Source organism: Epinephelus lanceolatus, chromosome 20, assembly GCF_041903045.1.
Source record: "Epinephelus lanceolatus isolate andai-2023 chromosome 20, ASM4190304v1, whole genome shotgun sequence".
Taxonomy (NCBI): Eukaryota; Metazoa; Chordata; class Actinopteri; order Perciformes; family Serranidae; genus Epinephelus; species Epinephelus lanceolatus.
Genome location: NC_135753.1, coordinates 32,478,760 through 32,539,707, shown reverse-complemented (window position 1 = coordinate 32,539,707; position 60,948 = coordinate 32,478,760). Strand labels below are relative to the sequence as shown.

The window sequence follows — 60,948 nt, the reverse complement described above, 5'->3', positions numbered from 1 at the left end:
GTTGTTATTATATTTACTTGTATATTAGTTCAGGGAAAAAAATTACAGCTCCTTCCTGGCTCCATCATCCACAATTATCTGCCTCTGCTACCATTTTGTCATCTCCTGAAAATTCACTCGCCAGGACCATGAAATAACTTTATAATAACTGCGAGGAAACCAAATTGGAAATTTCAGCTTTGCCCACGTCTCCTCTGGCCGCCTGCAGAAAACTTGTCAAGAACGAAGAACATTTACCTTCACAGTTTAGAATAAGTCAGAGACAGTACATGAAGACGTTATACTACATGGCAAAAAAGGAGGTCTGCATACGTTCGTTTACTTTTGGTCTAGGTGGGTGATATGGCCCTAAAATAATATCACAATATTTAGGGGTATTTTTGTGCCAACAGTATTCTTGACGATATGAAAAATTAGTAAAATAATAATAATAATAATAATTTAAGAACACAGAATTGCAACAAAATAAGTGATATAGTTTTACAGTTTGCTTCAAATATTCAGTAAAAACTAAACAAAAATTATCTCATTTCTTCAGTTTGTGAACAACAACAGTAACTCTGAGTGAGATTCAGATCCTGTTACAATATTAATAGTTCAACAAAATAAAATCTACCACAAATTACACATTTAAACAGCTCCCAAATACAAAAAATGTCCCCTGGGATCTATATATATAAATCAACAGGTGATTTCCTTCTTTTAGTAAAATCCCTCATGATTGTTTTTTTTCCACCTGGACCTTTATGCTCTGCCATTTCTCCTCTAATCATCACGCTGTAACCTGTGACAGGCTGTTATGATACCACAACTATCACACACTCACATATATGGAGTTTATTGTTGAGCTGCGAGCGTCACGTAGTTTACGTTACCAAAGGTTTGTGTGCACATGGCGAGAGAGGAGAGGGCGAGACGCTGTGCTGCTGCCAGAGGAGCCGCTGAATGAGTTCCCTCTGAGTGCTAAGTCACTAAAAGAGTCTGAGAAGTCCGGGGCTGTTCATAAAACATTCAGGACGCCACAGTTTATTCCACACTACTGAAGCTGCTCCTGTTTTTGGAACCACCACGGAATCAATGACAATTTCGCTTTCCGCCATGCCTGTTGTTGCCATGGGTAACAGTATGACGTCAAAAGTCAACAAGTCAAAATATCGCGAGTATCACAATATGAATTTTTCATATGATAACAAAAACTATCCCGGTATTATCATGAACGATATGATATGGCACACCCCTGTGCTACAGTATCCAATTACGTCCTTGAGCATTCGTTGTTCTGACCACAAACATTACAGAATTTGATTGCGAGTGGACAAAGACCACTTCCTCTAAAGCTGTGTTCACATCGTAGAAAAAGTGGAAAGCAAACCAAAGTCCGATTCAACGACACTATACTAAGCAGGTTTACATTGTTTTGTCATTTTGCTATTTGCTTTTATAAGTTATTGATCTCTTTCTCTTTCTCTTTCTCTTTGAGTTACCTGAAGTCACTTCCTGGTTGGAGTTGGCCAAAAGATGGGACTGTGGGCGGAGCCTGGTTTTATGCAGAAGGCCATCCCATGGAACAAACCAAGAGCTGTGACATCATGGGGGAATTAGGGGTTTCTCTGTGTTAGGGTGCCTTCTGAATCACACACTTTGTCTTTTTACTTTTAGTAGGTACTGCAGCTGTGCTTAAAAGGTACGTACTGTTGCACAATCAGGATATACTACTTTTTAATACCATTACGCAATGAACTTTGACCCTCTTGCTTTTATATCCGTTGCCTTGGAGATAAAACAAAAGCCAGAGTTCGCCAGAGATGAAAATCAACCCAGAGAGCTCTGCTGTTACTTTGCAATGTATGTAGTTTAATTTTGAAGTTGTTATTATTATATTTGCAACAGTATAATCACATCTGTAGTTCTCTGTCATTGTTATTCTTATAGTTATGTCCTTTTGTCCAATCGTTCCCTCGCCTTAAATTCAGTTATTACTGAAACCATGACAACAGAGGTAACCTTAAACCCTAAACTTAACTAGGCAATTACCTTAACTCAAACAATGATCTTTCCTTTAACCTTACCAAGTTGTTTTTGTGCCTAAATCTAAAAAAAAAAATCTTAACTACAGCACTGTCACATCAGACAACAGACTTGTTACTTTGGTAATGTGGTGCGGCTTATTGTTTAAAGTGCTGTTATGATGGGATGTGTGTTGGGCCTCCTCATTTTCATTGAAAAAAGTCACAATTTAAGTGTCCTTGGTTGCCTCAGACATCAAGGATATTAACTGTCCAACATTTTATGGTCTGGAATCATATATCAGCGGCAGACCTAACTGCAGAGGACACAGGAAAACCAATGCTGCATACTGAGAAGGAAATGTTGATCTACCCCACAGCTCACCCTAATTGCACCTCACTTTCATTCAAAAACTTTCCATATACTTTATATAACAAGGTTCGATGTTTACTTTGTGTCAGAAGGTGTTCTCTGCCTCTTCACATGTCTTCGTCATTCTCAGTTTCCAGGCAACTGAAGGGCACGGTGATGAGAACAGCGGAGCACAATACAGTGCTGGCATAGCTGCAGCAGGAACTTGACAAGTTTAATGAAGACAGGCAGGGAAACAAAGAGGGGAGAAAAAAGGAAGCAGAAGTCGGCAATGACTGTAGGTCAGACGAATGAGGAGAGAGCAGAAGAGCAGCACAGCAGTCACAGATGGCTTCCAAGTCTCCCACAAATTTGAGCAAGACCAAAGCCTGGCCTTGATATATATGGTAATAAAGTTATTAGGGGCCTTTTAGGAAATTCGCTTCAGGGGCGATTCAACAAAATGACCTCACTTAGATATGATGCTGCTTTGAAAATGGCTTTGACAGTCTGTCATGCTGAACCCACAACTCTCCTCTGATACCAATACATGTGGAATGTTTTACTTGGCGCGGCTACACAATGCAATGCTTGGAATCTATTTGGGTTTTCAATGTGGGTGAAGGTTTTTCTTTGGAGAGGGCAATTTGAAGCTCGGCTGAAAGCGCCAGGTGGGTTTTGGGGGTTTAGCTCGGATATTGGATGATTCAATAAGACTTTTGTGGAAACTTGCAAACGACTTGGATCCTTTATTGCTTGTTTAATCCAGGATTTAAAAGGCTTCATTCCTGCTACCCACATTCAGGCTGGTTACAAGATTTCACGGTTGATGTACCCACAAAAGGTAATGTTTATTGTGAGGATGACATTGCTAATTTTTCTTTTGACCTTTTGAATATAAACATTCAAATCCCCCGATAGCTACAGAGGGCAAGATGTCAAACCAAAGGAGGACAATAAATGCTGTAAAAGCTAAACCAAACAGCACGGATCGAGGTTCACCTTCCTCAAATGTATTATCACCACATGAGAGGCGTAGTTAGTTATTTGCCAAGGAAACCCTCTCTCCAAACATGAAAACACGGCTCTCCTGTTTCACCAAAGACCCGAGACGAGAAACAGGCTTAAATAAATACACTGCAGTGCTCTGGCTTGATGTTTGAAAAGTACAAGTTTGTGTGTCGCTGCTGAGCTCCATGGTGACAACTGTAAATACTGTTAAGATCCATTACAATTAACTTTGTCAGTGATTGGTGTTGTTTGTCTGCAGAAAGGAGACACCAATAACTATCTGTATTTAGTGTGCGTGTATTGTTGTTGCAACTTCAAAGAAGAACATCTAATTGACAACACAACATCACCACAATTTCCATTTTGTAGCTTTTCATCAGTCGATCATGATCTTAATCAACAGATAGAGTTTGCTCAGTCTGCTGGTTCTCAGCCATGTTGACTTACAGTTACAGTGCTTGAGCTTTTTTTTTAAAATCAGACCCTGTTTATGATTCAATTCATGGTCAGCATTTTCTTTGCAATAGCCATTCAGTGTATTTACATTCTGTTTTTTCCTCTCTATTTTGTAGTTTTTATTAGTGACGAAATCCGCCTGTACCACACTGGATCACATTCTCACGCACAAAGATGCCTGCATGTGATCAAGGGTTACTGTTTTGTGTTTTTATAATTTTGTCTTATTGATATCAGCCTCTCTTTCAGCTGTATTACGTTACTGCTAATGCAATTTCCTGCCGCTTCTGCCCAGAATTCTGAGACTTTTAGCATTAAAACACCCTTACAAACAGCTGAGGTGAGAAGTTCTTAAAGTACTCAGGGAAGAAAGGAAATTTGAACATCTACATATTGTCAACTGGCTGAAGTATCTGCTGATGGAGATCATTTGATGACATTGAAAGCCTTGGCAGGCTACTAAATCGACCTTGTGGTTTGCTTTTCTCAACTTCCAAGATCAGACGTGAACTTTGAACCGCAAGAACCATCTTCATTTCAATTAAACACCACCCGTCCATATTTAGTCAATATTTTCCATGAATGCATTTTTTCAAAGGGGCGCTCAGTTTTATATGAGGGTCAGTTGAAAAATATTTCTGTAGGCAGTGGCTGATTTCATATAGGCAAGACAGGTGGCCACCTAGGGCGCCATCCAGAGGGGTGGCACCAAAATCCTCACCCATCTTTTTTTAAAATTCACAAAAAATCAAAGAGAAAGGAAAAGTCCTCCAGTCCTGATGATGCAGTTCACCTTAATGTCTTCATTAGTGAGTGATCATTACGGTCAAAACATGCTCCAGCACTGATGGGTATGGTGGAGTGGAGTTTATGTTATCAGAGTAAGAGCATATCAAAAGCAAAAGCCATCTGGGGCGCTGAATGTGCTAGAACTTGGCCCAAACTCAACAACAGCCTCTGTTGTTTCAATATTGATCATTCTTTCTAAAGACTGGCCCGTATTAAATGATCTTTCAAATCTTAACAGATGTTAAGACCTCACACATGACAACATGGAATGAAACACTGAACAGTTTTGTCCTATAGTATGTGGAGGGCAATGATTTGACCAAAACAGCGCACCACACACTAACAGATTCTATTCATGAACAGCCACAGTCCTCAACTCTCAAACCCGGAAATCTCGCAAATCCGTCACGATCAAACATGACTTTAGAATAAACAAAAAGGAGCTCAAGTACTTTGCCTGGTACAGGGAAACCAGGGTCCCCTTCTGGAGCCAGACATGGGAGGGGAGCTGGCCAGCGGTCCACCCTCTGAGGGGATAGGTATCAGGGCTGGGTGTATTGTGTGCCAGGTGGCAGGCAGGGGCAGGGACCCAGGAGTGCTGACCCCGCGTAGACTGGCTCTATAGGGACGTGGAACGACACCTATATGACAGGGAACAAACTGGAGCTGGTGTTGGAGGGGAAGCGGTACCAACTAGATAGCTGGGCTTACCTCTGGTTCTGGAACCAAACTCCTGAAGAGGGGAAGATCTCTTGCCTTTTCCCGGACAGCCATGGTGAGAGGCAATGGTGTGGCGATTCTCACAAGCCTTCAACTGGAGCTGCTGTGCTGGAGTTCTCACCTGGAAACAAGATGGTCCCGTCAGTGTCTGCAGTGAAAAAGCTCCAACAACAGTTCCAGAGATTTTCTCCCTCACAGCAGCTTTTATCATGTGGTGACATATTTACATTGCACGAAACTCCACTTATTGCCGTGCGAGTCTTACATTTCAGGATCAGTAAGAGGATGTGAAGCAAATGTTGCGTGTTTGATACCATCAGCATGATCAAAACCTCACATTCTTCAACACATCCACAATCAGACATTCCCACAGACTCCCACACGCTCACTTCAAAACTATTTCTGAATGAAGTCGTTCATGCCGTCGACACATTCTGCACGTCCCCAGACTCCCTGTTTATCAGTGAGGATAGATGTGGAACATGTGTCTATGTGTTTCTGTGTGTGTTGAGTGCACATCAGACGGGAGCTGCTGGAGCTTTTGTCTGAGTTAATTACTAAAACAGCATCAAACAACAGAACAGAGAAGCTCTCCATGGATAGCGTCAGCTGGCTGGACAGTTTGTCACAGCTTCAAAACCACCACCCACTGCTGTGATAAGGTGTGCGCATTTGTGTGTGTGTGTATGCGCAGGTGTGTGCATGTTTGTCAGTTGGATGGAAAAGGAGTCTGTCCGTTTGTCTGCCTGATGTGAGGCTGTGTGTGTTGTCGTGCTGGGTGTCCCACAACAATTTTGACAGGAGGCAGATAAGGAAAAGTGTCTGTGTGTGTCCAGACATTTAAGCAGCAAACACACCAGTTTGGACACATTTTTGTTAAAAAACAAAAAAAAAACAAAAAAAAAAAAAACGTCCACAGCAGCAGTGGAGGCAGGCGTGCAAAGATAAGCTCTGAGGCCTTCAGGCTTTGTACAGTGTGATTTTACTTTGCCGAGTTTCAGTCACAAACCGTCCAACTTCCAAATCATGTCAACGAGTCGGATTAACCAAACACTCTTAGACGGGTTCTAAATTGCTCTGCTCAGTATGGGCGCACATTTCATTCACATTATGACACCCAAGAGTAAAAGGAAGAACTACAACCTGCAGAGCTTTAAGGTCTGCTGTCAGAATTAGCAGATTTACACATATTTAGCAGTGTCAGTAGTGGTGTAGGGGGAATAATAAAACTGAAAAAATATTGTATTTGTTATCCACATCTTGTATTGTACCAGAAGTCCAGAAGAAATGTTTGACATAAGGTTAGACGGCAAAAATCATCATACCGTGACTTTTTTCCATCTTCAGATTTTAGCTTAGTATCTCACTTAATGTCCTTGAGGCAAGTCTGTTCAGTTTTGTGGAGGGAACATTAGTCTATTGTTAAACACTGACAGGACTGAGAGACAAAGGAGTCAAACTGTTGACAGTAAAAACTGTTATTCAGACTGATACACGAACACATCTTTGACGTCTAATCCAAAAGCAGGACAGACAAAACACAACTGTGACAGCTGAGAATGAATCACTGGTCAACTGCGTGTCACTCTACCACTAAAGAGTGTGGAAAATGGCTGTGATAACATTTTCAGACTGAAACCATGTCACATTGCTGGCAACAAGACCAAGGTTTCTGTTATAAATTACTGTTTTTTGACTGGGAAAATCTGTCACGGTCTGAAATTGAGCATAGCGTTGTTAGTTCAGGCAGGACAACACTTTCCAGCTCCTCCTGGAGGACCCCAAGGCGTTCCCAGACCAGACAAGATATATAATCCCTCCAGTGTGTTCTGGGTCTGCCCCAGGGCCTCCTACCAGTGGGACGTGCCCAGAACACCTCTAGTGGGAGGCGCCCAGGAGGCATCCTGATCAGATGCCCGAACTACCTCAACTGACCCCTTTCGACGCAAACGAGCAGCGGCTCAACTCCGAACTCCCTCCAGATATCCAAGCTCCTCACCCTATCTCTAAGGCTGAGCCCAGCCACCCTTCGGAAGAAATTAATTTCGGCCGCTTGTATCCACGACCTCATTCTTTTGGTCACTACCCAGGGCTCATGACCATAGGTGAGGGTTGGGACATAGCCTTTAGGCTCAGCTCTTTCCTCATAACAACGGTCCGGCTGCGCCAAACCACCTCACGCTCCATTCTACCCTCTCTGTATAGCCTGCCTATCAACTGTTTTTAAGACCAATAAACACATATTAGAATCTTCCAGAAGGCACGATACGACACACCAACAGAAACCCTGAACAAGACAAAGCAATCATATTCACCCACAGAAGGAAAGCATTTGCGATGGCTGGGAATCGAACCCAGGTCAACTGCTTGGAAGGCAGCTATGCTCACCACTATACCACCATCGCTACTGAATGCAGAAACATTTGCTCACATCAAGATGAACATTTTGAATTGAAAGGGTGCAGGAGAGATGAGTGTAGTTTGATCAACAGGTGTAACAATCTCATACAATAGGTACAGGTAGAGCATACAGGTAGACCCCATTTTTCTTAAAGAGATTCTAACCTACACAAGTAAAAACCTGTACTCGTACTCGTACTCATCATCCTCCGCTTATCCAGGTCTGGGTCGCGGGGGCAGCAGCCTCAGCAAAGAAGCCCAGACAGTCCTCTCCCCAGCCACTTCCGTCAGCTCTTCCGCGGGAACCCCGAGGCATTCCCAGGCCAGCTGGGTGATGTAGTCCCTCCAGCGTGTTCTGGGGCGGCCCCGAGGTCTCCTGCAAAACCTGCATTAATTACAATAATAATAATAATAGGCCTTTTTCATAATGCCATAATGCTGCCCCCCAAACATCAAGGCACAGTTTAAGGAGATGGTCACCTTATTGAGGAGCTGGAGCTGTTAATCCTGGCTTGTGAAACTAAGCCTAACTTAGTGCCTCTCCAAGGTGTTGCATTAGACGTGAGAAATGTACCTGGACTTCCCTGGTTGGATGTGCGTGGTTGACTCACCGCCAGGCCACCGCTCCTCACGACCAGCGTGCTCGGACCGGGTGACTCCGCTGGATACCCTAGGGTGCCGTTCATCATGGCTGTTCAGAGTAAATGTGTATTTACATGGATCATTCATAGTGGCATGTCAAACTCTTTCTCAGTCTCTTTTTGTCCTCAGAATGTCTTGCCTCCAGCATCCTCCTTTTGGCATGCCCGTTAAGCTAAAAGGTGTCTCCAGGTCTCTCCCCAGGTGTGACCAATGGAGGCTAATGAGTCAATGTCACCAACCCCTAAGTGTGATGTCAGTGCTGACCCTGCCTCCTACCACCTGCCTAAACCACACCCACACCTACAAAACATTCATTAAATTACCAATATAACTATTATAACATGCAACGTGTCACCTGCACTTCTTCATGAGAGGCAATTCTGGCGGAACAATGAAAACTACTATGTAGACAGTTAAAGTAAGGACAGAATGTAAAAACATTTAATGGCACTTGTTGACAAAATGCTGACCAAACATAGTTTCAAACATTGGGTTCAACTAAAACATTGAAGAAGAGTACACTTGCAAGATAAATGTGACACTTTCTAATGTCACAATGGAGGGACAACTACGCAGGTTGATTTTAGCGCTGCTCATCGTGGACTATATTGCTGTCATTGTTCATTTTAGTCAAACCATACAGTTTGAAAACGAGGCGCGGCTCCAACTAGAAAACAATGTTTTGATGCATTGGATGTGCTGAATGTGCATATTAAGGCAGTACAGGAGGAGGTGCACATTAATAATCCTCCAGGACTGTAACATGCTCATGTTTAACCCAAACAATGTGTCATGTGACTGCAGTTAGTTCACATCCAGGTCGGAACATGTTTTCACCACAAACCAACCGCACCAGAGTTTGTTTGTAGCGGGACCGTGACCACCTCTTCAAGAAGGTCTCGGTCCGGTTGTTTTGGTGCACACCTGAGTGTGATCCTGCCCGAACAAACCGCACTGAGGGGGCAAATGAAGTTGAGTTTGACTGAACCAAACCAAACGGGGCAGGTATGAAAGCCCCCTAAGAGTCATCTTAAATGTCTTCTTCAGGGTAGTTGTCTACAATTGGATCAGTTCCGAGCGCCTACTGTTCAAAAGCATCTCTCGTTGTCGGCAGGATTCGAACCTGCGCGGGGAGACCCCAATGGATTTCTAGTCCATCGCCTTAACCACTCGGCCACGACAACCCATGACATGATGGTTGACCCACTTCAGCATATTCTCACAACGTCAACAGCTGATGAAAACAAAGCTGTGACTGAGTGCACGTCAAAGCTTTCCAACGGCTGACGAGAGCAAGTGATCCTAACAGGTGTTTTTACAGACACCTTGCCCTGGGGGATTATCTATTTACAGGATTGATAACTTTCCTGGAAAGCCATAAAACATATTGGAGATGCCGGGGATTGAACCCGGGGCCTCATACATGCAAAGCATGCGCTCTACCACTGAGCTACATCCCCTGTGTACATAACAAACAACCAATATGTTTACTTTTCTACGTATTTCCAAGGTGCCTGAATGACATAGCTAACCTGACTAAAATTCTCTCTGCACATTATCCATGTAGCATACATTTTCTATTCTTACATATACAAAATGCTCTAAAAACATTTCGTAAATACCAACTTATCGCTCAGTTGTATCACCTCGTTTCTGTCACCTCAATCAAACCTGTAAGAAGACTTGCAACAAGTTTTCTGTCTTTCTAAGGAACAAATGTGTGGTGATGCAAGAGACACAGGATACCTGCTGTCGTTTTCTATCTCAATATGTATGAGAGAAAAGCTTTTTCTGTGTGTGAACTGTGTGTGCTGAAACTTTATACAATGCACAAATACCTTAAATTTGAACTGCAGTACATGGAAGTAATCACAGATCACAGCATGATGCAAATATCTCCCTGCACTGTGAAACTAGAGTTGTGAACGTGCTTGTGTGTGAGCTCTCAGCAAAATCTCTATCGCTGCATGTGGGTGTTTGGAGTGCTTAAGATTAACAGCTATCAGTTTGGGAATACTATTCTTCTCACACTATTGTTGTATATTTCCTACCCTCTTCAGGTAGAATCATATCTTCACCTCCCTTTATTAAAATCCCTATTTCAATATCTTATTTTCCTATTGGAGTCACGTCTGGGGCCCAGTGAATGACACAATAACTTGATATCTTATTCAATTGAAATGCCATGGAGCAATAACGATTTGCTACAGCAAACAGCTTGCAAATAAAGCTTGTCTCCCTGAGCGGTAATAAAAAGCCTCATGTGGAAGAGGTTATATTAGGACTGTGAGAAATCAAATAGATAGGATCTGGAGTGCTCGATTTCACTCACAGCTCCGAAACCAGAGTTATAGGCTGCCTTGTGGGGCAGGCAAATATTGAAACATTGCACTCAAACTAAGTCAGGGGAGTTGAGCAACATGCTGAGATGTCAGCAGGTCACAGACACATGTGTGAAAGCTGCTTTCTACCTGTCTGAGGCCACATGTCTGGACTCACTGACGGAGCTTGGTCATTCCTGAGTAACCAGGTTACTGTGGGCTTTCTGCAGAAACCTCATTTCTGTAACATCATTGGTTTCCAGTCTGGTATTCATGTTACCAGGTTTCTGACAAGGTTTTGACAGTGCATGTGTGTGACAAAGACTTCAGATAGGGAACAGCAGCACATGACAGACTGTATGACTCACATCTCAATACATACATTGATCACTGTAACTCCGCTTGACCGCTGTGACTCTTGTGCCTACTCTGTGCAAACTTTCAAGGGCGTGGAGGCAGGTTGCATCTGAGGTTGGTAAGCGACGATAACCAGCATCATATTGTAGCCTACTTACATTAAATCTTAAGTGCAGAGATGATCTTCTTTCGGATGCATTTCGGGGCTAAAACAGATTTAAAGCTCTGGCAGCTCTGCACTAAAATGATCAACTACTTCTTCATATTCAGACTGATATTTACGGAAGAAGGGAAAGATATCTGCCGGATGGGATTGGTTGTTCCTCGTCACGTCATATGATGATAAAAGTTGAACTTGGTTTATCTCAGGGCACAACTATCACACCCTGAAAAATAGGCACTCAGGAATGCATGCATGCTGCAGTGGTGTCTCTCTGGTGTTTGAGTGCACCTGCTGCACATCTACATCGAAAACAATAAATATGAGGGCGCAAAAAACGCGGCATGTGGACAGCCCCTGAGAAACAACGAACAAAATCCTCTGTTCCCCACAGGTCTGAAGCATACTTGTGGTGGCAGGTGAAAAGAGCCACCAATATCTGTCAGCACAAAAATGGTGCTACTGGTGACAAACAAGTAATAAATGTGACCTTTAACACAATATTTAGATTTTCTGTTAATTACATACATTTCATCATTATGGTCTTTTGTAGTCACATGGAGAGCTAATGTTTAACATCTCTGTCTGTCTGCTTGTGTGTGTGGGTGTGTCTGCTCGTCTCTCACACTCTGTGTTTAGACACAACTGACAAAAATGTGGAATACGTAGGCCCACGTAATTTAAAAAAAACAATCATAACAGTAGTGACACTATTTTTGATAAATATAATGGATGGATGTGATTTCATCATGTGGGGGGTAAAAATTGGGGGAATTGAAACACTGAAAATCAAAAGGGTTGGCAAGCACGGGATGCGTACTTTATCATTTATCAGAATCTGATTATTTATATTTTGTGTAACATATCCTGTATTTTATTCATTATAGATTATCAGTGTGATTTCTTCCCAGATTTGCTCGCGGCTCGTGGAGAAAACAGAGCAGACGCTGAAAATATTGCTACAGATTGTGAGACAGTTTTTGTGTCGAGGACTGTTTCCCATAGGCTTCCCTCTACCTAAATCTGAACCAACCACGGAGAGGGTGCTACGGGAAGCATCATTTTAACAGCAGGGAAACTATTCAGGTAGCAAAACGAACAAGTAGAGTGAGGAGAGAATGTCCACTTGTTAATGTTTGATCGTGGATGACGTAGTTCTTGCAGATGGATAAAAAATAAAAATAAAAAATACCACGACAGGTGACCAAATATACTTTGGCGGATGTTAATATGCCTGTGCAGGTCGTCCAAGTCTATGGCCCCTTTCCCACTGCACAAAAATACTACTAATACCCGCAGATATCTGACATCTGTATATAATGGGAGAAGGTACCATCGGCCATACATGGGTCAAATGACTCTGCAGTAGCCACGCGTATTTATCAGCTCCAGCTCAAATCAGTGATGGAAATACAACATCTGGGTGAATGTGCTAATTCCAGCTCCTCTACAACATTGAAAGACAGAGCTCAAATCCATCGAAAGAGAGAAATCTCGAAAGATGATGACGTGACACTGTGTGGCTGAAACGTACAAATCCAGGCTTTGGTTATCCCATGTGACGCAGAGATGCAAGGGGGTAATTTCTAAATTACACGAGGCCCTCTGATGATGCCAGTCCTGTACTTATAGAGCTTTAGTTCGTCAAATCAAGGTGGTATTTCCAAATTTTTACAGCATGTCCTAAACTATACTGATTATACACACTATGCAGTATCAATCAATCAATCCTTTACTAGTCACATGGAATCATACAGCATCTGCGTAATGCATTGTGAGCATACTTGGGGTTCTGGTTTCTTGTTTGCATTTAAATGTGATGAATGCGCTTGGGTACATTTTCAGCTGATTACAATCTGGGCGTTTGTGAAGTGGCACAGGGGTCAAAGACACTAAAAACAGCACAGGACAAGCATTTTGTTTTGCCCCGTGATTACAATGTATGCTTTACATACTTTTACACTGACACAGGTGATGAGATCCATGCTTCTAGAGGTCAGCAACTACAAAAGCAGCTTTATTATGTCGAGTGTTAACCTTTAACCAGGGCCAGCTTTGAGGTTCCTGCATACACAAAGGCTAACAAGGTCACATAAGCTTGCTGTCCTGTCCACATGCCTGCAGGGTCCAGACTCCACTTTTAAATGCAGATAACCTTCCTAAACAACAGAGGTCCTGCGACTCAGGGCCAAATCAGTCACTGATTATCTGTGTTTACAAAGGTCAGCGTTGTTATAGGCCTGGATGTGGAGTGTCCACCAACTTATCTGTCACCTGGCCTCGATGGCCAGACAGGATACTGTGTGAAGAGTGGGGCTGTCAGAGGATCTAGAGACAGTAAACAAGCCGAGGCCAGAGCTCTGCTAACCCGGCATGTGTGTGATGGTTAGAAGAAATGTCTATTTGTGAGGGAGGCAGAGAAAAGTGGGAGAGAGGTAGGGAGGGAAGCCCCTCTCAGCCCTCAGGACATAATTAGACTTCCCCACTCCAGCTAGTGCAACATCGTGGTGAGTCTCCAACTCCAGGGCTCTGCTAAGTCTTTTGATTAGCCAGCCGGGGTTTGTGGTGGAGCACTCCCTTCATCTCTCCCAACCATGTGCCTTGTAGCAGAACATGTACATGAAATGTTATTAGGGAAAAAGGAGATAGAGGGTGCATGGAATTCATATTTCCTTGTAAAATTATAATAACGTTAAGTGAATAAAGGCTGATTTCCAAAACCTCTTGAGAAACATTTTCTTGTCAACACTGGAGCTTTCAACTGGGCCTGCTAACAAATGCTATTATCATGATTAGAGTGTGTGTGTGTGTGTGTGTGTGTGTGTTCCTCTGTGTGCAATAGAAGGGTAAGTGATTGTCTATGATGCCAACTCTTAAGTGCACAAAACACATTTGCAGCATAATTATGCACAACTAGCTGCTAAATAGCTATGTCATTCTGCCCAAGAATTTTATTGTCTTCTTGTCTTGGCTCCCTTTCTCTCACACACACACAACACACACGTACACACACACAGGTGACATCCCTTATCAATCACGTTGGGAGGAATGAAGAGGCATCCACCGGGCGATTGTAATCTTTACTGTGTATCATTATTCGGTACACCTCTTCTATCTTGTGGAGGAGGAAGACAAAACGATCACCTGCCTCTATTAGAAAGACAGACAGCAACGCTTTTAGTCACGTCAAATGTCCTCTCACGTATGCACATGAGCAAAACGGGAATGCACGCAGGCAAACGCACACAGTCACACACAACCCGGGGGCTGCTCAGGGGTGAAATAAACAAAGCGAGCAAATGAGTAAGAGTGCAAACCTACTGTAAATAGAAGGAGGAAGGAAACAGGCAAAATTAAAGGGTGAGATCACTGAGGCACTGATGCCTTTTGTTGTTACTTTTAGCAGTTGGTGAGTTTTAAAGTGACGCTGGTAATCTTTCTTTGCTTAACCTTTATTTCAGCCTGAAAAATGGTCTTCAGCTGTTGGGGGGGAAGTGCAGAAGGTTGGGGATGGTGTTGCAACTGTTTATGATACAGTCACAAAATATACAGATGTGTAAGCTGAGATTAAAATGAAGGCCGAGATCGAAGATGGGAGTGCCCTGAGCAAGGGGAAAGGAAGTAGAGGGTAGGAAATAAGGAAGGGGCCATTGTCCATCCACTTTACACCCCTGGCCCACATTCATTTTAAGGTGCAAATCGCTGTATTGCAGCAGAAGTGATCCCATCACAACATGGTCTCTTGTTTTCTTACTGTCAACGAATCCGACAAAATGACCAATAGATACAATGCTTTATGCCAGAATCAGACGATCATAGAGTCATGAATTCTTTGGCCAAGAGACAATAGAATACTTGTTGGTCCACAACCAGTCATAGCTTGCCATCTTATAGGACTTGCATGATGCACATATGTGATCTGAGGAGTTTCTAGGTACCAGTTTCTCTGTTCCAAATAACTCCAACAAGATTATTCCACTTTTGTTTTACCATGTTTCCAGTTGTGTCCTCCGTGCTCCTCTGGACAAACTTCATGGAGCTTGTCCTTGAGGTTGTCGAACTAGACCACACAAGGTGAAAACATGACATGCTACTCACAATGCTGGGTCATCAGTCTGCTGTGGTTGCTGTTCTTTTATGACATACTACTCATCACTAGAACAAGCAATAATTGCACCCCAAGCTCTTTTGAGTTTCTCATGACCCACATCTGTTGGGTTGGGCCATTATCGTCTGTGTTGTCTGGTCTCTGCATTAGTCATCACTTAATAATTTTTGACTTCCCCACCCTGTCTGTGGCACTCAGCCCAAAACTGAAATTTTCCACTGATTTTCCACTTTAAAGTCTGTTTACAGGTCTTGAGGAGTATGACTGCATATGTGCAAGAAGTTGCTGTGTGTGAAGTTTGGTGATTGCCTTAAGTGATGTCACCTGAGTCAGGTTGGTTGGGCTGAAAAGTACAAGTTTGAAAGTGAAAAGAATCTGGCGGTGTGGAGTCAGAAAGACGTGAGCTGGCCAGACCTCCGTAGCCATCTTCTCCACACTAACTGCTCGAGGCTACATCTGGTTATGCTAGTGTACAGACACACTGGAAACTCCAACTGAATTGCTAGCTGTTGAGGTGCCTTGTGGGTAATGTAGGCGCTAGGTTTTTTGACAAAGAGGAATTATGCGTGTAATAAAAAACTAGAGTTCTGCTGCAATGATTTTTATTTATTCATTATCATTAAATTGTCCAACAGCGTTAGAGGAGTAGTCTTGGGTATCGAAACCTAGTTTCAATGGGGCACCAGTTCCTATATGACCAGTACCTATAGGACTGAATAAAAACGCAGATTTTGGTGCATCATTTCGGTGCCAAATTGTGTGCATAACAAGTGCGTATGTGTGATCGCGATGCATGACAGTGAGACTACGTCGACACGAAGTTGAGTGTGGTCGTATTTTTCAAAAAAAGTATTGGTTCAGGCAGCGTTGAGGCACTGGCGCCATTTTAAAAGTATTGTTTAAGTGCCAGTATCAGAAAAATACCAAACAATACCCAACCCTATGAAGGAATGCAATGTAAACAGATGAAGTACCCTTTTATAAAATAAGGCTCAGTAATTTTCTAAAAAGTCTAATCACTGCAGATTTTAGAAAAAAAGTTACTCACATAGGTATAAATACTGCATTTGTTGGGGACTATTTTAAGCCACACATGAATCCACATTTAGCGCACCAATGAGTATTTGGGGCAGCAGGACAGTGTGTGTGGGACTGAGTCAAATAAATTAGAGTGTGTGTTCATGGTAATGAAGGAACATGTCACTCAGAGCAACAGTGTGGCTAATTGATGTGGTTTTAACAGTGTGTGGACAACGATGGAGCTCTATGACAGACAGGAACTTGTTAGTTGGATTGATTGATTGTTGGTTTGGTCTTTTCATTGGATTTGTTGACAATAAGAAAATGTATAAAATTTCAACAGAATATTTGAAGGGAAATTGTCTCTCGTTCACCCCCCCACTAAAACTGTCTGAATATCTGAACTGACAAACAGCCTGCCACTCAAACCGTTTCTGTTGTGGTGTTTCATTAAAGAACACGGAAGTCAAATTGTCTCTGTCTTTTTTCCCTATCATTCCCTCTCTCCTGATAGCTCCACACAGACCTCCGTTTAATGAGGCTATTTCATTTGCTGGAACCCCCATGCAAAACAAATGTGTCGCTTTAATCAACACTGGCTGCTTGATTGCAATTCCGCCATAAAACTTCGCCTACTCCATTTGCACCACGCTTGGAGCTGTCATCGTGACCTCGCCGTGGCCCGGCTCCGGGATTCACCCTTCAGCGGCCCAATCGGCCCACCCACTTGTGTGATATCATTCCAGTGCAGTGTTTGGGGTGTTGATGTCAGACGCCTGTCACGCCCTCTCACATAGCTCCAGAATCAGTAATGCCTTTGATGGGAAGAGGAGCGAAAATAAAAATATGTTCTTGGTTTGGACCCTTGCAGAGATATGAGGGGAAGAGAGGCGACTATGAATCTTTGAGGTGCCGGCTGATGGGTTTCAAACAGCATAACATTTGTGCGTGTAATGCAGCGCTGAGAGGGATGGGATCTGTCGGCTGGGGTCCCTGAGATGTGTTGATGCGCCACGTTCACACCGACCCCCTGCTGCTCCCCCTAACGTCCTGCATCCCTCTGCCGCTTCATGCCTCACATCCTCTCTCTCCTGCATTCCTCCATTTTTGTTAAACTCTCTCTTGCATCCCCCTTTTTCCCTTTCATGTGCTCTTTATTCTGATATGTCAAGGAAATTATCCTCTCTTTACTGATTCCCTCTCCTCTGGTTGAAGGGATAATGTGCATGGGAGGCAGGGACGTGCAGCCTCTCTCTGTCGTCGGCTTTTTAATGCTGTCTGTCTGCTTGACTCTTCCCTCTCTCTCTCTCAGATGGAAGAGTTGTGGTGATGAAGATGCTCATTTCTCTCTCCCCTGGAGGGCCAGATTGCAGTGTTGTGCCATTAACCAGAAGTTGCGCTCATGCCTTGGCAGCTTATTAACATATTTCATCTGCACGCGCTGCTCCTTCTTCACAATTCAGCTGAGCTTCTTCTTTTTTCTTCTTCTCTCCTCGCTGTTGTGCAAGCTATAAGTTACAATAACTTATTTTGGTAATTTGAGTGAAATAATCAGTTTCAGAGGAAAGCATTTTAGCATGTAATTACACCGTGGGTGGAAAGAAAAAGCCCCCCGCTGAATTATGGAATTATCTGTAATGTTTTGGGTAACAAAGAAGAGACAGAGGTGGCCACACACATACACAGAGGGGAAACAAAAAGCTGGCCACACACTGATATATAACCACACAGCATCTGTCAGAGACGCTGGTGAAAGTTTGACAGAATCCTAGGTTTTTCCTAAGTGGTGGCACATCTCCACCAGAGTTGTTAACAGTGTATTTCAGGGACTGTACATGCATGGGTACACAAAAACACGCACACACACACAGTCATTAAAATGCACCTGCCTCCACTCTGCCCCCTCTCCCTGTCGCACTCTTTTGTCCGCTTCCTTTGTTCAATGCTAATGGTCCGCGGCAATCTTCGGTCATCCCGAGAAGCAGGAATGTCGCAGCGAACAACGGGGAGGGGAGTTAACCCGAGCAGCAGGGAGGTGCCTCGAGGGGCCGAGGAGCTCGCTTTTTACACAGCTCCGCACTGGATTAAACTTTGACCCAGAGTGTGAAGCTCTAAAAGCTCTGAACTCTCAGTTGCAGATTGAGGAGGCGTGCATGGTTGTTTAATGAGTCAGCTTTAAGGCTGTGGGGGGGCAAGTGTCATCTCTCAGCTGGACTCAGTAGTTTACCATGAGGCAGCGAGGATGGCACCTTGTTAAACATGACTCTTAGCCTGGAGCTCTGGCAATTATCTGAAGTGTTTATTTAGCTCTCACATCCTTATTTTTCCATATTTTGGCGTGCTTCATCATAAAACATTTTTCAACACCAATACAGGAAGATGTTTTCCGAGCCATTTGAACAGCTCAACACCTGAGAAACAAACTATACTGATAAGATTTATTTTTATTACAGCCAACTGACTACTCATGTGAAAACATCCCAGATAATACATTTATTTCTCTCCATTAATGGGCCTCAGTGTGCTCCTTGTAAGCTCGTCGTCAGTGGCTCTCCACGATCGAGCTAATTATTCCTCATCATATCCAGCAGGTAGTAATTAGGCCTTTGTTACTCGCTATCATACTGTTGATACAATAGACGGCTCTCAGGCTGCAATTGTTCTGTGCAATTGTGGAGAGGTAAAGGAGATTATGCATTTTAATAGGTGAGAATTAAAATAATACGAGGCAGAACCCAGCGAGAGGAGAGACCACCCTCTTTGTGTTTACTGCTGATGTTTATTCATGGAATCTATGAGTGTAATATCATGATTCAAAGTGACTCATTCACTGCGCTCAATCAATTGTTCTTGACTGCTGCTGATGATCAGAATGGAAAACCAAATTGACTCCTGTCTCAGTTGATATACAGCGGAGGCAAAACAAAGAACTAATTGGCTATTTAAGAGATCGAGCTATAAAAAGCTGATTGCCGAGTGTGTTTTCTGCAGATGTTGTTTGTCGTGTGAAGGGATGAAAAGGATTCTGAGTGATAGGCTAGCTGATTTTGAAGAACACAACACTCAGAAGACTCTTAGCTGATTGCTGTTACACCCACAATCACCCATTGGCAGGGACTGATGCACAAACATAATTCTATTTATGATAACGCTTTGTTTTTTTTAAATGAATATTTCATGCAAAGTATGATTGTGACAGTACAAGAGTGTCTTCATCAGAAAAACAACAGCATTGTCTTAATGTATAACGACCCGAGTTTGTGACATCCAAACAAAGACAGTGAGACTTAAGGGGCGGCAGTTTGAACATTTCTGCATATTTTGCACACTTTTCAGGAGCTCTGCAAACTAAGAGTGTGGACTGTGTGTCCTTTTCCTTTGAATGCTGCCTTATCCCGCACCTGTATTTCGTAGGGTTGGGTGTACACTTAGTCTACATTCTGTGCATGGGGAGACTGTTCTTTCTCAGAGGCAAAGACAGAAGTAGCTGTAGTTCAGGGGTCAGCAACCGTAACAATCAAAAGAGCCATCTTTGGATCAAAAAGCAACAAAAATAATCAGTCTGGGACGGCAAAATATATCTGAGCCTTATAATGATGATAAGCCTATTGCCCTTAATTAACCTATCAACATTATTATGTCTGAATGAGCATTCATTAAAATGTGACTCTGCAGTGGGCTGTTAATGATTACCTGGTACTTTAACTTTGCAGCATTGATGGTGAAAGCAAACAAATCTGGCCACGTACTACAAAATTGTTAATTTCCTCTGAGACGTTTCCTGATTTGGATTTTGAATCCGTAGCTGTAAGAGGAAAATGCCTCAGACCAGTGTACAGTTACACAGCAGTACATTGTTTAACTTCCGTGCTTGTAGATTTGGCTTATCAAAAACAATAACAAAGCAACAAAGCACAAAAAATAAGCAGAAGAGGGACGTCACACTGGTCAGTCCACAGTGTTTAACTCTATGTCTTTAAACGTCACAGTTACGTCTGAAAATGACAACAGGAATCTCCTCAATTGTAATAAATTGCCATTTTTTTACCTGGAAGTGATTGTTGTTGTTAGTGCGACATCACAGTAATTCAGTCATGACATGAAAGTGGGGTTGCCAGGCAACAACCAAGGACTGGAGTTCGAACATGAGAGCGCTATAAATAATTTCATCTAAATATTGCCATGAACACATTTTTCATTGAAGTCAAACTAATCCTTTAAGTCAAGGTCCGCTCATTAGCTTTTTCTGGAACTTGCCATCTGTAAAGGTTAAAATATTCTCAACTTCTTGGTGCAAGGTGCACGTCGCTCGTCAGTGTCACACTTGGCCAAAGCAGCCAATCAAATCAAGCAAGAGGTGGTATTTGCTACTGTTTTGATGCCGGTAGTAGTGACAGGAACAGTGGAACAATAACAAACAGACACAAAGGGTTGATATTAGCAGTATTTATTTTACCTACTGAGAGACAGAAAGACCACATGTAAGGGGGGGCATGGGGGAGATAACAGGAGATTAGGTTGTGTCCATTAATCACATGCGATTGCCAGGTTTTGCCCAACGCCCTTTGCCAATTCATTTTTGAAGCAGCTGCGTCTGTAGCGACACGTCGTGGTGTGATCGGCGCCAAACTCAGTGATTGACTCTCTCCTGGTTAATTCTGTGTTTTGGTCTGGTGTTCTCGGACAGCTGATGTCATCTGTTTCCAATGTATCTGTGAGTAAAAGCTCGCAAATGTGCCATGATTTAAGAACACTTGTTAAACAGGACTTCAAAATGAGACGATTTGCAGAAAAACAAATCACTTCTTGAAAGAAACATGTAAAAGATTTGTATCAAGAATGTTTTTGAACCCTTCCAATCCTTTATTATAGGCTACCTCTTCACATTGTTTGTTCCTTGTTCTTGCACTGCTTCCTTTGGAATTTCCAGCTGTGCACGTGCTGACCTCCCGAAGAATGTAAGATATGTCTGGGTGTACAGGGGAGTGTATCGGGCGAATATGAATGAGTATATGAATGTGTTTATCTGGTCAGCGGTCAGTGTCTCACAGTATTTCACGTATCTGCGGAGAGCGTGTGAAGCCAAACAAAAAGCAGGCCGAGGACATACATTATACACGAGTGTAGAGAGAAGGAATGCATTCACTGTGTCTATTTCTACTGAGCTCTGTATGTCAGGTCACGGCTGTTATAACAGGCATCACATTTTACACGGACACAAATCAGCTTTCAGCTTTCACAATCATTTGTTGTAAATATTTGAAATCCAGCCAACAGCACATTTGTTTTCAGTGACAGCAAGAAAACACTTCTTTCATCCTGTCACACAAGCCAGAGATCTAATTCTGACTTTCTTTATCAAACTCACACTACGAATGATTAGAAGTGTGACGAACACAAACCCAGATACCTGCTTTCAAAACAAGTACAGAACATAGACTGTAATCCTCGCCATCAACTACAGACAGGGATTAAGTAAAGTAAAGTAAAAGTTTTCATTCGTACACAGTCAAGAATCTTGCTACAAAAGTAAGTCTGTATCCACAAAACACAACAACTTTTTGGGACTATGGCATATTCAATTAATCTTTTTGTCTGTGTAATGTCAGAAAATGCTAAAGACTGATCATCACAAGTTCCAGAAGTCAAGGGGCCATTTTCAAATTAGAAATCAAAAGATGTTATATAAAACAAAGTACAGCAGGAAGTTCATTTAAAAGGCGTGAACCAGCAAATATTTGGCCTTACTGTTTTTTAACAAATAAAACATTTTCCGAAATTCACTTTCTTGTTGAGAGCTAGACGAGATGATCGATGCTGTCTTACCTCAACACTGTTAATGTTAAAATATCATCAGCAGTTTACCATGCTTAGCTAACTCACTTCCTTGAGCTTTGTCACGCGGTCTTGTAATAGAGTTTTGTTGTCACTGTGAGGCTGCCAGGAAACTAGGTAAGACCCGAGGAAGTCGCTGTGCCTAGCCAAGAATTAGCGACATGTGACCCTCTGTAAAACTTGTCATTTTTACACCTCGGTTAAATAAATGCGATGTAATCAAGCAGCAATCTTCGGAACCTTTAAAAAAAAAAAAGAAACCAACACAGAGATGCAAACAACCGCAGTTCCTCAAATGGCCACTTGAGGCTGGCTACAAGAGCGACTCAGTACCCATAGACTCCAATGTTAAAATGGCCAACTTTACAGCAGAAATAAATATGTTTTCGGTCTCTATCGCTAACTTTGCTGTTTATAACATGTAATTCACCTGTAAATGTATATAATTTTTTAATTTTGCCTTTATTCAATAGGACAGCTATAGCGTGAAAGGGAGCGAGAGGCGGGGGGGATGACATGCAGCAAAGGGTCATGGGTTGTAAGCACCATAATAATACCTATCACATGTTTTACTTCAACAGGTAAGTTGTCTTTCTTTGAATTATAGTTATGTGTGTCTACATTTTATGAAGTAACTGAAAGAATAAGAGAAACAGTTTAAAAAAAGATCCAATTTCCAAAGATGGAACATTCTTCAGTGTATGAGTCCGTTTTTGTTTGTCACTTTTCATCAAGACTCAACAGCATTTAATAAGTTCCACCAGACACAAGCACACAAATCACATCTGATAATAAGATAACAACTTGGCCGACTTGCAAAAACGTTGCCCTTCATTGTTTCCACAATGTAAGAGCCCAACGCTCAATAAACTACCTGTGTGGGAGGAGGTGGGGGGGTGCTCTGCATCAGTGTGATTCATGGAGTCTTTCGACTGCACAAACCTCTGCTTTTTGTTTGTTCCCTTCAGACTTGTGTTAAGAGGCTTTATTAAGAGAGTAATAAATCACCACTAGAGGAGCGAGCACAGGAAAATTCCTGCAGCCACCTGCATCACACAGTGGCTGCTCAAGTTTCTCCATAAGTTTACTTTTTAGATATATCCAAAAATGAAGAAAAATGTGAAAAATAGTTTTAACCTTGGTGGTTTTGAACTGAAACGGCAAATCAACCATTTTATCACACTCGCACTGCCGATGAATATTTTCCTCAAATGATGGCAAACTGATATCAACTTCTCCAACACCTCCCACTCGGGCGGCTCAACCTGATCTGACTTTGAACCACTCCTTGAGCTGCGAAATCTGCAAATCACCCTGACGGTTCCACATTAGCCAGTTGGTTGAGTGTTTTCTCAACGATGCAAACACCCTCCAAACTGTACCAAGATTACATTTTTCCTCCGATTTGAGAGCTCGGAAGCACGGGGCGCTGCCGGCGTGATGAATCAAGTGGTGTGTTTGTGCTCCTTCTGAAGTAATGCATTTGCCGTGAATGCTCCTCTTGAGCCCTCCTCGTGCATCTCTATTGTCCTCTCCATGCAGATGCTATCAAACACAACAAATGCACTGCCCTGTTATATTTTCTTAGGGGCTTTCATCTGTGCTTGGCTTTATCTAAGAGGGGGAGGACGAGGAGTGCTGTGACATTTATCGCCGTGTTGGTATGTGAGCGAATGTGTGCGTGCATACGGTCCCTTTCTCTTTATCTCTGAAGAGCGGGTTAGATACACGGGGTGTTAGAGCAGCAGAAAGATGAAGATAGTAATGCGCGCTGGAATGCTGGTATCTCACTGGGGTTAGTGCTGAGCGCGGCAGGGGAGGCTTCTGTATGTGTGTGTGGTGGAGCCCCAAAGGCGTCATGATGTTCATCTGGTAAGTCCAGTTTGAGACTGAGAAGCATAACCAGCCGCCACAGCAGCACAAGAGCAAAGTTCCTGATCTGAAAAAACTACAACGGTGACTCATCTGCAGCTTGGATCACTGTCCGCCACAAAGACGTTCACCAGTTAATGATTAAACCCCTGACACCAAAACAGATAGACCCTCTGGAAGTGCTTAGGACTTCCCAGATAAGAACAGCTGCGGTTTGCAAAACGTGCGTTCTGGCACGGCACAGCCCTTTGAAAACGGCACGAGGCGGCGAGGCTCCCGCTCGCCAGGAAAACTTCTGCGTGAGGGATGCCGGGCTTTACTGACACACATTTATCATTTTGTCTTCCTGCTCACCCCTTAAACAACTCCAGCATTTACATAGCCCAAACAACATCTGTCTTCATGTCAACCTCTTTCCCCACAACCCCAAAACACACCGCCGACAGAAACAGACAGACTGGCTTCACAGTCTGGCCTTAAATTAGTTTGTTTAGAGGCTTTGATGTGGCTGCGAGACTTCTTAGCAAACATCTTTTACTGAAGAATGGCAACAGATGATAAAGTGGCACAGCATGTGATCAGTTTTCAAAAGGACCTTCAGAAATTGAAATATGAGCATCTTGTTTAAAGCCTCAAACTGAATTATCTTCCGCGGAGTTTCATATACTTTTTCGACTGTAATCACTGATGCTCAGTGATGGATTTAGTAGTGACTCCTGTCAAATCGAGAGCAGCGCCTCCTTTCATTAAGACGAGCAGAGATCGAGGCCACTCTGATGCATTGTCCATGTCAAAGGAAATGTCAGCGAGGCAAACAAACAAATAACAGCTGCTCATTTCAGCCGACATCTGAGTTAATGAAATGAAAGGCAGAAAAAAAAATTAGGGCCGGAGCAAAGTGCTGCCTGTCTATAAGAAGGAGGCAGTCATATTGATGGGCTTTACTGAAAGGCGGCTAAAGTGCTAATGTCCACTGAAATGTCATCAGTCAAATCAGCACCTTCATCTTCTGCTCCCAGCTGCTTCGACCGGGAGATTTCTTTCAGCCCAGCATTGATTGACAGAGCGAGGATTGATGAGGGTTTCTACATGAGCTTGTCTGCCCTGGCGACACATCTATTGCTCTTCAACAGTTTGCTCTGAACAGACAAGACAAAGTGACTGGTTGCCTGGTTGCGCGCTCCCCCGACATTCCTCTTTGTCTCGAACATGCGAAGTGACAATCTGTCTAAGCGCACATCACTTATTCCAAACATCCTTGTTTTTTCTGCACGAGCCAAGTGACTAGCTCCCCGTCGTGTATGTGAGCAGCTCTCTGATGTCCCATGGGCTCAGTCCTGGGCACCAGATAAGTCACTGTTGGTGAAAGGGAGGTGAGGAGGTGGGAGCGAAGACCTCAGCAGAGGGCTGTGTCTTGCATGCAGGCAGGAGGGCGGGTTGTGATGAGTGACTGGCACCTGCTCTAGAGGCACCAGATGGCCAGGCGGGGGCCCGTGCCAGCAGGGTGAGGGGACCTTGTGTCACTCTGTGCATCTGCAGCCTGTGTCAGGATTCTGGCAGAACCGCGATGTTCGGCCAGCCGTCGCCACTCAGCAGCCTGCAGCCACGAGGATGGAAATTCAAGTTGGGCAAGGGATGAGTCGAAATGCAGCCATGCACCTGATGCTGTGTTGATGTGCGAGGAATCAGTGGCAGTCGTCCAAACAGGATCTGAGAGTATGGATAGGAGTACAAGCGAGATTGGCTTTGGCATCTGGACAGCTTACCTGGGTGAAGTAAAAGTTAGAGCTCATCAAAAAGTTCAGTTTAATTATAGACTCAGCCAGGTGAGCTGCAGTGCCAAAGAAGTTATACTTTTAACATTCAGCAGGAGGGAGCGTGGCTCAACTTCCATCTCTTCATCCCCCATAATCCTACAGAAGTTTTATCTATGGTTTGATCTGCACCTGTAGGTTAATCAAACCGTCTCTCACATTTCACACAGTAAGATTTAAATTGTTGAGGATTGATGAGTATAAAAAAGCTTTGTCTGTGCTGCCTTAAAGGGGCATCACCTGTCGTGTTATTTATCAGTCTAGACTGTTTAGGTGTGTCTGGTGATGTCTGCCTTCTCTCAAATATAATGGAACTAGATGACTCGGCTTGAGGTGCTTAAAGCGGCAAAAAAACATACATTTTAAAAACTCAGCAGCAGTGTCTCTTTACAGAAATCATGACCTGGTTACTTAAGATAATCCACAGACCTTGTTGTGAGCAGTTTCATGCAGGAACTATTTTCTTTCTACTGAACTACACTTGATGGCAGTGTTGGGCTCATTACTCTATAAATATAATATATATTACTCATTACTCTTTTCCAAAGTAACAATGTTACTTATCACTCCCTGCCAACAGTAATTCGTTACACTACTCGTTATATTACTTTTCGATTACACCCCATAAAACTTGTAATTGCTTATCGCCCAAAAATTCGGATGTGTGCCTCTGTGTGAATGTCAGGGTAATCGCTGGTTAGTGTAGCTAAGGCTAGATAGCACTCAAATTATTAGCATTATTACTTTATTTATTTTTGGCCTGGGGTCTTCAGTTGTCTGTGACCAGGTGTACCTCCAGGAGCTTCACGTCCGTCAGTTTTATTATGACTACCTGTAGCAAAAGTGTTCTTGTCATCTTTGCTCCCGACAAAATCAAAGTAATGGGAACATTTCAGTCTTCCAAACTAGCTTGCTGCTTTGTGGCGTGCCTGCACATCGTAACGATTACAAAAAAGCGTCTGCTGATGTGATGTTGTATTTCAGGCCAGCAGTGATTTGATAACGGAAGTAACGATGTAAGGAGATGTTTGGTTTTGAGGTACCTAAAATTCGGTGTATAAGTCGCACTTTTTTTCCCTTTTTTTTCATCTGAAAAGTTGGGTGCGGGTTATAGACCGGTGCGACCTATAGACCAAGGTAAATGCTGACATAGGTAATTTGACCCACAAGATGGCGCTACATAGCTAAAGATTTGTGACGGACATCATAGCCAGCCAGTGAACAAGCCGCCATATTGTTATGTATAGTTACAGCCCACACTGTAAGGGCTCATTTATGCTCAACGTTAAATACGGATCCAGATACGGACGGAGCGTTCTGTCCGTGCTCTGCGTTCATTTCGTCCGTATTTCTGCACGTTTCCATAAAGCTTACGGATACGGTCCAAACGGAGCAGTACCACTGGGAACCGTGGGGGCAGTGTTGCTGTCACTACCCGATACGTAGCTCTAGTGAGACACGAAGAAGAAATAACAATTCAATTTCTCTCATCGGCAGTACTAGAGAAAAGAATTCTCCGTCCTCCAGTCGCGATGTATTTAACGGCCTCACCGACCACCGCCTCCTACAACGCTGCCTCTGTTTTTGTCTTTTATGCAAGAGGTACATTATCAATATCTCCTCCACAGTCGCCATGTTTGTTTTTGTCATAAACTTTTGACGCTGGGCTGCCTCCTGGTGGATATATTGGTTAACATCCATGCCAACGTAAAGGGCGCATGGAAGTATGTGGGCAGTGACGGTAACATCGTTTGAAACTGACGTATACATTTTCGTACGTAAAGGGAGCATAAATGAGCCTTGAGGTAAATGAGGTAAAACTGTCTTCTTTAAAAAGAAAAAAAAAAAAAGAAAAAAGAAGTTTAACGTTAATTAAAACTCATTTTTATGGCTCAGATGTTGTTATAATTTTATTTCCTGAAGAGGTTGTTTGGAAAATTGCAATCTGAAAAGTAACCAAAGCTGCTTAAGAGGTTATTGTTATTGTGTAATGTTTTTATTAACAAATAGTAATATAAAACCTTGATTTCCCTGTTTGAGACCTTAAAAAATAGACTGTGACTTATATGCCAGTGCGACTTACATTCCGAGTTTTACGGTAACTGTGATATAATTAATGAAATGTTATTAGTAATTAGTTACACTACTCATTACTGGATAAAGTAATATTATTACTGTAACACCTTACTGCTCAACACTGCTTGGTGCCTGGCAAAGCAGAATCGAGTTGCACTGACCGTACAGAAGAGCAGGTTATAGACTTGGTGAGGTCACAGATTTGTATGTCATCGACAGAGCTAGTTTATTTCTGTTAGCCTTTATTGCATCTCCTCTTTTCAATATGCCAGCTTTGCTTAGCAAGTGTGATTTTATTTGTAATTTTCCACCTTTTGTTTCAAATTTAACTTATGCATAACGTGGATAGAAACAACCTTGAGGATAACCTACAACTTCCACAGCACAACTTGTTTCAGTTTCAAGTGTCTCTTATCTTTCATTTCTTTTAGTAGAACAATGTCTCTATATATGTGCCATTCTTTATGACTACACTGAAATCAGACACAGTGGTCTTGTATGGCCTTTTGACCCCTACTGATCAGCCGTCCACCCTGGGTCCATCCTCAGGGATGCGTCATCTCACAGAGCTGAGCAGAACGTCAATAGAGAGGTGATGCTCTCTCCGAGGACTTCTGCTGTGATAGAAGCGGCGGCATCTACCAGTGGAATGTGGATCGAGCCAGACAAGCCTGCGAGTTCTTTCTCTCTTTGTTGTGTGGCCTCTTCCACCCACAACGGAGTCCCGTGGGTGACTGGCTGGCTGAGTCTAACCAGCTCAAAGACAGCCCCACTGATCAATATTTGAGCAGCTCAGCGCTGCCTGAGCTCCCCATCCATGTCATCGAGGTCCCCATTCCTCTCGCTGGGACAAGTGCCAGGACATGCCGGGCTGTTTGAGGCCCGCTTACTGAGGTGATCCGGTACAGGCAGCTAGAACATCCCTTGATCCATTATAGATGAACTGGGGAATTTGCTGGCAAGTTGTACGTGTGTAATTGAGGGAAACAAGGCGGCAACACTGGTGCGTAAAGAACAAACACATATACATGCTGAACATGAGCCAAACACACAAACACAAGTCTTATCTTAGTACATCATTACAGAGGTTTGAACAATGTGGTCGGCTACTGTGGACCCACCACATGAAGAGGTGGGCGGATGACAGAAAATGACACTTCTTTTATAATGCACTGTTTAAGGCAAAAAGAAAAAGAAAGTACGGTTGCTGAAGGAGAATCGTGGGCTTTGAGAAGAAGTGTGTGTCTGCGAGCTTGTGTGTCTGAGAGCTCCCCACCTACGCAAACGCTCAAATTACAAATGTGATCCAGCAGAACTATCATTGCCGTGAAGGATGGAAGGAGCTTCTGCCTTTGATCACTGCTGAGCCGGTTGCCACAAATAGCTATTCTTCAAAAACCAAAAGTCCGCCAGTAGAAAAGAGTTTGTGACAAGTTTCCAAATACTTTTGACGCAACACCAGAGGCCACAAAAACACATGAAAAAGAAGTCCTGGAGGGTTCATCCTTCATTTGAAGTCTTTTATAACCTCAATTTAGACTTCGGGATTCTTTTACATTCTTCTTATTGACTAACTATAGCCCAGACTTGCATTTATTTTGCTGGTAATTTATACAGTAAATGTGTTTTCTGCATCCTATCAAATCAAGCAATACTTTGATCAGTGTCTAATTACATGAGAGAGAGAGGAGAATTGTGTTGCCTGATAAGTACTTTGGAATACATTATCAGTTGGATGTATGCAGAGCGCTGATTTATTTTGTTGCTCTCGTAATGCTCTGTTAATTAGAAGAGGGGAGGGATGTTTAATTAATGCTGGTGGGGAGGATTAAGGACAGGGGGGCAACAGCTTTCGACTTGTCAATTAGAAACACGGACGTAAAACAACACGAGCCAGATAACTGACAGATACACCGTCTGAACACAAACAAGATGCTAACAAGGCTCTGCTGTTTGTTATTGTTGCTGCCTGTTCAGTCGGGCTGGAAGTCGTCTTTTTGTTTTTTATGTTTCGCCGTTGTGATTCACATAAAGTTTCTCACACCTGCCATGTTAGTTTGTGTTTACAGGGAGGAAGAAGAAGCACCTTTATTGTAGGCGTCAAGGAATTTATTTCAAAACGTGCCCCAAAAGTGCTTTTCATCAGTTTTGTATTCTGCGTCTCGATGCGATGACGTGGCAGAAAACAAGCTGTACTGCCCATACAGAAAAGGATTCTCTAATTTTGCCTCACAGCTCCTTCTCCATTGATCATTATTCAGCCCAGTCAACAGAGGAGAATGTTGGCCTTGTGGATAACCTGTGAGGGTGTGATGTGTACTTCATTGTGCACATGGAGGGAAGCAGCTCTCTGTCGGGGCAGGCGGCAAAGAGTGATGATAGTCAGCAGAATGAGGTGTGTAGATAAACTCAGGGCTACTCTTAAACCTCATGAGAAGGCCATGTTTATTGTTCTGTGGTGAAGACTGCAAAAGACCCGTTAGCTGAACGGCACCCAAACATCTCACCATCCTTCCCTGTGCAGAGTGGTCTGGACCACTAGAAGCTAGTTACCAGCTGATAACGAGACAAGCTAAAAGTAAAAAGCCAGCATGTTCCTAATTATGGTGTTATGGTATATATGGTATATTTGTACGTTTCATATCCATTATATCAATGAGTCTAAAGTGATGTAGTATTGAACTGACTTTTGTTATTGGGAAGTGGAGGGCATGGTAGATAATGGCGGATGCCTACCAAGCTGCAGACCACTATTCGAAAGAAACAAACAACCATACCAGTTGTTTTTTAGTTGTTGTTTTTTCCACAGAGACATTGCTGCATCTCCTGCTAACATAGTGCTACAAGAAAGCCTTTGGTTTTTACCGAGACATTGCTGCGTTTCCTGCCGGGATAGTACTAGGGAGGTAAATTACCAGTTTCGTCACAATATGATATTATATCGATTCTTTGGAAAACAATATTTGTTGATATTATAAAGTCTATCACGATATGATTTTGATTCGATGTCATTCAGGGGCCTGTGATCAATATGAGACTAAATTATATGCCCATTTAACACAGTCCGTTACAGAAGAACCTACCACCCCTTTATTTTTTGCTTTTGGCCATAAAAGATAAAGACGACACAAATAACTATAACCGCTTAAGTGCAATTAAGTTTACTTTAAATTGGCTCCATTAACACATAAAACAGCACATGAGATAAGTTAACATTCAGGGTTTTCTGCCAAAGAGACCTTTTCTGGAAGAAATCTTTCAATCTGATCCCAGACCATCATGCGTTTCCTAAAACTTCAGGTCTATCTAGCTCAAAGCTTCGAAGGCAAACTTCTCTAAACAGCCACAAAATATGGACTAACAACAAGATCATTTATCAAATTCAGCTCAGTAATAACTGTCAAAGTTCAGAGACGAAGCAATTGTTTTTTGCTAGTCACACATTATTGGCTTTAGCGTGTTTCCATTGCATAAAATAGCCTAGCAGCTAGCAGACATTTTCCTCTACTTATAACAAATTACATGTAACGTCATTTTCTTACTCAACGTTGGTTTAAGTCACTGCATCTCAAGACAGAACAGCACAGTTGAATTTCAGTCTGCATCCAAGTTTTTTCAGTCGAATACTGTTGAAACAGAGTTGCTAATGTTGCCGTCCAGGCAGGTAACACGACAATGTGTTTTATCTCGTAATAACGTTATTTACATACGACATGTGCTCTGTCTGTCGAACCCTTTTTTCCATATTATTTCCATACTGCTGATTTATTCACAAATAAATTATCTTTATCCTCGTCGTCTTTCTCTCGGCTGTTTGCCTTCTGCCTGCCGCTGTTTGATGGTGACACAGACTTTCAAAATAAAAGCATATCCTAAAGATGACAATATGGATCCATGTTTTCACTTTGCATCCATGATATTGAATCACTGATAATTTAATTGATATATCAACCCAGATTGATGGATCGTTACAACCCAAGATAGTACCACGAAAAGGGTTTGTTTTTACTGAGACATTGCTGTGTTTCCTGTAGGGATCGTGTCCCAAAAACTTGGAATTTTAAGCCAAACATGATCTTTACCTAACCATAACCACTTGTGTTATGTGCCTAACCTTAACTATGTGTTACCCACAGTGTTGTTCAAATGCTAACAAACCCAAAGTTTCAACACATCTGCTGCATAGTAACATTTAACTGTAACATACCTGTGGTTTGCAGACACATTATATGATGCCTATATTTATTCTGGCGAGTGGGTTGCACTCGTCTTTACATGCACACATATGCAGGACACAAAACGATTACAGATTTGAATATTTGCTCTGTAAACTCCTGGTTTCCTGTCTTGCTTCTCCTTCAACCTCCTGACATGAAACTGTAGATTTATTTCATTCACCGTTTCCTTGGCAACTCTCTCCGAGAGACCAGCAAGGTTTCAGCAGGAGACAGAGTGCGGCAGCGGAGTCATTATTTACTGCAGGGCTCAAGCTCTGATATTCACTGACATGCTTTACAGCGTCACCCCCTTTCTCCCATGTCTATTTCCACCCCTCATCACGACGTACATAATTACAGTCTCCATGGCGATACTGTTGGTGGGGTTACTGGCTGGACATTCTGAACTACAGCAATTATCTATTATGAGAAAAAAGAGAAACACAATTTCCTTATTGTTTGCAGCAGGTGGAAATGTGTGTTTCTATAAGTTATATGTTAAATGGAGCTTGTTGAGGTTCATTTCCAAATATGTGCTTCAAGGCTAATTAGAAGAGTTATTTTGCGTGCTAATCACTGTTTGTTGGTTCAATGTCCTCACAATGAGGCAAGGCCATCTTTTACTGGGTGATAAATCTAAATTTGAAAAGTGTGAAATTCAATAAGCCGGGGTCTTAATTACAGCCCATGTTCACTTTCTTCATTCATCCATGACCATAAACTGAACAAGAGCGGCTCTGAGTGGCTGCAGCATGCATGGAGAAACAAATGGAGTTCACCTTGTCCCAAACCCATACATCATTAGCTGTCAAGACCGGGCCAATGTTAGCTCACTTTCATTGCGACACATTTTATGAAGTTTGGTAAGCAATCAAGATACTGCAAGACAATTGTACATGCATTAGATTGTGGGTGAATGTTGAGCATTTGACCAAACGCTGCAGGTTCCAAAATACTGTTTTTTTTATAAAGTTTTATTAAAATGTCACACCAATTTTTTACCCATTCATTAAAAAGTTTTCTTTCACTGGTAGGTAATTGTAACAGAAATGCAACATGAAACTTGACAGAATGGCTCTATAGATGGTCAGTGCATCACTTTGGTCCAAGTTAGGCCGGTTTTGGCTGGTTACACATAGCAGTCCATAGGTTAATCTTGTTATTCTTCAGTTTACTGCACTGTGCACCACCTAGATCTGGTGGGAGCTCACGTTAGCTAGTGGCACCGCTCAGTTGAGAATTACAGCTAGAAACATTGTGCCCACCCCATATAGCGCTTTGAATATGGTGCTAAAACTCCCTGAGTCAGTGGAGCTCCAGACTGAAAAAACAACCTCTTCTTTCATGTCATTTCATCTTTTTTCTTCTTAAAAATTAAGCATTTCGGTGCCAGTTAATGGTAGTCCAAACTAAAATATCCCTACAACAATTAGCTGGGTTGCAATGGACATATGTACAGAAATGTATGTGTGTATGCTCTGTGATTAAAGGGGGCGAAAGTCCCGAATGTGATAAACCGTAATTGCCACAGCCTCTAATGCACCCACCTGTTATGATGTATCCTTTCAGACCCCACCCTGTGCCCAGGTGTGCTGCAGGTGCACCAATGGAGCCTGGCCAGGAAATTACAGAAAGTGCGTTCGGCATCCTCCCAACCCTCTTGGCAGGGTACACCTGACTGCGATCTGGCCACGCTGCTGGGTTCACGAGGCTGCGGTGTCCTGTTGTGCACACGGAGCAGCAACTAAACATCGACCTGTGGCGGTTAGGAGATAAGAACGAATGCTCTATGTGAAGAAAGTACTGACAGCTGCTGATTCTGAGGACAGACTGAAACATGATGCATGTTTAATAACATGTTGAATGAGTACTACTTGTTGGATTATTTTTCTTTTCTGTTTGGACCAAATCAGCAGCAGCTAAGCTTGGTGCAGGTTTATGTTATCAGTTAGGGTTAAGGTGTCAGTTGCATGAATCTCACGTTCATTTCATGACAGTTGGTCGCCCTGATGATACTGCCCTGATCAACACAATCACCCATTATGCGTCATCAGGTATATTCAGCATTTGTCTGCACCCACAATGATTTCTTTTGTGCAGACCACACTACAAACAGCTCTGATGCAGTGTTGAGTATACACTTTTCTACTGTCATTTTTAATTAAATTAATTTTCATGAAATAAAAATGTCATAAACAAACTTAATTGAGCTTGAAAATGATCAGTTTTCACAATAAAAGCAATCCTGTCAGACCCCACATCATCCCCGTCTGTTCTCTGTCTTGCTTGCTGTTAATGACCAGCTTTGAGGCATCACTTGTCTCCACAAATGGAACACCTTGAAACAAAGAGTTGTGCCTGTCAAAGCAACGCGATTCCAAACACCCACCAAGCCTCGACAGACACGCAGGTGTTATTGGAGCCCTTCTCCTTGACTGACCTTCCGGATTGCCTCGCACCAAACACCGTCTTTGTCTCTGAAATGGCAGCAATTAGCGGCTGGAGCCAAGCGGAGGGGTTATTTTGAACGTGCGAAGGGGCAAACAGAGCGAGGAGGGAGTGAATGGGAGAGGGAGAGAGGGGACCTGAGCGAGCCACAGGGGCCCGGAGTGGGAGGCAGAGAGAGGGAGAGCCAGAAGGTCAGGGATAATTAGAAGCCTTTGTGGCCCTCTCAAGAGGCTCAGGAGGAAGCCCACAGATGGGCCCTCAGCTCCCAGACACCTTGGAAAGGGTGATGCGCGCACACACACACACACACACACACACACACACACACATACACATATACACCTGAGGGATGCTGTAGTGAAAGCAGACAAACAAGTGACAGTGGACGCAGGTGTATTTGGAAGAAAGAAGGACCAACAGGAGGAATTAAAAAGCTCCAGGCTGACTAGATCTCATATTTTTGCCAAACTGTTACGGTTTCCTGTAATTGATAAATGGATATAATCACAGCCATTGCAGCATTTTTTGGAAAGTATGCCGTTTATGAAACTGCTATCACATTCTGGCAGCCGGTTTTCTCATTCACGACACATGATCCCTATAATGTCACACAGTTGTGCTGGCTGAATTAACTTTTTCGCCGTGGAATGTGCCGCCACCAGTGCTTGACTTTTAACTTCAAATGTCAATTATGTCACCCGGGTCCACATCCGCCCTTAAGCTTTCCTTTCTCGGTGACCCGGTGAAAAATCAATTAAAGCGACCGTGACTTGCAGGGCCTCAGGTATGGAAAATACGAAACAGCCGTGATACTGGCAATTAACGGCCTGACATTTCAATCCAGCCTCCATGCAAATCAACTGCTGGAGTGTTTATCAGCGAGGTGAGGGAGATCATTTCAGAGGGGCTGCCATGTTGTCTCCAGGCGGATCGAGAGCTAGAAGCAGTTTAACGCATACATAGACAGTATTGACTGGAATGACATTCATTCTCCACAAACCAGTAATACCCATCAGTTAAGGCCTTGACAAGCACTCCAGCAGCCCTCACAAGGCTGTCTGGGAGCTAACCTGCTGATATAAGCACTTCTGTCGCCGCTAGTTGTCTATCAGTCAGGTAACATCTCCATTAGAGGTGTTGATGGCACACCTGACCGTCACTGACATCTGATTAATGTAAAAAGCACTCAGTACTGCGTCACATGCCCGCCTGACTTTCAGCTGGCATTTATAATTTACCTTTTCAGTATGCAGCCTTGTTTACTGGGGACGTTTTGCGCCAAGGTGAAATCATTTCTGAAAGAGCGTGACGCGGCGAGGGATCCACCATACAAATGCCCTCACTGCTTTATATTCTCTCGCCGCTGGTGCCATAACATCTTTGACTGTTTTGGAGTCAGCGTAGTGAGCGATGTAAATTGTAAACAAATGTATTATGACAGAGGGTCAACATTCGACTGCGGCGCTGACAGCCGAGGCAGTAGGAAGAAATTACTTCTGATTGATATTTTGCCTCTTGTCAGCAAAGCAATTTCAACCTGAGCAGACGGACAGGATTGAAAGTTCCCCCTGCAGAGACACTGTGTTTTGCTTCACTGCTATGTAAATAACTTGTGTGTGTAACATTTTAATGAAGGTGTGGGGAGGGGGACCAGGACTAAGTGGATGTCTTGGCTAAGCAGGTCACCTGTAGTAAATCTTAGCATGATAGATTGTGTGTAATTACTAAACTTTGTTTAATCTGAAGCTTAGTGCTTGGCATGCTAATTCAGCGTCATGCATGGCATGTAAATATCAGCTAAATGTCACATTCATTAGGGAATGTGGAGCCGTCTGGATGTGGGACAGCCCTTCTTTCTGTCTTTTGCAGTGGATGGAGATGAGTGAGCTGCCTGGAGGCCAGGGGGTGGAAGGAGGTGAGGGGGGGCGGGGATCCCCAATCTGGGAGTCGTCCTCCGAGACCAGTGCCTTCTGTATGTGTGTGCGTCCGTGTAGAGCTGCACAAACGTGTGTGCGCTGGCATCAAATCCATTATGCAGACAGTTTTTCTCTTCCTCTTCCTCAGCCTTGTGCCGCTAATGAACAATGACTTGATTGTTGACTGCGGTGTGAAATGTCAGCTGTCTGTTTGTCTGTATGTGACATGTCATTTTGACAGGAGCGGTTTTCCTCCATCGCTCTGCAGCCTTCTTGGAATGATTGTTTTTGCGAAGGTGTTTGTATGTTCTCAACGCGGCGGCTCTCCTCAGCAGGAGCCATTAAGAAAACTCATAGATCACTCCCATTTCCCCTGCTGGGCTGCTGACATGCGCAGCATTTGGCCCAATTATTGCTGTTTCCATTGTAATGATGGATAACACACGTGCATATTTATATTTTCAAATACCCTTCGCACAGTGGAGAGGATGGTTCTACATGTCCATCACTAACTCTGTCCGCTTTATGTCAGCTATCATCACACTGACCTCCCCGAGCGCTGATGAACAGCAAAAAAAAAAAAACTGCTTGGTTCAATACTGTGAACTTTTTAAAGTATTGATAGCAGTACATAGAAGGTCAACCAGATGGCCAATACCTTCCTACTTCCTATTCCCATCATCATCCATCCCAGGGTCCTCTAAGCTCTCTCCAGTGAGGAAGAAGCTCCCTGTGGTGTAGTGTTGATTCTGACTGGCAAAGCTGCAGCAATGGCCTTTAGCCCTCCAGTAAAGCAGGGTGTGTGTGCGCATGTGTGTGTGTGTGTGTGTGTGTTTGGCAGTAATCAGGAGGCGGTGGTGTAGATGTGGGTGCTGCCCTGATAATGAGCTAAATAGCATTCTAATGGTGGACCACGCCATCTGTCCAAAGGGGTGGGGCACGGAAAAGGTCTCACACATTTTTAATGAGGCTTAATATTCACACAGAGCAATAATAGGGCCGCACAGCGTGACTCAAACACTTGTATTTGAGCAGAAATGTATCAGGATATGCTGCCAATCAGTCGGCTACTATTTCATTCACGAACTTTCTTCCAATCCTATCCCTCACTCTTCTTCTTGGATTGGTCATAAATCCCAGCACACACACAAACACACAGTCCTACCTGCGTACAGTACGTTTAAAGAGGTATTCCACTGCTTTCAGACAAAAGGTCAGTTTACTTGTCACTGGAAGGACTCCTTGGCCTGTGTAAACAGTTGTATAATGTCAAGTATGAGAAAATAATCCTGTCATAAAGGTTATCTCAGCCTGGGCTTAGAGACAACAAAGTGATTAGAAAAATTCTGCCTTACAAGCTCGTAATGAACGAGTTTGAAAGACACAGGCATCACATGGACATTGGTGGAATCTGAGATTCAGCATTTTTTGAGCCACACTACAGTTAAAAGTCACGATAACCTTTTAATTTGCAGACAGATGTGGACTTTCATATAGATAATGATAAAGAACACACATTTATAGGAACAAATTGGTGCCTTTAGTGGTGATCATGCAAAACAAACTGGAGTAGCAAGTGGTTTTCTGTTGAGAGTAATGCAGGAAGAGCAATAATGTCACTGTGGTATATATTGTGAGATTTTTCAGCAGTAACACAAAAACAGAAGTTATACACAGAATAAAACTTTTAGCTTCTGAAGTAATCTGTGCAACACACCCTGCTCCTCATGCTTAAATGCTCACAGAGTCTCTCTTGATGGGGAATCGGACAGCGGCTCCACAGCTCTGCTCTGCTCTGTTCTACGTTTAAATTTTTAAAAAATGTCATTTCTTTTTTTCCCCTCATAATTTTTTTTTTCTCATTCATTATTTTTGTCATCATTTTTGGGGCGAGAGGCAGGGTACACCCTGGACAGGTCACCAGACTATCACAGGGCTAACACATAGAGACAGACAACCATTCACACTCACATTCACACCTATGGACAATTTAGAGTCACCAATTAACCTGCATGTCTTTGGACTGTGGGAGGAAGCTGGAGCACCTGGAGGAAACCCACGCTGAAACCTGAAACCCTCTCCACAGCGTAAAATGTGGCCCTGAAAATGACAATTGTGCCCGTCTGAACGTCAGTGACAGCTGAGCTGAGGGTGTAGGATAGGGCCCAAAAACTCTACAGCCATGCTAGCAGCTCCTTGACGCAGTACTACTTTAGTCTAGCGTGTTAGTATGATAACATTTGCTAATTAGTACTAAACACCAAGTAGAATATCTGAGGCTGATAAGCATGTCATTACGACCTGAATTTTTGACCTGATGATGATCCATCCATCCATTTTCATCCACTTATCCAGGGCTGGGTCGTGGGGGCAGCAAGCCGAGCAAAGCACCCCAGACATCCCTCTCCTCATTAACAGTTTCCAGCTCCTCTTGGAGGACCCCAAGGCGTTCCCAGGCTAGATGAGACATGTAATCCCTCCAGAGTGTTCTGGGTCTGCCCCGGGGCCTCCTACCAGTGGGACATGCCCAGAACAGTAGAAGGACCAGGGGCTCTACTCCGAGCTCCCTCTGGATGTCCGAGCTCCTTACCCTATCTCTATGGCTGAGCCCAGACACCCCACGGAGGAAACTCATTTCGGCCACTTGTATCCGCGATCTCATTCTCTTGGTCACTACTCAAAGCTCATGACCATAGGTGAGGGTTAGGACGTAGATGGACCAGAAAATTGAAAGCTGCGCCTTCTGGCTCAGCTCCCTCTTCACCACCTCAAACACCTGATGATGGTGCTAGATATAAAGTCAGAGGACCAATAAAGTTATTAAAAACCCTCTCGAGGGTAAAGCGACCGACAGACAGGCTGACATTGCCATCCCTTACATGGCTAAAAATCAAACCAATAAAACCATCACAAACTTTTTCAGCTGCCCTCCTCTCCATGATTAATGCTACACAAATACTATACAGCAGGTACTCAGAGTTCAGCCATGTCTTCTTCATCTGAACATGTACACATGCCGTTACCCCCACTGTCAGAGATTGGGGAGGAAATGCTGGGTGCCAGAGCTGTAACTACTGTGGCACATCCACTGTGGCATTTCCAGGCACCTGCTGTCCAGGCTGCAGGGCTGCTGACCTGTATACCACTGGTTGTGCATGTCGGATCTCCAACGGCAGAAAATAATTACAGCTGCAGGTTGGGCTCGACCTGGGTGTTCATCACCATTAGATGCACATATGAAGCCATCAGCAGGTAGAAAATACAGAGTGGGACCTGTGTGACACCACTCTTTAACTAATGGAGCTGCGAGATGGAAGCACAAGGAGTGATGCCTGATGATTATAGACACTTGAGAGGCTGATGCTGTACAGTGTTACATAGCACCTCACCCAGAAGAGGAGAAGCAAAAGTGCCCTTCGTGGTTCATAAAATCCAGAAAAATCAAACCTGACGAGGTCACCTTTTCTTTTCCCAATAACTTTGTCACTTTTTAAAACTGATTTTTTCATTTTGTTGTCACAATAATGCAACTTTTGTCTTCAGTGAGCCTCCACACTGTGACTGGTGATTGTGACTGTTGGGAACTTTGATGAGGTGAAAGCAGCGGAGCAGACAGCCTGAAGCAGAGGAAAACGCTGGCACCATGAAGCCAGAAGTAGAAGAAAATGCCAACCTCACACAAACCACTGTGTCAACAAAAACTTAAACCAATTTTGTAAATAACCGGAGGCATCGAGGATGGACTGGCTGGAGACAGGGAGGGCAAAGCGGCGCCATCGTTTGCTCTGAGGCAAACAATCAGTTCCAGAAGTATTTTTAAATAGTTTAGAAAGAATCTCTGTGGCTGCATAAATTACTTCAGTGAGTGTCTCCATGGTGGCCACTCAAATACTTACATGTGTATAGTTACCCTAATCTACAGAGGACTAAGTGTCTGAGCAAAACACATGTTCTGTTTGGATGACACGTCGATGGCTGCTGCACTTTCTCCACTTGTAGATTGTCTCTTTAAGCACATAAGGCAGCGTATCGATCGCCTATATTGAGGTCGGTCACGGGCCTGCCATTAGCGAACACGGGCTGGAGCAGAACTTGAGGAGATGGCTGGGTGAGCACCAGCTACTGGCTTTTTAATAATAAACCAGTGGACCCTCGTTTTTAACCACTCGTGGAGGGGCGTCGTTGATTGATTTCATTCTTCGGCTAGAAATATTGATAGGCTTCACGCTCCTTGTTGTGGAAAATCAATGACAGGACTCATGAATAAGGGGAGATGGAAAAAGAGAACAAGACGGAGAGGAGGATAAAAAAAGAGGGTTTGTTATATATAGAAACAACGGGTGTTACACTCGACAACAATATGATTCGAGAGAGCTTGAGCAGGAGGGAGGTGCCATTTCTCAACACAATGGCTAGACGCGCAGGAAAGGACAGTATGAGGAAGAGAGGAAAGAAGGCAACTAAAAGGAAGACAAGGAAAGAGATGGAGAGGAAAGGTAGCATGAGATTGAAAGCAAGAAAATTTAAAACGAATAAAGTGACACAACAGCAATGATGGGGAAGATGAAGAGAAAAGGAAAAGAATTGAAAGACAAGGAAAGGGTAGAAAGGAAGGACAAGAGAAAAGGTGCAGGACAAGAAAGAAAGAGAAGGACAAGGAAAAGACAGGGAAGGAGGAGACGGAAAATGAAAGGAAGCAAAGGGAAGACGGGGTAAAAAAAGGAGAGGAAAAATGTAAGAAAGGAATGAAAGGAAATGAGTGAAGAGAGGAGGAAGAGAAGAAATGATAGGAACGGAAAGAGAAAACAGAAAGGAACAAAGAGCAAGAGAAAAAAGCAAAGGGAAGGAGTTTGAATATCTAACAAGGGCACTTGAACGCATCACTGGGGAGTATGAAACATAAAGAGTGCGGCCTGACAGACTGATTATTTGAGAGTGACCCCTCAGGCTCCACAGAAAGAGGTCCACTGCATGTTGTTCTCCCCACAGACGAAGCTCCATGGCTCTGATGACACAGCCGGCCGAGTCCCGGGACTGAAGAGGCCTGTAGAGCAACGACAGGCCACGCCAGAGCTAATTACCCCTCAGAGACATGAAGAGAATCACTCAGCTGTGTCGCACACACACACATACACTGAGAGCACAGATTAATCCTATTCCCCCCTCGTCTCTGGTGACAGAGACTTTTTAATGAATCAAGAGAGGTTTTTAAAGCATCTTGTGTCTTTCACTCTCCCTCCTCAATTTCATTTGAAAGTAAAATCTCCATTTTTTTTTTTTCTCCGGGTCAATCAATGACAAAAGCTTATTTGGATTGACCCAAGTGGTTTTTGTTGCAACGGTTCAAATTCGAACATTCTGATGCGCTGACACATTTCATCATCTCATTTGTATGCCGGCGATGCCGATGTTTGTCTGATTTGATATCTGCAAGAGAACTGAAGCGATCAATGCAGTCGCTGGTAATGGCACCTGCTCAGACTCTGCTAAATAATTGGACCGACACTTTTCCACTCCAATTTGTTGAACACTCCTTCAGACTGAGATTACAGACGTTAGCTTTGATAACTGTCGCATTGTCAGATACAACTCGCATAAGAACATATTCACATGAATGACGCAGACTACTGCAGCTATCCACTGTCCCTGTAGAGCCCCCAAAGGAGGGACAAGGGGCCTTGCTGTACCGATAGCCTCCCTGATACTATTGCTGGCACCCCCAGTGGCCCCCACTGGCAAAAACAAGTGGATGCCAACATTACTGTACATTACATTACATTACTGAGGCTGTGGTGCTCTCATTATTTAAGCTAGTGCAAAGATAGACAACCTAAAGCGCAATTCATTTTTCTGTGTCAGTGTCCGTAAGGGCCTGCTCTGGTCCACGTGACGTAAATATCGTCATCCACCCATCTCTGTGATGATTCGCAGGGACCCCTCGACTGACACTGGCATGTCACTCATTTTTTATGATCATGCACAGTTGACACAGCCAGCACATTCTCACTCTGACCTTGTCACATATTGATGTGCTTGTTCATGGACTTTCCATGTCCACATACAACGTGCAGATTCTTTCAACATACACTTCCATTTTCACAGGAAATGTAACATGTCTTCATTCCTCATCATCTTTCAAAATAAATGCACTACATCAGTACAACAACGCAAATTGACAACAGGGTTTGGCTTTACAATCTTACAGGACGCGAACACCGCTCTCTCAGGTGAAAGTCGGTGTTTGTTGGACCCATCCACTGCTCCTCTCGAGACAGCTGTAAAGTCACAGGAACTATTCTGCATGTCCAGAAGCAAAAGTCCTCTTAAATTTCTGCATAGGTAAATGACTAGCAGGGCCACTCCCAAGGCTCAGACTGGAAAGAAACTCTCCAGGTAAAATAACTAAAATGAAGAACTGCGATTGAAAAAGTCTAGTTCTTTGATGAACTGTAAAAGGCACAAAAAGTCAAGCAGAAATCCGAAGCACATAAGCAACTAAAATTCTGTAACATGCTGTTAACAGCAACCTGAAGCCAAAGATTATGCTTTATAAAAACCAGATAAAAGATTAAGCAGTTCATTTTTGAGCTTCTGGGTCAAATTTGAATAGATTTAGAAACCATAGTGCAGTATTTTTATTTTAAATTCTGAGATTTCTCTGCCCCCCCCCCCCCTCCATATCCCTTGTACCCTATCCCCATATCCCCTCCACCCCAACCCCCTAAACCCTGACATGCAGACACCACAGTACGGGAGCTGCAAATACTAGTAGCTTAGTTAAGTAAGGCAAGTACTGACTAACAATTAAAACTGTCATCGTAATTTTTATCACCATCATTACAATCAATTGCAGCCCTAAAAGACAATGTACACGGATTTAGGACGAGCTCAAACCAAAAACATGCAGAAAAACTAAACAAAGAAAAGCAATATTAATAATAAATAAAATATAATAATAACAACACTTCCCTTCTTTCTATTTCATTCACTCCAACCCAATCCACCAGGAATCCAATGACCGTTGACATAAACCAGGAATTAAATACATATGCCTCCATTTTTCCTCCATCATCCATGAGGATATCCGCAGAAATAGCCGTGAGCTATTTCTGCATTTCTACGGGGTTTTTTATTTAAATAAAAAAATCATTTTTAAATCCCACAATAGATAAAAAGCAGTGTTAATGTAATGCCATCTTTTGCTCACAATCCCACAATCCAATATTTCTATTTACCCATTTAATTAAATACAGAAGTTACCATTATGTGACACTCTCAATGATGACACAAATCGATGATTCATCAGCCACAAATCTCAATGTCCTGTTCACTATAGAGTCAATTATTGAGTATCTATTATATAATGAATTGGCAGTGAGTGAAGGGGGGGTTTTAGAAACAGCTTGTGATCCAAGACATCGCTGTCTTTGTTTGACGAATTCCCTCAACATTGATTTCAGGTTTCAACATGTATTTTATTTTAAGTGTAACACTTAAATTGAAGCTCTGTGTTCTTTTTAATTAAAAGAATCACTTCTCAGTTTTAGACGACACCCCTCACACTGTGGAATACACTGCTCATCATAAATTTAAAAAATAATATAATGCTTCATCAGATGATAGCCGATGGGTTCCAAAATTGCATTGCAGCCGTTTTGCCCCTCCACACGGCCTGTTTACCTGCCGCTCAAATGTGATTGGTCAAGACCACTTGGACTACTAACAGAGTACAAATGAAAACCAGAAAACTTCAGAAGCTAAAATCTTGTCCCGTTGCCTAAAGATTTGCTCCCTGATCTCCTCTTCTTCGTCTTTTTGTCAAGCATTTTGTCGTTCTGCCAACCCCCTGGTTACGGTATGATTTAGTTTAAACAACTGAAACTACTTGCAGAATGTTTTGGAAAGATTTTCTTCATGGTCAAAAGAGGGATCCCTCTTCAGTTGCTCTTCCTGAGGTTTTTTCTCATTAAAGGGTTTTTTTTGGGGGTCAGTTTTTCTTTATGCGCTGTGAGGGTCCAAGGACAAAGGGATGTCGTATACTGTAAAACCCTCTGAAAACCTCTCAAATTGCGATTTGTTATATTGGGCTTCATATTCTTTTAAGCTTTATTTAACCAGGAAATTCCATTAAGATTAAAAATCTCTTTTACATGAGAGACCTGACCGAGGTAGCAGCCAATCAGTACACATTTAAAATGCAACAAATACAACATATAATACAAAAAAATCCAGAATTCAAAGATAGTGGCCTCTCAAGAAAAACAACCACATGTCTCTGTCACCACATTCTTTATGATGCCCTTAAATTAATCAATAGATATAAGTTTCAAGATACAGAGTAGGAAAATGCAGTTTTCCACAGATCTATTAAAACCCGGGGTACATTGAAAAGCAACCACCTGGAGGAGCGTAGCTGGTTACTACCAGAGCTAACACACAGAAGAGTGCAGAGGTAGGCTGAAGTTTGCCATGTATTGATTTATAGATAAAAATACACCAATGCCGTGAGCTATTTCTGCATTTCTACGGGGTTTTTTATTTAAATAAAAAAATCATTTTTAAATCCCACAATAGATAAAAAGCAGTGTTAATGTAATGCCATCTTTTGCTCACAACCCCACAATCCAATATTTCTATTTACCCATTTAATTAAATACAGAAGTTACCATTATGTGACACTCTCAATGATGACACAAATCGATGATTCATCAGCCACAAATCTCAATGTCCTGTTCACTATAGAGTCAATTATTGAGTATCTATTATATAATGAATTGGCAGTGAGTGAAGGGGGGGTTTTAGAAACAGCTTGTGATCCAAGACATCGCTGTCTTTGTTTGACGAATTCCCTCAACATTGATTTCAGGTTTCAACATGTATTTTATTTTAAGTGTAACACTTAAATTGAAGCTCTGTGTTCTTTTTAATTAAAAGAATCACTTCTCAGTTTTAGACGACACCCCTCACACTGTGGAATACACTGCTCATCACTTGCAAAATTGTTGGTGTGACATCAGGAAGTTATGGGCCCCAGGGGGGGTGCGCCTGAATGATGTGCACCGTGTGTGTCATCATCATGCTTTCTCCTGAGGCTCCCATGGGTGTCCTTCCCCAAAGGCAACACTCTCCCTGATGAGCCAGCACCAGAACAATAACTAGCTACCAGCCGGTTGTGACAGTCGAGGCTTTTATGTGCCGATGTGTTAATAGTGTGAGGCTGCCGATCTCTCGCTCAGTGTTGACTTTTCACTGTTCTGTTTTTTCCCCTCGTATTCCCCGTTGTGCAGGCTATCACTATTCATCTGTCATTTCAGAATGCTGGAAATGTCAATGACATGCAGCAGCTGGAGTGAAGACTTCACAAACTGTAGCATTATACAGCTCAAAACTGGCACATCATGGGGCACTTCACAAATTTAACCTCACATCTACTCTGAGCGAGGAGCACATATATGTGCTCACATGGGGAAGTGGGGCTGCGACGCGTTCTCCATGATTTATGGCCTTGCAGAACGTCAAAGTATGGAGGGTATTTGCTGTGCTACCTCCTCTACCTCTTTCAATCCCCACAACCCTTCCTCTCAGCTTGATTTTCTCCAAACGTCTCTTCTAAACTGTGTCATTTCATCGGCAAACAACATCTGAGCATTCAATCCACCCATGCCCAAGCCAAGTGTGTGTGGTGTGTTGATTTGTGTGTGTCTCAGCTTCTAGCCCAGTGGGCCATCTATCTGAGGCGGCCACACCATGGGAGATAATGTGCCTCCCTTTCCCTCCTAGCTGCCCCGCCAGGACCACAGAGGTGTGAATGAATTCCTGTCTTTATTTCATTTAACACTCCGGGTCCTCGGCGGAGGTACGATTATGAAAAGAGACGAAGTGGAAAAATAATGAAGGTGACAGAAGGTGGGAATGATACTTCCTTTCCATGTCCACTGCCAAAAAGGGAAGCGTGTGGTAAATGGCTAAATGTGCAAGACACCTGACAACACAAGGGATTTCTAACGCACCCACAAATGGTTGCATCTCAACACTTCCCTTTTTCCCCCTCCTCCTTCCCGCATTCTCCCTCTCCGTCTCCATGCGCGCATGGCTTACCACCTCCATATTTCATTATTCCTCGAATGAGGCCGAGCCTGATCAAGCCTGCTGCGAGAGACACTTAATTTTACATTTGGCCTTTTTTTTAATAGCATACCTGAGAGTCCTGAAGCTCGGCATCTTAATTGGAAAACTAAAATGTACATGCACATTCGGGGGCCGTCCAATCACGGCTAATGAGACCCTTATAAAACAGATTTTTAAAGAGTTTGAGAGCAGAGAGGGTTTGGGGTCAGTTCCCACCTCCTGATGCCCCCCCCCCCCAACACCTGTGTGCGGTGCCTTCTCCTGCAATTACACCCCTTGCCCAGTCATTTCTCTCCCAGCACTTTTATTGCATCTGCTGCCCAAGACAAACAGCAATAAAGCCAAGGTAACCATGGATACATGAGGGCCACATCTCTTTTTTCTCCCTTCCCTGCCAATGCTATTGAAACATCCCTCTTTTGAATTTAAGTGGTAGGAGTCTCTTATTTCTCCCTGGTTCCTCAAGGTTATGAATGATGTGTGGGAAGGAAACAATGCTGCACGGGCTTTAACAAGAAAAAAAAAAAAAAGTAGAGAGATGGCACCAAGGTGATGTTGGAGAAGTTAAGATGGGGAAACAATGATTTTAAAGCCTTGACTTTTTTTGTAATTTCTTTTAAACAGAATGTGTAATCACAAGAGAAAGAAACAGCCGCGTTTCAGGCTGCCGCCCTGATTGACTGAACGTCTAATCTCTAGACAGAGCTAATGAACACATCAGCTAATTAGAAGCACGGGGAGTGCACACACACAGCCATAAGGACACACACACTTTCCTCCCTCAATCCTCCCAAACATGACCAGCTATCCGTCTTTGTGTCTCCCTCTATCTCCGCTCCCTTTGGTTGTAGAGCCTGCAGACCTGAGTATAGGTAATCATGTATTTTCTCTTGTTGCTGTTGTCCTCCTCGCTCACGGTAATTGTCAACATGGCAGGTTTGGGCTTCCCGGTAGCCAAACGGCGAGGGATTGAATCCCATGTCTAGAAAGGTAATTTGATACTTTGGATTCCAGATTTTTCCCAGACACCTCACATGAGCACAAGAAGAGTGAGAGGAGGAGAGGTGGCAAGGAGAAGAGTAGGAGGCGAGGGAACTAAAGTGTAGGCAAGGAGAGAAAGAGACAAAATATAAAGGTGAGCAGAGGCGAGGAGAGTTAAAAGAGAGGAAAGGTAAGAGGGAATGATAAAAAAAAAAAAAAGACGATTCACAGTCGGACAGCCCGAGAGGAAGATGAGGGGTGGTGGGGGGGTCAGAGTCTGTGATGTCCCTGAGAAGGAACATGACAGTGGCTGTAATAGATTCTCCTCCCACCTTCCTTGAGGTGACCTGCCTGTGGGAGAAGGCCTCTTCACTAATGACAGGAACGCAGAGGAGGAGGCCTTCAGAGGCTTATCATATGCTGCAAACCATCTTCACCGTGGCCTGTGGCACTGAGCTATGATGACAATAAATCTTTTTGTAACACACTCGCTTGTCTTTGTCTGTGTTTAGATTTTGAAGCGATCAATCAAAAAACGAGGACACGCTAAAGCAGTGACAACTTTTATGGTAATTGCAGAGGTGCCAGTGGGAACAATTCCCTCTTTCTTCACATATAATGTCCCGCGCTATTATTCCCTCACAAAGAAAAGGCGTTATTAAGTGAGCCGTAATCCAACAAGCTACAATGAACTGAAGTGTTAATTTTTTTTCCTCTCCTCTGTTTGTGCTGTAGCCTGGAGAGTTGGAACAGCAAGAGATTTCATTATCCTATTGTATCGCCAATGCGGCTAGCAACGGAGTCACCAGGCAACAAGGCACCACGCTCCCTGTTCTGGGTCTTGTTCTGAAGAGTCAAAGTGTTTGCTTCACACTTTCACAGCAACAGTTTCTGTACGCATGTACACAAAAACAGAAACACACACACAGACACACACACAGACACACACACACACACAGACACACACACACACACACACACACACACACACACACTCCTCCAAATCCCCCTTTTCAGTCTCTAAATCAGCTCTAATCCTTTTGGGTCTGACCAAAGTCCTCCAAACAAACATAATGGACAATAATCAGCTCTGCAGCAGTCAGTGTATTGGCTTGTTTTGTCATGCTCAGACGACCAAACACAATAATACTGTTTTCTTAATAAAAGAGGAGGTTATTAATCTGATGATCTCCAATCCCTGTGTGCCATATAAACCCCCCCCTTCCCCACCAACACCATCCCACTCATGGCTCTTTATTTGTCTCACCCTCTTTTTGTTTCTGCGTGGATGTGCGTGTGTGTTTTATGGGATTGGTCGCAATCAGGCTGAGTGATGAGGAGTGCGTAATCACTGTGTTATTAACGGCGCATCGCCAAATTAAGAGCCATCTGCATGTTTGATTGAGACGTAAAAGATACTGAGGGCAAGGTATTTTATCAGAAGGACATTTCAAGGTTATTACAACTCAGGTCTCATCTTCGTAGTTTCAGCAACTATCATTTGTAACTTTGTACCAACCCGGTCTTAGCAATACGTGAAATGACCACAACCCTTTTAACACTGCGTTATATAGTTGGGGGATGTGTTATGTTGAAATTACATGCTGGCACCACAGAAACGGTGCCAATGGAAAGTCTATTAGAATCCTCTTCTGTGCGCACATGAACTCCCTGGTTCAACGATGTCACACTATGGACGGTGGTTGATCATTTGACCCCATAGGTAGTATAAAGGTCAAGACAGTCTATGTAGGGAGGAGGTTTGGTGGTGGATGGGTCAAACAAACACCGGACTTTCACCCAGGAAGGTGCTGTGGGTGTCCCATGTGAAACTAAAAGTCAACACTGACATATTTTAAATTAAAGTTCTTACATCCTTTACATAGTTATGTTACTTTTAGGGCTATGACCTAACAGTCAATCAAACGTTAGTCGAACAGAAAGGTCATTAGTCGATAAGATTTCATTGGTCAATTAGTCGCAGAGTAAAACAACAACCGTGAAACTCTATTAGGAGCTGTGCCTTGTCAAAATAAATCAAAACCTATATGACTGGACCATGTGAGGATTTAATTTGAAAGGACAGATGCAGGAAGTGTCCACACTCAGCAGTCAGACAGGAGTCAGGTTAATTTCCAGGGCTGGTACCTGCGGTTATTCCACAGGCTAGTTAATAACATGTCGGGCAGGAAATCCAAAGTGTGGGATCATTTTGAGAAGGTGAAGGACGAACCCAAGGTGATATGTAAACTCATCTTCATTGGTCGACTACAAACATGACGTATCATCTGAAACATGGAAGTAGCTACATGCCCATTAGCCCACAGCGTCATTAACACGCGGCTCGCTCAGTGTGTGACGTGCACTTGTAGATAAAATATAGGCCTATATTAATGAAGGTTCATTAGTACGGTTTTGTATTTCTCTGTAATGTAGCACAGTGTTAACAATGTTACTGATACTATTACTACTATGGCCCTAAATGACGACTATTGGCTGACTAGGAAAGTTCTTAGTCGGGGCAGCCCTACAGAAACCCTTCTGAGATTTACCTGTCAAATGGAAAATTTGGTGCTCGGCGGGTGTTAACTTTGAACCCCAACTTGAGATGCTGGTAGCGGTCTTCGGCTGCAAGAGAAAACTGTGTTCGACCAAAACTATGCTATAGTCAAAGTCAAAATTTTAGGCATAAATTTGGTCTAAACTGTGACCGATGTTTAATAATAGAGAGTTTGGCTAATACATTTACTCTACGGCTTTGTTTTCTCCATACATATAAGTCTGGCTAACCTTGGAGCTTGATTGAAACCTGTCTGGTCATTGAAGCAAGCATGCTTCTTGACCCGTCCGACTTCTTTTTAGCCATAGATATGATGGTCAATGATCTCCATGTCTTTCCTCTTATTTATTTTCTATACCCCCCTCTGTGTTTTTTTCTCCTCTTTGTCCTTGGAGATTTTTGCAAACAGTGGGGCCCTACAGCTGTAACCCAGCTGAGTGCAGGCCAAACAATAAAAGGTTCATCCAATTCAGTCTGGCATGTGGCCCTGCCTTTCCAATGGAGATGGTAACAGCACCTGGTATCTCTTGTGCCTCCATTACGCACAGCCAAGATTGGAGAAGATTGCTCTGCCAGAACAATAATGTGGACATCCACCATGAGCGTCCATCACCCTGCACCCCACCCTCTCTGCCTCTTTCAACCACTCACCTAAATCAATCTACGTATGTGTATGTGTGTGTGTGTGTTCATGGATTCTCCCTCCTCCTGGTCTGTCCTTTATGGAATAAGTCATCACGGGTCTTTATCTCTCTTGTACTCTCTGTCTCTCTCCTACAGTATTGGCTTTCCTTATCGTGGCTGAACCAACTGCTTGCCCCCACATGCCCTACCCTTTTCCCACCCTAACCACCACCCCCACCCCCATCCCCACATCCCCCACTCTACCTTGGCTTCCATTGTCTACGGTCTCAAAATTACACCTATATCATCTCAAGGCAATTGAATCGAACGCAACTGGACTTGGTTTTGTCTTAGAAGACGTTTCACCTCTTATCCAAGAGGCTTCATCAGTTCATGCTTGTCTGACTAGGCTGGAACTAGTCTGACTGTCAGACTAAGACGTCTACAGTCCAGTTGCGTTCGATTCAATTGCCTTGAGATAACTATGACCTGGATGAATGAGAGTATCCACAGGCATGTTACACCTATATCCAATGGTCCTGCGGATGATAGCTAGGAATAAATTAAATAAATAAATGTGTCTGTGTAGGGTTCAACCCAAGCATTAGCACAGCACCAACTGCAGATAAAATGTTGGACTGAATCAAATAAATGTGAATGGTATGGCCAAGATTAGTGGATTTAGTTATGGAGGTGAAGTCATTCGCATGGTGTTTGAGGGTAGAGCTTAAATTTGGGGAATTTTGACACCACATAGTCCAAAATGAGGGGTGTCATCCAAGGGTGCTCAAAGAGCAGTTCGTTTGGGCAGGTGTGAACACAGCAATCACACACGGGTGCGCACCAAAACAACCGGACCAGTTACAAATGAACTCTGGTGTGGTTCCTTTGTGGTGAGAACGTGTTCCGACCTGGATGTGAACCAACTGCAGTCACATGACACATTGTTTGGGTTAAACATGAGCATGTTACAGTCCTGGAGGATTATTAATGTGCACCTCCTCCTGTACTGCCTTAATATGCACATTCAGCACATCCAATGCATCAAAACATTGTTTTCTAGTTGGAGCCGCGCCTCGTTTTCAAACTGTATGGTTTGACTAAAATGAACAATGACAGCAATATAGTCCACGATGAGCAGCGCTAAAATCAACCTGCGTAGTTGTCCCTCCATTGTGACATTAGAAAGTGTCACATTTATCTTGCAAGTGTACTCTTCTTCGTTTGCTTTACTTCCTGGATTTTTCCCACATGGAAATTCTGACCAATCAATAGCAGCTTTCTCACACAAGTCATTTGATGTGGTCCGCTTGTAAATGCTGCCATGAGAACATGAACCAACTCTAATTGACCCTAGTTTGCTGTGTCTGACCATACCCAGTCACTACACAAACGAGCGCCCACCACCTATTTCACGAATGCATTTGACTGTACCTTGAACCCTGGACTCATTATATACCCAGAGCCCTGGCATGTTTTTAAATTTCTGAGGTTCGGTTCTGTCAGTGCCACCACATGTAGTCTCCACAGCACCCGCTCACATACACATAAATGTAGCCTTAACTCCAAAAATGCCCAGCCACATCACAGAGGCTCATGCACATGCAAGATTAGGCAGGCAGCTTCGTCGCTATCAGTCATATGTCCATTTCCATCCTGCATTCTAGAGATTGTGTCACACACCACAGACCAACAGACCCTTTGACCCTCTCTCCCTGACGTCCACGCATTGAAGACCACCCACACACACGCCAACCCACCCATACACCAACACCCCCCCCCCCCCCTTGTTTATCTGTCGTGCCTTGGATAAGATGTTGCTGGGCAGATTGGTTGGCGAGCTGCAAGGCATGACTTGAGCCTGTTTGGTTTGCTGTGCAGCCACCGAGGTGTAATGCTGGGTGACACTCACGCATGGGAAGAGGATGTGATGTTTCATCACTGAGCTCTGTGTGCGAATCAACTAAAGGATTTCATTAAGCTCTGCTCGTTGTAGTGTATCTGTCTTTGAGCGTGTCGTGGCAGGATACACTTTTTCATATTTCATGGTGAGAGTTAAAAAATCACAAAGAAAAATATTGTGCACTCATGTATTCAGATACCAGTGTGACTGATGCATAGATATACAAGCTATAAATATAAATCTTTATTGGGTGAATAATACCTAATGCATCTCAACCCACATTGGTAAGCTGTCCACCACATTGGGTCATTATATTAACAGTAAAATGCAGCGGAGGCGATAATGTGGTGCAAATTACAGCACACTTGGTTTCCTGCACTGCCACTAATGGCTGTGAGTACGGTCTTTTCATTGCACAGTAAAGTTTAATAGCATTATTAAATGGGGCGAAATATATCACTGCACGCATGTGATGTAAGAGCGGATCTATTTGCATGGGCAAAGTAAACAATGTGTTTAATGGATTATTGGCATGCCAAGGGGATAATCAACAGGTCTGTCAATGAAACAAGAGGTCCAGCATTGTATCACTAATAGGTTCAATGCTAGCAATGGCTAATTAGAACACACAGGCGCCAGGAAATACTGTTAGGGGAGCAGATACTGATTGTGTAATGGGAAATGTGGACAGGCTTATCAGCATATCAGGAAAGGATCAATGATAGAGTGACTGTTATTCAAATGAATGATTCAATCATCTATGAAACATTAATACAAGAAAATACTGGTGATTCGATCAGAAAGTTCTGCAGTCTGGAAAAGATATTGAATCTCTCAAAGGCCAGAGATTGAGAGATTTCATCAGCTAAAAGGACAGTGTGAGTTCCTGCAGAAAATAGAAACAGCATGATGACTCAAAGGACGACTCAACGCCTCAGATGAGACACAAAGGTTCAGAGACAGTTCACTCACTGACACCCAATAATCAATGTGCTTTAGCTTGACAGCATCAGATGAGTTTCTGGGCCACTGCACATAAGACTCACACCATCAATAAAAACAACTTTACTTGGTCCACACAAGTCCCGTCATAGGTCAATAAAGAACGGCGCGTCAAAGGTTTCATTTTGATTGTCTCCTTCAGATAATCTTCTGAGAGCGCATCCTGTGTTAGCAATCATTTACAGAACGTCTCATGAGTGGAGAGGTGCTGCTTTATTGCGAGACTTCCCCCTAATACAAAATAAATAGGCTGCTCCTTATAAAAATGCATTTGTAATCAAGTTGTCAAGTTGCTTTTTATTTGTTCCATCTTTGCACAAAATGAATATTTGCGTGCAATTTGCCTCTCTTCGTATTTTTTGGACATCTCCTAATCTGGTTTTGGAAGTTATTGAGGTGAGTGCACAGAGCCAATGAAGCATCGATGCAGCTTGTCAGTGTAAATGTAGCTCATAGTCAATGACGCTGAATTCTGTTTAGTATTTCAACAACAAATACAACTAGGAGAGGAAAAAAAGTCTTTATAGCCGCTGCCACACTGAAAAGCAGCGCAGGGCATCACAACACTCCGCTGACTTCAACCCAGCTCTCATACACGGAACGTCAGCACACAATCACTCCAATGTTGCTGCTTTACAGTGAAACTGACAATTGTATCCTGAAGACTCTTCTGCAGCTTACAGACATTCCATTATGCGCCAGCTCGCCCACGTACAATATTTCACACACACACACATCGCAGGGTCTGCTCTATGTTTTCATACAATTGACCTTGACTTCAAAAACCATCTTGTGTGTGTGCTGACAGCGCTGCCTGTCAGTGAGTGACTTGACTGTTGAGTTGTATTTTTACAGGCTTCGCAGGATTTACATGCTCAGCAGCCGGGAGACTTAAAGACAAGAAGAGAGGGGGTGGTATTGAGGGGAGGGGGAGGCGGGTGAGTTACCTATCATTTGATGCTGCCTCTCTTGCATAATCCCACGCTTTCAAATGGAGGGAAACTGCTGATGAAGCCGTGGAGCAGAACAATTGAAGGCAGAAAGAGAAAGGGAGAGAAGCAGAAAGAGGAAGAGGAGAGACTGCCCTCTTCTTTGGTGTATCAATGTAAATTCCTGACAAGGCAAGCCTCCCCTTCTTCACCAAGTTTGTGTTTTCTAGGCTTGCATTTTGACTGCATCAGCATTCTGATGAAAGACTGCGATGCCCCAACGCTCTGTTTGAATCCCTCAAGAAACAGTCAGCAATTGTCTCTTTTTTTAATATGCAACTTCTGCCATACACCTGTAGAGAAACTCGCAGGATAAGAATTAAGTTCTCATCCTTACAGCGCTGGAAAGCCTCACCTCCATCAAACAAGTTTTGAAGCCTGAAAGAGATTTAAATTTAAAATTCAAACACATTTTGGCCCAAGATCAGAAAACTAGGATGTCTGTAACTTCCACTGAACTCATTCATCTCCAGCTGTCCTCCCTTCATACCTTTTTCTGCTTCCCTTCATCATCTGGACCCTGCATGAGCACCAGAATCCTTTGGATAAGGGACAGAATCATCCGGAGCGTGCAATGTACTTCAGGCTAGCCCCGTTACACCCAGGCTCAACCTGGAAAACATTAACATCTCCAACCTGCACAACTTTAAAACTTTTCTGCCTGGTCTGGATGTATCGAAATAGCCTCGGGCTCTTCCATTCTTCAGCTGAGTGTGTGTGTGTGTTCCTATCAGTGTGTGTAGCATGAAAGCATTTTCCATTTGCAAATTACTTCTGTGAAAATGGGTGCTGACCAGCTGCTACCTTATGTTTGTCATGGCCTTGGCTCGTTACAAGATGAACAGCAGGAAACCCTGGCAAGTGTTTGCTGTTTTACATTACCAAACAAGAACACAGAGCCAAAATCCTTCTTGGTACTCATACCAGTTATTTACACACCGCAACACGTGCACGCACATGAGGATATGATTCGACAGGAGGTGTGATGGTGCATATTTTTACTTTTGCTGCATTCACGTTCTAGTAGCCACCGAGACTGGAAGCTGTGTGAATATACAAGAACAACCAAAGCAGCCACATTTATTTATGAAGATCTTCATTTGCAGAACAGCTCAGGGTGACTTTTATTAGTCCGTGCGCAGCAGGTTAGACAACCTTTTTACTTGCTAAAGGTCACCATAAACTCTTCAACTGACCTATGCTTTTGTCATGTACAACAACAACACAGCCATGTGATGACATATTCTCCCTGCAATACTTAATCTGCTGACTAAATAGAGCCAAATATGTCCACATCTTTTTATGAAAAACATTTTTTTCTTTTATGGAAGAATAACTTGGCTACCTCACTGACAAACACGCTGTGTTTTCTGCAGGTGCTCTGCAGTAACAGCCTTCCCTGGTGGAAAAGGTCTAATTCGCAGCAGCAGTAGGGAATGTTTTGCATTAGCAAAAACTTCTGTCACTGTTTGGTTTTAAGATTTTGATTTGTTGAAGGCCTCTCGATTGTTTTTGCTCAACCAAATGGTGTAGCATGATCATCTAATCACTATCAGCTGTGTGACTGGGGTGTGTCCTATGTAACAAATCAGTGTGCCTGCGTCTGAGTATGACTGTTGATCTTGAAGAAGGCCTGAGGGCAGAAACGTCATTTAAATAAAAGAGAAACACGTACGGAGCCACAGTGTACAGCACTTGTTACCAACTTGTTAGCACAAACTTTACACAGCTCAAATCAAGCTTGGTTATTGCTGTGAGAGCAATTAGTGAAGAGTAATAGGGGCTGATAGGTAAAAGCACAACACATTCTCACTCAGACCTTGTCACATATCGATGTTTGCTCATGGACTTTGCATGTCCACATACGATGTGAAAGGTACCCTGGGTGTGTTGGTTGTTGACGTTCTGGGACACCGTGTCAAGTTCTGCCTGTTACATGCATTGTCTTCTTTCAAAACACTTCATGCACTTCTGTTTTCACGGGAAATTAAACCTTTACATACAGTCTCTTTCAAAATAAAGGCACTACGTCAGTACAACATCACAAATTGACTTTTTTCCCCCTTCAACAACAAACACACATGGTTAGGTTTAGGAAAAAAGAACCGGGTTTGACTTAGGGAAAGCAAGAACCAGCCTCCCAGGTAAAGGTTGGTAGTTGCTGGTAATCTGGCAATATCTCGATTTGAAACCCAATGCTAAAAAGGAACCTGCTAACTTAAATGTAGGAAAAGAACATAGCTTAGAAGTTGGAGGTGTGCAGCCTGTCGCCTGCAGCTGTTTGTGTAACCGCTCACTGACTGCTACTGACTGTTTCATTGTTCCCTACAATATTTCAAACTGATCCGCTGTCGGCAAAAGATGAAAGTGATCATTGTTGTGTGTTTGTAGATGCATTTTTGATGACCAATAGCCGTGGTGTTATTCTCACTGGCAAACACTGCATTTCTACTTCATAATAAAAATCAACTCCTGTTTCGCTTTCATGTGAAGCTGCAGCAGTAGGAAATGTTTGGTTCACAGTAACTTCATACAGCACTCTACAGATATTTAGTGCCATTGATGAATATTTTTTTCTTGTAAAATGTCCAGGGTGGATTGCCCCCTCCAGATTGGGAGAGAGTTACTCTCTTAAGCGAGGGAGTTCAAGTATCTAAGGGTCTTGTTCAAGAGTGAGGGTAGAATGGAGCATGAGATGGATCGGCGGTTTGGTGCGGCTTCTGCAGTGATGCGGGTGCTGTGCCGGACTGAGATGGAAGGCGAAGCTTTCAATTTACTGGTCCATCTATGTCCCAACCCTCACCTATGGTCATGAGCTCTGGGTAGTGACCAAGAGAATGGGATCGCAGATACAAGCGGGCAAAATTAGCTTCCTCCGTGGGGTGGCGCTCGGAGTAGAGCAGATACTCCTTCGCGATGAAAGGGGTTAGCTGGGGTGGTTTGGGCATCTGATCAGGATGCCCCTGGGCACCTCCCACTGGAGGTGTTACGGTCACATAGGAGGCCCCGGGGCAGACCCAGAACATGCTGGAGGGATTACATATATCACCTGGCCTGGGAACACCTTGGGGTCCCCAGGAGGAGCTGGAAAGCATTGCTGGGGAGAGGGATGTCTGGGGTGCTCGGCCTGCTGCCCCCGCGACCTGGCCCTGGATAAGTGGATGCAAATGGATGGATGTCCAGTGTAATCAGAAACATAAGTGTCACAAGTTTATTACCCTGTGGGAAAGGTTCCTCAATGTGACATCCCTAGCCCACTGAAAAACATCAGTGCAACATTTATTGGCAAGTCTACGAGGAAATTTATTGGCAAACAGAGAATTTCTCATAGATGATCAATACATCAAGAACTCTTTTCCCCTCTTTACAAAGCAGAGTATAGCTGGTAGCCACCAGCACTTAAAGCTGAATCTGCAACCCTGACTGTGCTCATCACCACATTAAATATGCAACAAGAAACATCCGCTGGGACTCGTACTGTCTTCCTAATGATATGATTGAACAAACTAGGGCAGAGAACACTGCTGCATGTCTATTTAGAAGTTCGGCTAGCAGCCCATGAAATCAAACTTCTGTGTACTCACCAGTCTTGGCAAGAGATTGACATATCGAAGGATGAGGCAGTGCCCTGATAAGCGAAGCTGGCATTTGTTTGAACATTCGCCCATTGCCTCCCAATAGCTGAATTAAACGCTGGCTGGGAATTGACTCGAGGCAATCCACAAACAGAGACCAGTTCCCCACCTGTTCCCTCCAATGAATTCATGCCTCTTTTTTTTTTCCCCCAAAAGAATGCAAATCAAAGTGACTGTCTATCAATGAAATGATGTTATCAATGGAGGAAGACAATGCGGTAGCTAAAAGGACCTGGGAGAAGTTGTTGTTTGTGGTTCTTCAGCATGAAAAACAGAGAGTAAAACCAAATGATTGCACTGGATGATCAGCCCTTTCTGCTGTATTTTCCTTCAGATGAAAGACACGTACCTGTTTTATCACAAACACACACACATTTGGCTTTGCACTCTGCCTTCACAGTCCAAGTGTATATCAAACACTCCTCTGCTTTGCTGTAATTTCTTTCACATGATTTTCTTCTCTCTCTCTCTCTCTCCCTCTCTCTCTCTCTCTCTCTCTCTCTCTTTCATTTTCTTTCTCCTCTCCTTTCATTCCATATTTTTGCATGCCGGGGAAATGAAAACAGAGGTGGAACCCAGTGATTGAATTGTTCTTTATTCATGCTGTCTTCCTGTGTAAATATGGAGCCGTCAAGTGTGAACTGAATTCCGCAGCTGGTCGTCACAGAGAGCTCGCATGGAGATGTGGGATACCACCGGGATAGCACACAATCCCACACTCGTTCCTGTCATATTTTCCTGCCATTCAAACCCAAACACACCTCCTATAAACAGTCCTAAACAGGAACAGGATCTCATGAAAAAAGAGAAGAAAAACACTCCTTTTGGTATTGTGATTTTTTTTTACAACTTTCAACCTGTTGGCTGACATCAGCGTCTGAGGAATGTGGGTTTTAACACCATTATAAATTCTTTTGTTTGTTTCTGGGGTTTTTTCATGTTATAGACTGGTTCAAATATAGATCTAGGTTAAATGCTGAAAGAAGTAATCAGCATTGCATATGTTAATTACAGATATGAAGATAGCAAACAGTTCCTTCATAATGACCTCCCCTGGGCCCCTGCACGGTTATCCAGCAGTGTGCTAATGGGGTTACTCCCAGTCCTCTGTGGATTTCTTACCACCGTCTATGAAACCACATAAGCATTATCAGAGTAAACACCCAACATCTACATATTCATCATTACAAACATGACCTAAAATAGCACTATTAAAACACTGAGATGAAAGTTTTAAGATCCTTGAACATCAGAGAGTTTATACAGAGACAAAAAAGGAGTCTAGAAGACAATGTTGCACATGTAATGGTATTAATTCCTTATACACAGGAAGAAGCCTCTACTGTTAAAGAGAAAGTCTGGGTGAAACTTGGGTCTTGTTTTAGCAGATTTGACCACTATTCTTATTGATAATAATGACATTAAACTCACCAACTTAATTGGCGAGTTCTGGGAGGGTGGAAACATCGCTATAACTAGACATACCTTCTTGCGGTTGTATGCCTCCACCAATCAGTCAAGTTGCAGTTTACGTCCATGTCTGTCCAGACTCCTAAAATATACTTAGCAAAGACTTCTAAGTAATTTGATTAGTGTCACAAATTCAGTACCCAACTAAATGTCTCCCCTTCTGTTCCTGAGTTATGGTGTTGAGCCAAGGCCAGAAAGGCCATGTTTCTGAAGAACATTATGATGTCACAGTGAAGCTGACCTTTGAGCTTTTGGATATAGAATGTCATCACTTCATCATTTTATGACAAAATTTTCTGTTTGTGTGAAACTTTGTCATAATAAACATATGACTTATTGAGTTATGGCCAAAAATGTGTTTTGTGAGGTCACAGTGACCTTGACTTTTGATCACTTAACTCCAATCACTCCATCCTTGAGTCCAGGTGGACGTTTGTGCCTTATTTGAGGATATTTCCTCAAGGAGTTTCTGAGATATCACATTTACAAGAATAGGATGAATCTGAGGTCACAGTGACCTTGACCATTAAAATGTAATCAGTGCATCCTTCCAAAGTGGACGTTTGTGCCAAATTTGAAAAAATTCAGTCAAGGTGTTCCTAAGATATTGTATTCATGAGACTGGGATGGACGGACGGACAACCCTGAGAACACAATGCCTTTGACCACAGTTCAGTCAGGAACACTTTAGTCAAAGAAAACTTTATTTCCATTTGCAGTATTATATTTGGCTGTATGGCTCTGTTCTGGGCCTCTTTGCCTTTCCTAGGGCCTATGCAGAAAGCCTCTTCCACGCACCTATGTGGAAAGCCTAAGGCGGAGAGAGCATACCTCTCTGCCCTTCCAGGTGCAAATGAGGAAAGCTTGAGACAGAGAGAGCAAACCTCCCTGCCCTTCCATGTGCATACATGGAAAACCTAAGGCAGGGAGAGCAAAGACCCCCACGGGAACAGAACAGAGCAGCATCAATGACAAACAGAAATGACATTGATAAGTCAGACACAGCATGAAAAGGAGGAGCTGGAGTGGAGTCGGGTTGCAAAGCAGCTCGCAGAGGAAGCAGCAACAGTAGGCAGGCCAGAGCAGTTTAAATAGGGCGCCCTGAATGAGATTCACCAATTGGTTGCATAGAAAGG

At 43.2% G+C, this 60,948-nt stretch overlaps 3 non-coding genes across 3 annotated transcripts; all 3 read right to left on the bottom strand.

Moving 5' to 3' along the window:
• Nucleotides 1-7,667: 7,667 nt before the first annotated feature.
• Nucleotides 7,668-7,739, bottom strand: trnag-ucc (transfer RNA glycine (anticodon UCC)). Its single transcript has one exon. It is a non-coding gene; the product is annotated as a tRNA-Gly (tRNA).
• A 1,739-nt stretch (nucleotides 7,740-9,478) lies between these two features.
• trnas-aga (transfer RNA serine (anticodon AGA)) lies at nucleotides 9,479-9,560 on the bottom strand. The gene has a single exon. It is a non-coding gene; the product is annotated as a tRNA-Ser (tRNA).
• Nucleotides 9,561-9,764: 204 nt separating this feature from the next.
• On the bottom strand, nucleotides 9,765-9,836 carry trnaa-ugc (transfer RNA alanine (anticodon UGC)). The gene has a single exon. It is a non-coding gene; the product is annotated as a tRNA-Ala (tRNA).
• Nucleotides 9,837-60,948: the final 51,112 nt, after the last annotated feature.